Source organism: Ascaphus truei, chromosome 16 (genome assembly GCF_040206685.1).
Source record: "Ascaphus truei isolate aAscTru1 chromosome 16, aAscTru1.hap1, whole genome shotgun sequence".
Taxonomy (NCBI): domain Eukaryota; kingdom Metazoa; phylum Chordata; class Amphibia; order Anura; family Ascaphidae; genus Ascaphus; species Ascaphus truei.
In genome coordinates this window covers 20,965,494-21,037,582 of record NC_134498.1, presented here as the reverse complement: position 1 = coordinate 21,037,582, position 72,089 = coordinate 20,965,494, and the positions used below count along the sequence as shown (strand labels likewise).

Sequence of the window (72,089 nt, the reverse complement as noted above, 5' to 3'; positions counted from 1 at the left end):
GCCTAAGGCCGGGCTTATAGTGACTGCGATGCGACGTTGCGTCAAAACAAATGTATTGCCATGTAAATGGGAACTAAATGATAACGTTCGTTACAATCTCAGGCCTGTCCGTCCCCCTTTCAGAAACGTAGCTAAAAAATACCTGGTGTGCGCATTTCTGGCTACCAGATTTCTAGGTGTATTTGTTGCACCGCTCATCTGTTTTTAATTAAGCCAAATACTATCAAAGCATTCTGCTATTGCTAATTGGTAAATAACATGATGGATCACTTAAAATTACACAATACAGACCTCCAGGCCCCTTAGCACCAAAATAGACCATGTTTTGGAGGTTAAATCTGGGTGATGTCGTTTTTACGCCAAAGTATCATTGTTCACATGTCGTTTTCAAACTTGGTCGTTTTCAAAACCTAGAGCAGTTGACTTCCTTGAGCTCCTCTGACCTGCCCTTCATTCCACAGGCGAAATAGCCCGTTCTTGTATTCGTCCACTTGGAAACCGTGTGGTGAGTTGGTGTGGCCAAGAGGGCTATGTATTAGAGATGTGTGAATCTAAAGCTCATGGTTGCCAAACTGGAGAATTTTGGACTCCCACCGCTTGTACAGTTGCAGCCGCCTTTAGCCTCGTGCGGCCGTTTCAGCGCGACTTTTAAAACCGCGGGCAGATGCAGTGTCTGATGTGGCATGTTCCGGTATTTAAAGCCGCGGCCACGTGCATTTGTATTAGCTCTGGCTCGGCATGAAGGGGGCATGAACGCGGTGAAGTGCGTGGTTTCGAAAAGAATACCCAGACAAAATCGGAGATGTTGGAGAATAAAAGGGTCCGCGACAGTACAAATGTTGCGGTCGTCAACGCCACAAATAAGCCACGCGTCTGGAACTAATTACTGCTATTTCTGTCAACAAAAGTGCCGTCTTCAACACATTTGGTTGACATACTCTCTGTGAATACTATAAACCGAACACACACCCTATTGGATGATAAGTTGTAATATCAGTGATGCTATAGTGCGGATGGGTATATGAGTACAGTACACTAGTGAACAAAAATGCATACTCCGCAGAAAATTAGTGCTCATCATAAAGTGATAATTCTATATACTGTAAATCATTAGATTTTTACATTTCTTTTGGAGAAGAGCACAAATTTGATTTGGGTTGGATTTGAGATTAAAGTTGATGAGCGGCAGTTTCATTTTGAGACAATTTTCATGAAAAACCAAAACGTTTGCACTGGGATAAGAAGTGCGTCACCTTGAAGCAGACCCCACGAGTTATCAGGTTAACCCATTCATGTTTTCTTACTTATTCAGTCGAGAAAAGGAGAGCTCATAAAAGTTGAATTTCAGACATGTACAGCTGTTCCATATAAATACGTGGTATTACACCAAGCTTTACAACTAGGATTTTTATATTGAAGCACGCCAGGCATGACTTTGGATTTTTTTTTTTTTGCTTGGAGTGTTGAATATACTGAGTGTTTTGATTTCCTGTGACTTTGAGAATATATATTTTGGAAGGATTGCAGATTTTGCTTCAGCATAAGACGTTTTAATGGCTTCTCCAAGTCCGTATGGCAGAGGCTATATATCTCTGGAAATTAGAGGCTATATATCTCTGGAAATTTAGGATTTTTACCTATCTGTAGCACGCCTAAACCCTTTGCTATTAGAGGGACCTGCAGTACATTGATTTTCTTGCATTCCGATGTGTTGAAGGCATCTCCAGTGGCATAGGCACGTGTCTTTAATGGCCATTCTTTCCTATTTACTTATGCGCCTCACTGAACTTGTTGAGTTGTGTTTCCCGACATTTTGGCTGGGAGGACCTCTGCCACCTGGTGGGCAGAAACAGGACTCGCAGGCATAATCAGAAATGGTCACGAACAGACCTGTTGAGTCTCACTTAGAAAGTCTTACATCCTTAGTAACTTATCACCAATTTTAAGCAAGGACCCCCAATCCTGATAATGTAATGAAAAAGTATATAAGAACCTGCCCACATCAATATTAACACTGATATAAACAATCAAAAGTAAATATTTATTTATAAAATATTTTACCAGGAAGTAATACATTGAGAGTTACCTCTCGTTTTCAAGTATGTCCTGGGCATGGAGTTAAGACTAATAATACATGGTTACAAATACAGTTACATAAATGAACATAATATATAAGAAATTGCATGCACAGTTAGAGATAATATATATTATAGGCGTATGTAACAGTTACAGACCAGATTAAAATGTGAGAAAGCTTTAGTTTTGAAAGAACTTAAACTGGTGGCGGTTGTGAGTCTCTCCGGTAGATTCTTCCAGTTTTGGGGGGCACGGCAAGAGAAGGAGGAGCGACCGGATACTTTGTTGAAACTTGGGACCATGAACAGTCTTTGTGGGAAATGTTGGAGAGGGTGGGGCTATAGGGGTAATCCCAAAATGAGGTTCAAGTATGTAGTTCGGGTTGCGCTTCGCTAATAAGTTAGTAGCACACCCCACAAAGTATTCATTGAATGCATTTGCAATGTCGGTGGGGTTTGTCAGAGTAATATCCTCCTTAGTGATATTAATTGGTTGATGATGATTAGAAGGCTAGAATATATTGTTGATAACCTTCCAGAAGATAGTTGGATTTGATGTATTCTGGTGAAGGTTGTCAGAGTAATGTTGTGCTTTTGCACATCCTGTTTGCCTTGTGCACATGTTCCACAGGCATCTGTAGTGATTGAGATCCTTGGTAATGCCAGTTACTTTGTAGCTTTTCCACAAGGCATCCCTGACATGGTAGAGTGGTGGGCCCCGTACTTTATTCTGAGTAGTGGAGCATGGGTATCACAGAGTTTTAAGAACTTGGATTGGAAATAGTCGAGTGCGGAATCGGGGTCTGGAATTAAGTTGATTCTGTACCAAGGGCAGTTGGTAAGGTCAGCCAGCAACTGTTGTGAGTTAAAATCTCTAAATGTTCTAGTGAGGAGAACTTTAGGGCTTGATTGGGGTGATCTGCTTTTCCTTACACAGTACACTATTGTATGGTCACTGAAAATGTCAGGTAGGATGCCAGAGGGTTGGATTCTGCTGGGACTAGAGGAGAGAATCCAGTCTAGCAAGGAATGGTTGTGAGATTTCAGGTTTGTCCGTGTGGGTTGGGAAAGTAGTTGCAATAGGTTAAGTGACTTAAGTTGTATCTGGATTTTCTTGTTTTTAGGGTTGAGCCAATTGTAGTTGAAATCCGCAAGAACTAACAGCTCACTCTTCTCATTCGGAGAGGAAATTGAGCCAAAAACTGGGTGATATGTTTGGGATTGTAGAGGGGCTTTAGGGGGCCGATAGATTCCAGCAATAAGAACGGGTTTAGAAAAAAGGAGGCAGATTTTGCCAACTAGGATTTAAAAAGAGGGTGGACTTGGGGGGCAATTTAAGAGCTTGAATTGTAAAGGTGTCTACAATATAAAATAACACCCCTCCTTTGACCTGTCTTTCCTAGAAATGGAGTATCCCTGAATGGCGATAGTTGCATTGAGGCTTTAGGAGTTAGCCATGTTTCTGTGAGAATGATGACTTTGGGTTTATGCATAAGACACCATGACTTTAGTTCATCCAGCAATTGTAGGAGCTCCCTGGGAGAGATATAGATGAGATATACACAAAGAAAACCTTCAACAGAAGGAAGGTAGAAATGTTGCACAAGACAGAATTCAGTTCATTACACAGACGTGTGATGGGGAACCCATACGCAAAGTAACTAGTGTGACAAAGCTATTCCACACGGCGAAATGATGTGAAGGGATAAAGGTGCATCCACGTGATTATGATTGGATTCTTGACTGTTACTGTGTTCCTTGCAGTAACTGGGACTTTATTTTTCTAAGCATTGATCCAGTTCCCTGTCACCTGTATTTACTACGTATTGTATAATGCTCCAGCATATTTTGTTCGCTTTATGCCATATTTATTTAGACATAGGAGTTTCTGGGCAGCATCATGTTTGCTACAGCATTATAGCATTGTTGAGGTTGAGTGCAGTATCCAGGGACTTTATGACAAGTTGGGTAGTTCTGATTTGGATACCCCTAATTATAATCTCCGCATTTTTTTAACCAAGGTTTTGAGTGCCTTTCTTTAGAATAAATAGTTGATATTAATTGAATTCTGCCTTGTGCCACATCTTTGAACATTTCACCTTCCATCTGTTGAAGGTTAGGTTTGTGTATTCTTAGAAACTCGTCATCTCTCTGTATAGAAACTCGTCATCTCTCTGTATAGAAACTCGTCATCTCTCTGTATAGAAACTCACAATTTTAGACTCATTTGAATCTTTGGAAGAAGACATCTATAATGGAGAAGTTAAATTCCATATTGAGCAACGTGAGGCACTAAGTATTAAATGTGCAATTTGTGTATACTTTACTTGAATTGATGTATCAAACTTGCTTCAGGTTTTCTGGGCATGGTGGCAGTACTGCAGGGGGAAAACTCCAGTCCTCAAGGGCCACCAACAGATCAGCTGTTAAGGATAGTCCTGCTTCAGCACAGGTGGTTCAATCACTTACTCAAAGGCTGAGCCACAGATGGAGCCCCCTGTGCTGAAGCAGGGACATCATAAAAACCTGACCGGTTAATGGCCCTTAAAGTTTGCCTCCCCCCGCAGTAATGTATGTATTGCAAAATTCTAAATAAGTGAAATAACATTTAGTGGACTTACCGCACCATGGGCCTGATCGTCAAAAGGGTGCTAAGCTTTAGCACGCCTCCTATTCATATATAAAGGGTGCTAAGTTTTAGCACGCCTCCTATTCATATATTAAGGGTGCTAAAACGTAGCACCCTTTTGTCAATCTGGGCCTATGAATTAAATCAAAGTTCTTATTCCTTTGAATACCGATGCCCTGAAATATGAAGCAGAATAAGAAAGGTGAAACACACTGTACAAAGAACGTGTGTTTAAAGTCTGAAAGCAGAGTTTGTATCTAATGACCTGCTATTTGTTCTATAACGAAACCCCACAAATGTCTAAATTGGTGTTTTTTTTTGTCTCGTCCAAACCTCCAAATACCATACTAGCTTATAAACCTACAACGGCTTCCTCACGATATTGTTATACTTCTCAGAGTGCAGGCAAGAAATATACTGTCCGTATTAAGGACAAATCTGGCGTTTCCGCTACACTTGCTTAAAGAGGCAATCCATGCAACTTTTTTCTTCATTTTTTTTAATACATGATTTAAGCAGGGGGTCTCCAGAGCTGAACCCCGTTCATTTCAGCTTTGGGACCCCCTGCTTCTGGAGGTACGTACCTCCATAGTGGGTGCCATTAGCCACGCCAGGGTTCATGTAATGGCTGATTTCCAAAGTTCCCAGGCCCTGCGGGGAAATAGGAAGCCGTGACATCATCCAGTGCGGCTTCCTATTTGCCCATGTGATGGAGCTTTAAATTGCAGAGGTACCGGCATCCCCTACGGAGGTAAGTATCTCTAGAAGCAGGGCCCCCCAGAGCTGAAATTAATGAGGTTTAGCTCCAGAGACCCCCTGCTTCAAAAACCTGTATTAAAACAATTAAATAAAAAAACGCATGGAATTCTCCTTGAAGTATATTCTTCTTTGGGGCACCAAACCTTATATGACCTGCCATTGTAGCTGATCTACTATATAAATGCAGTAAGGTAAACAGAAGCTGAATAGAATGCCTAACATAAAACGTAGAAATAACATGGCAGAGACTCATTCACCTACAGACGTAGCAAGACGCACTGTCCCGGGCGCCATGGACAAACAAGCGAAGGTCTGCGGCACCCGGGACAGTGTCTTCCGCGATGGAGCTGCGTGAGGTCCATGCTTCTGAATGGGACTTCCTCCCCAAGCAGTGGTAATCGCCATGGTCACATGAGAGCGGCACCAAAAATACTTGGGCTTCCTACATGTGTATCTTCCAGCGTCTGTTCTATGTTCTCGTGCTATATAATGTATTTTGACATTTTGTTGTTTCATGAATTAGCAGACGGTGAGCTCTTTAACATATTCATTTCACAAAGGCCCACCATTCTTTTTTGACTACTGGCTTTATTCCTTATCTACCGAAGAAGCCATTTGTGGGTGAATATCCCCATAGACTTCAATAGGAATGTTCAGTCGACCGGTGTCTTCGGCAGATATACAATTAATCCTTAATGTCAGTCCTTTCTGTCCTCAGACCCTAAAACCCAACGTATCAAGCTCTTCAACAGCAACCCTACCAATTATTTAAAGTTCTAGAGCAGGGGTGGCCAACTCCAGTCTTCAAGGGCCACTGACAGGTCAGGTTTTCCTGCTTCAGCACAGGGGGCTCAATCAGTGGCTCAGTCAATTACTGAGACACCTGTGCTGAAGCAGGGATACCCTGAAAGCCTGACCTGTCTGTAGCCCTCGGAGACTGGAGTCAGCCACTGCTCTTCTAGAGCAATTGTTATGTTTGCGTCAGTTCTGAAACCTATACGCAAATAGTTTGGTCTTTTTTTTTACTCATCTAGAACAAAGTTCAGGATTTATACATTTGTATATTAATGCACACTATTCATATACACCACAGCATTGTCATTCTCCAAGGGAGGAATAGGAATTCAAATTGTTATTCTAATATAAATACTTGACCCTCTATAATGTTGCTGTAAACTTGGAATTCAAATTTTAAAGTAAACAGCAGCTCATCGAAGGGGAAGAAGCGATTTTGGACTTGTGCTGCAAACTTTACTAAAAAGCTTTATGGCCTATGAATATTGATATAAGATGCTTCTACTTCTTATGGTAACAGTGATCAGAGGGCCAGAGGACAGCTTCCAGCTGCTGTTTGAAAGTAAGGCTCTCGCTACATTTCCTCCAGCCAGTATAATATTCAATCAGATTAAACTGTTCAATTGTCTGTATTATTATATAATAGTCTTAATAGTGTCTAAAGAATAATCATTTTGGATAGAAATATGTTTATTTGATCCACTTTGTTGTAGACTCCATTATGAAGATAAAGTGTTGGTATTACTGTATTAGCAATTGTTAAAACATCTGCATTCTAATATTTATAGATCGCATTGTATTGCACACATGTATGGCCTTGGTTAAGGTGCTGTATTTACTTTGACTTCTTGGTTAACATCTATACACCAATCAACCCTTTCACCAATAATCAATCCAATTAATTATATTGGGCATCAATTGGGTTTTAACAAACAAATATGGTCTCAAGAAACAACAGCACAAAAACCAATCGTTATTCATGTGAGTTATCTGTATCTGTCATTCTATTGTTATGCATGTTGTATATATATATATATTTTTTGCAGGGCATTTATCCTTGCAGCAATTATTCATTTATTTATTTAATTATTTAACTATCTTGTGTCTCTATATCTCCTTGCACTAATGATATGATCAAGGCAAATGTTTATGGACTCATTATCTGTTGGACCCGCCTTTCTGGGAGTTCCCACTGATCAATTAGAACATTGGGGGTATATAAGGAAGCCCAACCCATGTAGCATTCATTCCCTGACGAAGAAACACGTGATCGAGTGTTTCGAAACGCGTAGGAAGGTATTCTGGTCATCCAGGGACACAGTAGCTGAGTCAATCCGGCGGTGACGTCAGCGGAGGAGACGCGCGAAATTCACGCGGTGTTGTTGAATGCACGAGTATTCCTGAAATCTCCCCGCACGCTTCAAGCAGACGTCCGGTACCCCACAGCAGACGGCTACCCCTGGCTAAAGACCCCGTACCAATGCACATGTCCTACTCCAGGACGGTGAGTAGGATTTCGGTTTTACCTCTGGTGGAGCAGCAAGGCTTCTCTCTGCCCAAGTGCTGGGAAGCCCCTATTTCTTTTATTAACAGAAGATCATCCACTGTTTATTTTACAGTTCATGTTTTACTTCAATTGTAGTCACAATTGTTTTAACTAATAAATTGCTCCATTTTCCATACACATGTCTTATATTGTCTAAAGGATAATACACTATTGTGTTGTTTGTATTTCTCTTGTCTCCCTCTCTGAGCTTATCTAATAGAAACCTCAGCACAAGACTCTTGTTCCAGCCACTTACCCTCAGCGCCATAAGAGGTTTTTTCTATCTACAGTATAATATTCTGCACATCTGGCTATCAGTAGAGAGCAGGATGCATATTCTATAAAGATATTTCCTATCCCCTTACTAACCCATAGGCCACCTCTACTAGGCCAAGCAGGTGAGGATATTGTTATCAAAAGGATTTTCCTGCAGCCTTGATATCGTTTCCATATTTCAGGAATGCGGACTTAAGTATTTGCTGCAATTCTTTTTGAAATGTCTTCCTGTTTAGATTAGCTGGCAAATTTCTCATCTCCCAAAGGAAAAGCATTAAAAAAAAAGTCTGCAAACCTTGATTAAACGCCGTCTCGGAATTACTCATTAAAGGGGGAATTCCTTTCCTAAAAAGGTTTCCTTCAACATCTGCAATGACAAAGTGCAAACAATGGTTTCTACGAACCACGCTTAGCTAAGAAATAGAACGAATAGATACTGCAATAAGATGATGTGGGTAAGCTTCGGGCTACGCAAGTAAATGAACTCACTTTAAAAGTAGTAACAAAAGAGGGAGTTGGGGTATGATACCTTTCATTGGACCAACAAGTAGATAAGTTACAAGCTTTCCAACCTCTCAGGGTCCTTCAAGGACACGAGAGGTTCAAAAGCGTGTAACATATCAATTGTTGTCCAATAAAAGGTATCATGTCCCTTCTTCCTCTCCCTCCTTTGTTACTACATGGAAGAAAGGACCAACACGGCCCCCCACCATTCTTTGCTCACATTAAATAGTAATACAATAAATTAAGCTTTTTTAATGTGTAACTAAAACACGTGATGGCTCCATCACTGATGACAGAACCGAGTCCTCTTCCTGTAAGGCTACCGTCCCAGTGAGCGCGTCACGCGCGAGATGGAGCGCCTGGTGGCGCTCGTGCCCTTCACCTAAGCGATCTGAAGGACTTCAGATTACTGGCGACAGGGAGGAGGGGTGGGGGCGCGGCCATGACATCACGTGGCTGGTTTGCCCTCATTGGCTGAACTGCCGCCATGACGTGGCCATCGCTCGGCTGCCACGCCAAAAGACAAGTTTCTTTGTATGCGCACACACTGACTGGGGCCAGCTCCATATAGGGACGTACCTTATTCCGCAGCGCGAGCAGTGGGGACGAGGCCATAGAACGCAATCTCTGTAACACAAATGAGCTATTTTTAAGCCTTACATGATCTTGGAAGCACATGGTGAACCCCTACATATAACGTTCAGTCTGCAAAGGTATGGCAATCTTCCATCCAGTACTCTATAGGGAATGAGAGAAGCGGCCATCACTAAGCACTGGGCAAAAATGACATGTTACCACAAAATAAATTACGACTTTGCTTAAACGGTTGTACGCTTTCTTAGTAACGTTTGTTTTCACGTTGCGAAATCAGCTATATACACCCTGATTATTATCTTGGTTACATGTTTGCCAATGTGAAGGCAGAACACATCATTACTACAAGTCTGGTTAACGTAGAGGTGGCCATTTCCAGTCCTCAAGGGCCACCAAATATGGTTTTCAGAATGTCCCTGCTTCAGCACAGGTGGCTCAATCATAATGACTGAGCCACCTATGCTGAAGCAGGGATATCCTGAAAACCTGACCTGTAGGTGGCCTTGGAGGACTGGAATTGGCCACTCCTGGGTTAATGTGCGCTGTTCCATATTTTGTATCCAAGTGCAGTTGTGTCAAAGCTGCAGAGATGACATCGTTGGACACGGAGGAAGTCATTTCTTGTTCCTGAAAGACACCTGAAAAGATATGCAGCGTGAGTGAGATATAAACTGTCTCCAGACACCATGGATGGAATAGATCAGCGGTGCGCAAAGTGGGGGGCGCGACCCCCAGGGGGGGCGGGAGATTGTGCTGGGGGGGCGCGGGCAGTTGCAGAGGCCCCGCGCTCTTCCCCCAGGCATTTAAATTAAATGCCGGGGGATCGCGTGAGGCCCCTGCAACTGTTTACTTACCGGGATTCAGCCGCCTGTGTTGCGTCGTCATGGCAACGCGGCGTCAATAGACGCCGCGGCACCATGTGACCTGACGTCACACGCCCACGCAGCGTCATCTGACGCGGCTGAAGGAAGGCAGGGGGGCGCGAGAGCCGGGGGCAGAGAGACAGTGGGGCGCAGCACAAAAAGTTTGCGCTCCCCTGGAATAGATTACAGCCCTTGGGTTACATAGCAAAGGCACAGCTCCTTAGGGAGGGAACTAAACATTGAGCAGAAGAAACAACCCCCTTGGCAGCAGCTTCTGCGGCACATCTCATGTTACACATAACTAGATTTCTCTTTCAACAACTGTAGTTTACAAGTCAAACTAGCATCTTTTCCCAGAATGGATGAAGTTCATCTGTATGTATGGGAAATTATGGCCAATGCACGTATGCATTGACTGGTGTTCTAACCCAGGGGTGCTCAACTCCAGTCCTCAAGCCCCCCCCGACTCCCCCCAACGGGTCAAGTTTCAGGCTATCAAGATATCCCATCTTCAGCACAGGTGGATCAAGCCACCTGTGCTGAAGCAGGGACTGACTCAACCACCTGTCTGAAGCAGGGACAAACCGTGCCACCTGTGTTGAAGCAGAGACAGACAGCGAGCCACCTGTGCTGAAGCAGGGATGAGTAGAGCCACCTGTGCTGAATCAGGGACTGACAGCTGTGCTGAAGCAGTGACTGAGCCACCTGTGCTGAAGCAGGGATTTCCCAAAAACCTGACCGGTTGGGGGTGAGAGCCGGAGCTGAGCACCCCGGTTCTAACCTGACCAACTCTTTGCTGGAGGTGACCATAAGTATAGGAATAGCAACAGAAGCCGGCCAAATGTCAGCCACTTGGACACGTTTCCCTTATTGGAGAGCAGCCACATCCATTCTCAATATAAATAACCTTATTGTCTGTAAACGAGTGCCACCAATAGTGTAATAAAACTAAATATGTATTTTTGGTGCAGGGGAACATGGTGACCATGAGGATTGTTCTGCATTTCACTCCAATAACAGTAGATACAATCGCAAGAGAGACGAGGTTACTGTAAACTGAAAAACTCCTTTTTACTTTCTACTTACCCCCCATTAAATGAACAGGCGTCACTGACTTTACTGAGGACCTTATTTGACAAGATGTCATAGCCATGGTGAGTGATATACAAGTTAATGCAATGAATCGAGGCAAGAAGCTTGTTATCATGAGAGACTAAAGGACTTCAACACGTAGAGCTTGGAAGAGGGGGGATATGATGAAACATTTTACATTCATTCAGGGTTTCATCAAGGCACAGGAGTGAAGCATGTTTAAGATAAAAACTGGTACTAGAACAAGAGGACAAGCACTGGAACAGAAAGGTAGGAGTGTGAGGAAAGGATGGTGGGAGAGTGAGGAAAGGATGGTGGGAGAGTGAGGAAAGGATGGTTGGAGAGTGAGAAAAGGGTGATGGATCCATTAAATACTCTTCTTACAGCAGAGATGGTGAAAGCTCATTTAGTAAGGGAATTTAGATTGACAAGGCAAATAATGGCCTTAAGTGCTAAATAAATTGGAATATATTACACAGAGATGACAAATCAAGCTAGAACAATGAGGGATCACCCCGATCAGATCAATAGATTCCCTCTCATCGTACATTCAAAATACCAACCACTACATAATAAATATGGATATAAGACCCATACCATCTCCTTTTAAACTATTTCCAAATGACTCGCCAAAATGACAACAATTAGACGGTTTCCACCTAGCCAAATTCATCAATTTAAATATTCAGATATTGTTAGGAACAGCATAAACCCATCCTAATATAATCTCTAGTTAAACTCGAAGGATCTTCTCATAAAGCCTGAGAAGGGGTTTGGTGGTCACCGGGATGTTGTATTTGCTCTCTGCCCATTCTTCACAAATACAAGATGATAAAATTAGACGCTACGAGTTACAGAGTAGCTGCTCAACTTCATGTTCTGCTTAGTTGCTCAGGATCGGGGACCTCCTTGAAAGATCGAGACCTTTATTAAAAGGTTATTTAAACCATATTTCCGACTTGTTTTCGAGCATTGCTTTATTTGAGGTCTCACCATAATTGAAATATAGAAAACTTTTTAGATGGACCACAAAGCAGAGCTCCCCTGGGATAAGGAACAACAAATCTGTATTAATATAAACCTACAGAATGGCATTTCCTTAGAGACAAAGAACCAGACACAGAGAGGGGAGAGGCTGGCAAATAAACATTCACAGTGAGTTAATCTAATGGGATCTGTAATCTAAAATGACTCAAATTAAGCCGTGAACAAACCTCCCTCCTGAGTAAGGGATTATTTGCACCAATATAATATCATGACATTTCATTTATAGATTTACCTTAATGAGTGTCAGAAGAATTATACTTAAAAAATATTTTATCATAGACAGACATGAAATACATGTGTATGTATGTAATTATATAGCGCCATTAATGTACATAGCGCTTCACAGCAGTAATACATGTGACAATGTATAACATTGACAAATAACACATAGCGGGAATAAGTGCTTCAGACATAAAAGTAACACTTAGGAAAAGGAGTCCCTGCTCCGAAGAGTTTACAATCTAATTGGAGGTAGGAAGAGAGCACAGAGACGGTAGAAGAGTGTTCTGGTAAGTGCGTCTGCAGGGGGACAAGGTTTATGTGGCAGGCTGCACTTATAGTGCCGGCGACGGTGACATCGCGGCAAAACAAATGTATTGCCGCCGTCGCCTGAGCTTATAGTAGAAGCGGCGCGACGACTTGGTCACGATCGCTGGAAGCCAAGTCAATTTGATTTCTCCTGCGACCGCACCGTGACATCACCATCGCCACGCTGTCACCGGCGACGACACTATAAGCGCAGCCCTAAGGTGTAAAGTATCAGCCACGGAGCTACTCATATGCTTCATTAAGCAGGTGTCACGCCTGTATGCCCGCAGACCTGGCAAGACCCCAATACTGAGGTGGGAACGGTATTACCACACACCCACAGCAGTGGGGGCAAGCCCGGAATGTGGTATGGCGTTGCTGGGCCTGTTGGAAAATAGTTAGAATACTTGCAACGTCTTAGTGGTATAACGTAAGAATGGCCGTGTCTGTTCACCAAAGTCCAGGGATCCAGAAAGCAGAGTAGCCAAGTTCGTAAGCCAAGTCCAAGGGTTCCAGAGGTCAGCAAGGTAGAATTCATAGCAAGGTTCAAGGGTAACAGAGAGCAGGGTAGTCCAGGACAAGCAGGGGTCAAAACCAGGGAGATCCAGAGATAAGCAGGAGCAGATACAGGCTGGAACACAGAGAGAGCAAAGCATAGGACTGCACACAGGGATAACAGGAACTATGCTGAGCAACGATAGAGAGGACAGACAGGGATTATCAAGGAGGGAACACCAATAGGAGAGAGAGAGGAGGAGCAGAGGGAGAAGTGGGAGACAGCAGTGATAGGACAGGAGGAGAAGAGGAGGAGACAGGGGAGTCAGACAGAGAGATTGCTTGCAGGGCATGGGAGGAGGAGTTCAGAGGCTGAAAGGCTTTAGAAAAGGCATGTGTGCACGCACCCTCTGTAAACTGATAGTGCGCGCGTGCCCTCTGTAAACTGGGAGTGCGCGCGCACAGGCTGCGTCACGAGACACGCGGAGCGCCGCGGACACACCTGTGGAGAGGAACGGAGGAACAGAAGGGATAGCCACCAGAGGTGAGGGAATGGAAGCGGACACTGAGGGGACCTGAGAGTGGGGAGTGTCACTGCAGGGACTCGGGGAACGTGCAGGTGCGCGAGACTTGCGGGGCGCGCGCTGAGGCAAGGGAACGGCGTCAGAGGCTGCCGGAGCGGGACCGGAGTGGGTAAGCGAAGGGAAGTTGGCAGGGGAAGGGACAGAGAGGGTGACATCAGGAGCATAAGAAGGGGAAGGAATCCCCTGAACCGTCACAGCAGGTGGGTTTTAAAGGTGGACAGAGAGGGTGCTAGTCGGGTATTGAGGGGAAGGGCATTTCAGAAGTGTGGGGCAGTCAGTGAGAAAGAGTTAAGGCGGGAGAGGGCTATAGATACAAAGAGGGTAGAGAAGACATCCTTAAGCAGAACACAAAAGTCAGGATGGTGCATAACGAGAAATTCAAATATACAAATAACATTTCAAATATTATCAATAGAAGGGATATCAAATGTACCATTATAGCCTTAATAAAAAAAACTTATACCCCAGCCAAAAAAAAAGGAAATGCATGACTGCTTTATTTCAGGATAAATTGAAAGCAAAAAGAGAAGCTCTCAAAGAACTGGCAGAGAATACTAATTACATTGGGTGACAAAGGGGAAGGGATGGCAATTATGGACAAAGAATATTAAAACAAAGGCAAATATGTTGGGTGATGAAAATACTGAGGACAGGAATTCCTCAGTTAAAACTAATATGTTTTTGTATTGATACTGTTGATCAACCTAAATTCACAATATATGTTTTGCTTAAAAACACACAATTCAGAGTGATTGGGCCAGGGAAAAACAGGGAATTCGTTTAACCAGAATCTGCAGCATTTGAACTATTAGAATTATTTATGGGATATTTTAATTCTTGAGATCAATTTATTTTCTTATTAAAACAATACCGATTTCTACACAATATATACATGCACTACAGTAAATATTACTTTTTATACAAAACTCCTTTTTGCTCTCTTTCCATCTTTCATACCTGTATTTCTAATGCAGTTAGGTACCGGTTTTGTTCGATTATAAGGCGAGGTTTTTTTCAATAAATTTAAGTTGAAAAATACATAATTGGGCCGCGACCACTTTGTGAGCCAATCAGCAGTCAGATGTATGAGGTAGAAGGGTAAAACGGAGGAAGCTCCACCTTGGGCGCCAGAAGCAGCCATGTTGCTTGTGGCAGGAAGCTCAAACCGAGACACAGAGTTTATGTGTGTGGGAACTTGTATCTTTCCAGTTACTACTGAAATTAGGGGGTGGCCTTATATTCAGGGTCGCCCTATACTCGAAAGGAAAGGATCCTATACGATAGGAGGTTTCACAACTTAAAGGAAAGTGGAAAAAAGAAAAAACACAAAAGCGCACCAAGATTGAGATATGATATGTATTGACAACAAATAAAGATAATAATATGCACTTACATATATAAAAACTTTAATGGTCCAGATCACGATCGTCACTTCTATTGGTAGGGCAACAAATGGGATGAAGAGGGGGGTAATCTCAGTCTTCAGGAACAAGCCCCGCGCGCTGGGGCTGTATTCAGAGGTTGCGCTGCGTCTCTGCTTCACACGCTTGTCGGCGTGATGATCTGCGTAGTGCGCATGCGCGGCAAATGAGGCCCCCTATAGTAGTCCCGGAAGTGCCCGCCTGTTTTCCGTTTCGATCGAAAATGGCAATAAAAATAGCAATAAAAACACTTGTGTGAAGACTGGCTGTATGTGATAAACAGACCAGCGACACCCTGGATATCGCCTGAGGAAGAATACTTTTGTATTCGAAACGCGTCGCGAAGGGTGTCGCTGGTCTGTTTATCACATACAGCCAGTCTTCACACAAGTGTTTTTATTGCTATTTTTATTGCCATTTTCGATCGAAACGGAAAACAGGCGGGCACTTCCGGGACTACTATAGGGGGCCTCATTTGCCGCGCATGCGCACTACGCAGATCATCACGCCGACAAGCGTGTGAAGTAGAGACGCAGCGCAACCTCTGAATACAGCCCCAGCGCGCGGGGCTTGTTCCTGAAGACTGAGATTACCCCCCTCTTCATCCCATTTGTTGCCCTACCAATAGAAGTGACGATCGTGATCTGGACCATTAAAGTTTTTATATATGTAAGTGCATATTATTATCTTTATTTGTTGTCAATACATATCATATCTCAATCTTGGTGCGCTTTTGTGTTTTTTCTTTTTTCCTGGGACTTGGTATCGCTGTTGGAGTTTTCCTGCTGGGATCCATATTGGAGGTGGGGGCAGACACCTTCAACACTAAGAGCTGCAAGAGATTAGAGAGGAACCACCATTCCACTATCCTAAAGAGCAAGAGCGCGGACTGGACTCAATTTTTTAAAGGAAAGTGGCCAGGGGGACACCAGGTTGGCCAAATGGTTCTTGTCTGCTGTCAATTTCTCAGCAGCCACTAAATAGACAAAACATTTGTACACTGGCGACACACTTTATTTGAGCTCGGCAAGTCCCACGAATTCGGGTATACCCGGGTGTATTGAGGTTTGTGACTGTTTTCTGCCCGAGTGCATTGAGGTATTTTCTAGGCAGGGATTGAAGCATTTTATTCCCACTGGCTGCAATACTGCACAGTATATATATATATATACTGCATTACAATTCATGAATTTATGCCATCTGGTAGACACGCGAAGCATTGCAGCCTATTAAATCCTAATCATTATCATTTAACAGATCAGCCGCCCGTCAGCCAGGCATGAACCCAGGCTGGGAAGGCAAATGCAACGGGGCTTGTCAGAGGTGAGGAGCGGCGCATTCCAGGTATCTGCCAGGTACATACTGGGTATTTGCTCGAATAAAGTGTGTCGGTGCAGTATAAAGCGGCGCATATTAACTACCTGCAGCTCAGATAACTGGATGAATGGCAGCAGTATAACAAACTATTTTTTTTAATTAAATGGCAATTTGAAGACATTAGGAGTACATTTTTTCTTACAAATGTTTCAACTGGAGATAAATGACAGTGTGATAGGTGCTCTTTAATTGGAAAACTAGACACAATGTGTGGAAGTATTTTGCGGTAATGCCGACTCTCCCCTCTATAAATATATCTAGAGACCTGACCACCTGCATTATAGTCATTAGGCCGTAATGAACCACATATTTCAGTAGTGATGTATTGCAGATTGTGTTATGTCTAGCACTGTTCATCCTCACAGTGCACTCTTGGAGGCCACCTAACCAGCATACAACTCTCCAGACTTCGAGTTGTCTGCAGCTTCTGAATTGTTTTCACATTTAGGGTCCAAGTTTCACATACATATCCATAACCAAGCACGGACAGGATACACTGGTTAAATGATTGCCTTTTCAGATGCAGTGGAAGCTTCCCTTTTAAAGATTGTCTTGCTTCTTCCAAATGTACTCCATCCAATCTCCTTTCACTTTAATGCTAAAGGTTCCCATCCATTGATACTTGCTGGCCAAGGTAGACAGTCTTCGATCTCTCCTAGTTCTATTCCATTTATTTAACCTGTGCATGGTTTACACATATGGAGGCCCACCTTCTTACTTGCTTCAGTGAGTTTGCCGATTTCTTGCTACATCTCTTCTGGGCTTGGGGCAAAAATAATACACACTGCAAATTATAGGCGACTCCAGTATGGTGTTGATTTTGATTCCTTTTTCTTCCCATATTAATGTCTTCAGCACTTGACCTAGTGTTGCTGCGAAAAGCGTTGGTGACATGGTGTGCCGCTGTCGCATACCTGTGCCGATCCTTATCTTGCTTGTATCTTCATGTTATCTTATGATTTATGTGTCATTCCCGTAAATGTCTCTTGTAATATCAATGTATGCTCAGTCAACATTTTGAATTCTTAATGCATTTAAAATGTCTGGGGTAGAGACAAAATCAAATGCTTTTTTGTAAACGATGTATACAAAGCCAGGTCGTAGAGTGTATTAATGACTTTGGAAAATCACTTCTACTGGTATGTAGTTCATTCTGTTGTGTCCACTGCAAAATCTCAAATCCAGGGCCTATTGCAGCCCATTAGTATCTGCATAAAAAAAAAAATCTTGTGTACACACACACACACACACACACACACACACACACACACACACACACACACACACACACACACACACACACACACACACTGGAAAGTTACTTCGAACATTCAACTGCAAATAGTTTTTTGTTAAAAACACAGCTAACAATGTGCGGGTCAAATTTTGACACCTTTGCCAATCTTTAGCACCAAGTGTCACCTTTTATAAGGAATCATTGGCTAGCAGTAATCCAGTCTGGGAAGTGCTACGGAAAAGGTTCTGCTCTGAATATTTATAGGTCAGATCCGCATTGAGCGCACTTACTGTACTTACAAAGAAATAAGTGGAAATAGCTCTTGTGTAACAGGTATTTATGCATTACTAGTGTTTACACAATATAATGGTTTCAGTGTGTTATTGCAATCATCTTTTGCTATTATATGTTACTGACTTGTATAAATCTCATTTACAGTGCTCCGGAGCACTGAAAGTGTCATTATATCCATGTGTAAAAACCTGAAGTGCCCTAAGAGTCCAGGATTACAATCAGTCTGTGCATAAATCTTTTCCAAATCCTGCCATGAAGCCTCAGTCCCCCGGGTGAAGCAGTTGAAGGTGTCTGTGCTGTGCTGATACGTTAGATAATCCACTGTGAGGAGTCAATGAGTGAAACCAATCCACATGTGTTCCATGTTCACCTGCTCGTTCTCCACGGTCAAGAAACATTATGAAAACATGCAGAGCAAAGACGTTGGGCTATAAATAAAGGTAGTCAAAAGCGCAGCTGTAACACAAAGGCAAGAACTGTACAATAACAGCGTAAATACGAGGGTTACACTGGTAAAAATGATGGCTGCACTCTGGTTTAAGCGGCGGAAAAGTGTAGTGGTTCTGCGAGCGATATAAAAAAAAATATTTTTTTAAAATAATTATCGTTTATTTGTAAAGCGCCAACATATTCCATAGCTTGGTACAATGGGGATACGGAGTTATGTATATTACACTCGTTGAAAGTACCTGGCGTTGCTCAGGATTTCTGGGAAACCCAAAAAATACTGAGATTTATAAATAATTCACTTTTTTAGTTCCTTAGTGAAAAATTATTTTTTTTTTTTTTCTAATGCTGTTGGGTAAACTATATAATTGGTTTTAATCGGTGCAAAAACACATTGTTTCACTTCCCATTCTGGAGCATCCAACAAAGTTGACCACTGTGCAAAACATGGATTTTCTACATTCAGTCCGACTACTTACACGTCTGGCCAATTTGGCTAAAACCAGTGCAGTTTTGTAACATTCAGGTTCACTTGTGCCCCCAATGGGATGCGGCGAGACACAGCTTGTGCCCACACCGGGATGAGGGAGGAGGAAGAAACACCACTTGGCCCCCACTGGGATGGGGAGGGGGAGACCCATGTGTTACCCCACTGGGAAGGGGGGGACCCCCACGTGTGCCCCCACCGGGATGGGGGGAGGCCACTTATACCACCACTGGGTTGGGGGGGACGGCGTATAAACCCCTCTAGGTTTGAGGGGAAGAGACTCCATATATAAAAGATCACAGGTATACCCCCGCTAGGATTAGGGAGAGGCGAGAGATCCCACTTATTCAACAGGGTTCTCAAATTGTCAATCTAGCAGAATTGGGGACAAGATTGGCACCCAAATATCAGGGACCCTGCTGTTCCAGCGGATCAAGGTGGTGAGAGAATGTTTTGCTGCCAGGCTGCAGGGAAGCCTTGGCAGAATAGAGCACGAAAGATTGTTCCCAGCAGCCTCGGGTGCTCACAGAGCTGGTGACAGTTGAACCAGTGAATTGGAGTTATTGGCTGAGTACAGTTTCAGAGCGAGGAAATTGTACATTTAGGTAAGATTAAGTCAGGTTACGTGATGTGTCTTAATTAAAGCGGCGGCCTTTGTACCTCCAGACCTTTGTGTCTATTATAGGTATTATTATGGGGATATCATATGTATACATGGAGGGGGGGGGGGGGGGCAGTATATACTGGGAGTTAAACGGCATTAACAACAAATAATTCAAATGTTTATGTTTAAGATCACCAGTAGTTTGTGTAGCCCGTGGACCCCCACCCTAAGTGAGATTAGGTCTGCTACTCCATATGAGTGGTGGTGTGCACCTGTGAGGTAACAAGAGGGCTGAGTGCTCCGCAGTGTTGTGGGGAGAACAGGACAGGGTTTGCAGGGTACCTTATTCGTGGTTGCAGCGCCTCCAGTCAGCATCAGTCCTTTGGATGGAAGGATGGTCCATAATAATACCTTTCTTTGTCCTTAGACAATGAATCGCACTGGTGATGGTACAATGGTGTTTATTTTAGGTTCTGATCTTACAGAATTACATAGCTTTCCCTCTACATGGTTCTCCTCCTGAGGCCTTCTAGTGAGACCCAGGGTAGCTGGTACTCACTCCACAGGGGCAGGAAAGAGACACACATTCTTTTAGGAAAGTGTCAGTATTTATACCCTGAAATGATGCTTGTAACCCTGCCCTATAACAGTGCAGGTCTGGATACTGACAGGCCATCATATCCAGCATGTGACCCAACCAGTATCCATGTCTCAGGCTGACACTTTTTGCCTGTTGCTAGGCGTGCCCTTGGATACATAAAATGTATCTAAGGCTGCAAAAGCACACAAGGCCTTTCTGAAGGAATCCACTGCTTGCACCTAACAGGACGTACCCTGGTAGGGCCCAGGAAAATAGGTAGCGGCTGGGAGGCTATGCTGGATTTGTAAATGGGGGGTGGGGTGGGGGGGTTGTATGGTTTTATAGATATGGGAATTTCTTAAATGTGAAGGCATTATATTATGGAGAGCTCACAATCTGAAGTAAAAAAGTGGAGATCTTGAAGAGAAAACAAAATCTCAAATCCCTCAGGTGTCAAAAGGAGAAACAAAAGGGTGTGTGGCAAGCACGCACGTTTTAAGTGTCACTGAAATTGTAATTATACTCTCAAAAGTCTTTCTTTCTATCAAAAATATCAAAAACAATCAGTGACAAAACACAAAGAAGTTTCATTTAGAACGCACGTGCTCGGCACACACCTTATTTGGTTGTTGGATGGGTCGCCAATGGGTTAATAGTTCAGTCTGACATGACTAATCCTGCTTACACTTTAGTGTGTGTGTGTGTGTGTGTGTGTGTGTGTGTGTGTGTGTATATATATATATATATAATGTAAAGTTTGACAGCGCCTGGATGTGTATCAGCCCCACAGCAGACTCTTGATAACACACAGATCGCCAGAAATAGTTAGCACAGATGACCTGTAAAAATGCAATTGTACAAAAATTTAAATGGGAACTCGGATGGTAGTTGTATAAGAATGGTGATTGTAAAAATGTAAAAAAATAAAAATGAAAAAAAAATGAAAAAAAAAAAATATTGATATAAAAAACATAAAAAATATATGAAAAAACACAAAAAAATATATTGTAAATCTATAAAAAAACAAGAATATATATGTAACGGGTTTTGTGAACCGGCCTGACCCACCCAATCTCACATTGGCCCCTGTGGTCTAACCGGCCCCCCATTACAGTGTGGTAGTTTCTGGTGGTGCACCTGCTGGCAACAGGACTCCTGAGTCTCCCGCATGATGGTGTGTGGGGAGGACCCGTCCAGACAGGCAGCTGAGGTAGTGTGCTGAGTCCTACCTAGTTCCAGTGCAGCGCCTCCACCTCATCAGGGTCCCTGCGTCCGCATGGGGATGGTCCTGTTGAGGAACTCCTTCGTGGTGCTCCTCTCTGTACATTCACTCCACACATGTACACGAGAGGTGACGTCACGGAGCTGATTCGCCCTCATTGGGCGAACCGCTCACGTGACCGGCCCTGCGCTCCCTTGAGCGCTTGAATTTTACATTTTGGTAAGACTTACGCTTCCGCACGCTTGCGGAAGCGTAAGCGAGCCCCTGCTACAGCCGCTCTCATTGCGGCTGCAGGGGCTCACTGCCGAGCAGCAGCGCGCCTCAGCACGGGTCAGCGCTTAAGTGCTGATCATGCCCGAGGCCTTAAGATGACCAGCACACACACCGACATTTCAGTCCACATATATATATATAACATATATATATATACACATATATATATATATATATACATATATATCCCCCTGATGAAATCCGCTGAGACGGATGAAACGCGTAGGGTCACGTGGTACAGGAACTACGGTGGCTGAACAGCCCAGGCTCCAGAGCAGAGACATCAGTCCAGGAGTATCCTGCAATACGATCGGTGCTGTCTGCTGTACATGGGGGAGCCCCAGAACGTCTGCCTCGCTATCCTACGGATACAGAACCTTCCTGCTTGCAGTGAGGAATCGGAGGTTATTCAAACTCTCCCGCTGACGTCACAACCCTTGCGAGACTCCGACTGGAGTGAGGAAGTACTCGGCATATACAGTAGAGGCAACGTGAACGGTGAATCTGCTACATCTGGTGGAGCCTCGGAGACGCTTGCCTTGCTGGTATCCTGCACTGTTGGCGATTGAGTATACTCATAACTGCTTATGTTCTTGCTTTGTTTGTGAGTGCGCAATTTTACCTTTACCAGTCCAATATAAATTTACTAAATTAATACACTATGAGTGCGCCTGTTGTTTTCTGTTTTTTTCTTAGATATCCATGAGGGATTTGGTGGTCCCTCTTTTCAGGCTGCAAAGACTCTGAAGGACAGTGTTTTTTGGATTGGACTTTCACTTGTATTGTATATTTTACATATAATCTTTTTTGTGGTTTTATTGTTTTTTTTTTATTTTTTATTTTATTTTAAATATTGTTATTTCTATATACATGGTTATTGCTTATAACTTTTAATATAGTACCTTCACATCCAGTCCTGTGTCAGTGGGGTTTTGGTTAGGTGCTAATACTTTTTTTTTTTTCTTGTTGTATACAATATACACATACACATACATATATATACACGTATATAAGGTGTGTGTATATATAAAGGGTGTGGTTGTGGGTCTTGTACTGTAGGAGACAGCTTGCCTGCTGCAGCGCACAACAAGAGCCGCCCCTCAATGGTGCCGGGCCCACTTGCTGCCTTGGCTGCCAGATTTTTATGAAGATAATAAAACGGTCCCTGAAGTGGCGACGGAGCGCTGGCGGTTCAGCAAATGAGGGTGAACCTGCCGGGTGACATGGCCGCGCCCCCCATCTTTCCCCCTGCAGCTCTGCACAGACCGGGGAACAGAGCTGCACATGCCGCCAGCCTGTCAGGCGCACATTTAGTGCCGACACCGAGGCCGTAGCCTTAAAGAGACTGAGGTGCCTGTCAGCTATAGCAGGGGTGGCTGGGATTTGTAGTCACTGGGGCCTCCCCTTCTGATTGCCTGTGGATGCTTGGCATCCACACCCGAACTCCAACTCCCAGCAGGCAGCCAACAATCAATGACATCACTTCCGGTTATGCGCAGTCACTCACTTCCGTTTATATTTTCGTGACCATTTTCAGTTTTTTCCGTAAGATTTTTGTGGGTGGCACTGCCACGAAAGAAGTTTCACTTCAAAAAACAAAAGTACTGACAGTTCGTACCAGAACAAAGGAGAATCGGAGTCAGTTACTAGAAGATAAACGTCCAACATCTGTTTTTATTTTCATGGATATGAAATCAACCCAGAGTGATCTAAGCCCATTGATATGACTTTCTCAACCGGCGATGTCTATTAGAGAGGGAGGATTAACATATACTTTCATCTTTACATTTTAACAACCCGATGACAGGTACAGGCTTACAGGTAGGTAAAGATTATTATTCATTAGATGTGCTCTACACAGAACTCGGAGTTCATTTTCTCGCATACACATTCATTTAGGCATGGTTTTTAGCAGCTTATGTAGTTACTTCATGATTTCTGTGCAGAGTTTGCATTTAAGAATTATCATTGATGGGCAGGTAAGGGGATAAACGCAAGATGGTACTGTACATTAAAGGTCTCTGGGAGTGTTAGGGGAAGTACTGTAGATATATCTATTTTGGGAGAATATAAAGTTTCAAACGGATTGGCCATCCAAGTGGAACATTTTCCCCAATTAAGTGTGTGTGGGCCCCCCAGCATGGCAAAAGACACCCGCGGGCCCCAGAGTGTGGCAAAGAGCACCCACAGGCCCCATAGCATGGCAGAGAGCTCCCGCAGGCCCTAGTGTAGCAGAGGGCACCTGCAAGCCTGTAGAGTGGCAGAGGGCACCTCCAGTTCTGTGGAGTGGCAGAGGGCATCTGCAGGCACAGCATCAAGGCAGAGGGCATCCGCAGGCACAGCATCAAGGCAGAGGGCATCCGCAGGCACAGCATCAAGGCAGAGGTCATCCGCAGGCCACTCAGCTAAAGTGCTAAATTCAGTAATAGCCAATCCATTACATTTAATATTCAAGGACTCCATTTCCACAGGCTCAGTACCACGAGATTGGCATAAAGCAGATGTGGTGCCTATATTTATAAAGGGAGCTAGATCCCCACTGGGGAATTACAGACCTGTAAGACTAACACCAATTGTGGGGAAGCTACTTGAAGGTTTAATATGGGATAATATTCAGGAATACCTAATGGAAAACCAAATTATTAGTAATAATCAGCATGGATTTAGGTAGGCCGTGCCAAACGAACCTTATTAGTTTCTTTGAGGAGGTAAGTAGGAATTTAGACCAGGGTAATGCAGTTGATGTGGTCTACTTAGATTTTGGAAAGACTTTTGATACAGTTCCAAACGAGGTTGGTGTACAAAGTAAAGCAAATTAATCTGGGCAAAAATATTTGCACCTGGATTGAAAACTGGTTAAAGGATAGTATGTATATTAAACAAAAAACAAAAAAGTTGGACATCTTATTAGAAAGGAAAGGTATACAGGGATATAACTAATAAGTAAACATCTGGTTGCCAATTCTTGGTGTCAGGAAGGAATTTATGTTCCCCTTATGAGATATCATTGGATGATGTCACTGGGGTTTTTATTTGCCTTCCTCTGGATCAATATACTGTACAGTAAGTACGGATATAGGATAAGTATCTGTCATCTTACAACCCTCTTCAATCTCTCACCCCCTTTATTTTTCTCTCCATTCTCACACTCCCCCCTCTCATCCTCTCACTCCCCTTGTGTATTTCTCTACCCTCTCACTCTCCCCCCTGCCTCTCTTACACCCCTGCCTCTCGCCTCTCCCCACACTCTTGCACATCCACGTCTCCTCCATCCCACCCTATTAATCCCCCACCTCTCCGCACAGTCTTACACCTCTCCCCACGCTCTTACCCCCCCACACCTCTCCCACGCTCTTACCCCCCCACACCCCTCCCCAGACTCTTACACACACCCCCACCTCTTCCCACACTCTTACACACACACACACACCTCTCCCCACACTCTTACACACACACCCACCTCTCCCCACACTCTTACACCCCCCACACCTCTCCCCACACTCTTACACCCCCCCACACCTCTCCCCACACTCTTTCACATACCCCCACCCCTCGCAATTAAAGTTGAATATTTACCTTTCAAAGAACACGCGACACTCTGTAGACACAGCACATTGATGGAAGGTTTGCTCCTGTAAGGCCTTGGCAGTTAGGAAATGTGATTTCTGAGTTGTAGCTCATATTTAATGTAGATATAAAATGTATCCAAATTAGATTGTAAGCTCTTCGGAGCAGGGCCTCCTCTTCCTAAATGTTACTTTTATGTCTGAAGCATTAATTCCCATGATCTGTGGTTTTTATTATTTATATGATTGTCACATGTATTACTACTTTGACTCGCTATGTACATTAATGGCGCTATATAATTAAAGACAGACATACAGACATCCAAATAAACAAAACTATATATTCTTCTGCAGATCAGTATGAAGTATCAGCTGGTGGGTGACCGTTATGTGCAACGCGCCTTTATCTTCCCCTAGCCCACTTCAACTAGTTGTCTTTTCTTTCTCTCCCAGGGCAACGACAGTATATGTACCGGCCGGCGGTCCCACTAGCCGCCCCCTTTTTGTTACCCGCCAGTCAGTGGCAGGCCAAGCTCTAAGTGGGGCCTAAATATCCCACACACGGCGGGGGGGAAGGGGGAGAGAGGGGGAGGGCGGGGAGATGTATTCAATATTACATTCCCCAAGCAGAGCCGGGCACAAAAGCTAGTAACAATATATAAGATTTATATTATCATTATATTGCGTTTCTAAAAATATATTGTATTAAGAGTACAAGAAACAATCTTTATAAATATAAAACAACATATTCCACATTAATGTGTGTGTGTATATCTGTGTGTCTATATGTGGGAGTGTGGGAATATATATCGTTTGTGACCTCATTTTAAACATTCAGACTTATGTATGGTGAAAAATTAACACATTTACATCTACAGGAGAGATATGTTAAAGTTAGAAGTCCTCAAGCCCCCCCCCACCCCCCCAACAGAACAGGTTTTCAGGATATTCCAGCTTCAGCACAGGTGGCTCAATCAGTGGCTCAGTCAAAGACTGAGCCTTCGATTGAGCCACCTGTGCTGAAGCACGGACCGATTGAGCCACCTGTGCTGAAGTTGGGACTGATTGAGCCACCTGCACTGAAGCAGGGATATCCTGAAAACCTGACCTGTCGGGGGGCTTGAGGACTGGAGTTGAGCCCCCCTGTTCTAGTGGCTACTCAGTCCTTAGGCATGGCAGTGAGCAGGGGAGGATTGGGACCAAAAAGGGTGGCAGGGACTTTGTGGTTAACATTAAGTTCTTCATTATACAAATAATCCACCAACAAAAGAGTCTTCAAAAACAGCAATCGCAGCAATCAATCTCAGGAAACCAAAATGAAGCGTCACACATCAAGGGCCAACTCTGTCCCCAGGCGGTGACGTGATGAGGGCACAGAACCCCGTGAGGAACAGAGATACTTCTACGCAGTTGCCCCAAAATGTGGACTAAGTGATTCTATATGTTGAGATAAAGGGCCAATCTGCCACAAAGGTTTGCTATATGTCTTTAATGTAACACTCATACGAGTAGAATTAGAGAAATATGTTATGCAATTAAGTCCCTGACTCGAATGCACAGTGTAAAGGAGAATGTATTAAATGTGCCAAAAACTGTGAAGGAATTGAGAGAAACAGCAGTAAGGTTGCCGGGCGGCTTCTCCAAAAATACTGGACGCAATGGTGAAAGGTACAACGTCCTCAAGACACACACGTTCAAGAGATACACACTTCTCTCTTCACTCAATGCTGTTTCCTCCTCTCCTTGGCCCCACCCTCAGGCTTCTGACACCTCCTTCTGATTGGCTGCATTACCGAGCAGCAGCCAATCAGGATGAAGGAAGCTGCCTTGCCCCCTAGCAATAGTCCTGCTGTCTTCCTGCTCAGGGAAATCCAGTGGCCTCCCAAGCCGGTCAGGTCACTAAGTCCAGAGAGGTAATACCGGTATACACATACATGTCCATGGTAATATCGGTATATACATATGTAGCCCTGGCTGTTTTTGGGCTATCAGTCTGCCCTCCTCCTGGCAGTAATCCCTGGTAAGGACAGGTGCCAGGAGTATTCATGGGTTTTCCCCACACCTCTGCAGCTCAGTGAGTCATAGATGAGGTAGTGTAATCAGGCCTGGTGTCCAATCAGGGGCAAGGGGCTGGTTCCTGCTGGATCTGTACTTAAGGGGTTGTACTTCCTCAATTTAATCAGTTGCCTCTACCTTGAGAGAGGCTAGTCTACCCTTGATCAGTTGTGCAGGGCTCTGCCTACTGTGTGCCCTCCCTTAGGGGAGAGGTGAGAGACTGTTCCCCTTACTCTATCAGGGAGTAAGGGAAGAGCTGGGACTGCTCCTGGTGGCCTGTGGGTGGGAGTAAAGTTCCAGGGACATCCTGAGGGTGAAGGCCCTAATCTCAGGTATCCTGTGGTTGCTGTATATGCTGTGCAGTGTACAGGGAGAATAAAATGTTCCAGTTCATTATACCTCCTTGCCTAAGACTGAAATCTATCAGGGAGGAGAGTGAAGAGTTCTCTTGCAGGGATTTGGGGTCTGCACGAGATGGAGGCGCTATCACCATGAGTACGATTCAGTTATGCCCTAGAAGCCTGTTCTGATATCCCCTACCATCATGCGGGAGACTCAGGACAACTATAATCCAGCAGGTATGCACCACCCTACTCCATGTAACAGTATAGTTTTCCCAGTACTAGACCCTATCTGCGATTGGGGGGTGGGGGGGGAAGAACAGGGTTACACCATACATGCCCAGAGAGGTAATACCGAACACATACATGTCTAGAGAGGTAATACCGGTATATACATACATGTCTAGAGAGGTAATACGGTATACACATACATGTCCAGAGAGGTAATACCGGTATACACATACATGCCCAGAGAGGTAATACCGGTACATACATACAGAGAGGTATTACCTCTCATTTTTTACCAGTATGTCCAAATACAGGACAGTCCGGTTCAATACTGGACACCTGGCAACCCTAGATCATACAGCCCATATCAATACCAGGGGAAAGAAAATCCCCTATATGAACACAATTACAGTACATTCATTAATATCACTTCAGCGGCTGTTTTATTTAGAAACGGATCACTTTTACAATCTACAGAGAGCTTGATGGATGATCCCATCCCCCGTTCAAAGCGGCTGCAGAAACAGCAATTTCCGCAAGCCGTAGAATTGATCAAATAAATGCTGGGCTTTGGCTGCACAGATCCCATGAGATGGGCAGGACATGACACTGCTTGTTACAACTAGTGGGGGGAATATATACAGACTGACACCTCACATGCATTAGATAATCCTTAAGGAATAACACCAGGTTTGGAGAGAAATGTATTCGGTCTGTACACTGGATAGTATCACGCCTCTCTAAAATGAAGTGGCATTTTTTTTTTTACTTATTTATAAAATCATCAAATGAGTATAAGCCATCAGCAGAATATCGCCAGACAGTGAAATGGGGTGTGCGTCCTATTTATAATCCCAGTATTCATTGAATCTAGCAATTTTAGAAGACAGTGTAAATTCGCATTATTATTTTTCTTAATTGATTAAGTGGCCAGAAATTGATTTCAGAACAATGTCTCAGCAAAGCCACAGAAAGAAAGTTATGATGGTAAAGATAATGAAATCGTGATTGCATACTGATAACATACTGAAAAATAGGCTAGTATTTGATTGGATGCATAAGTGATTTGTCCAACACTGTGTTGAGCATTTGTTAATTTCTCCAAAACGGACTTTTTTTGGCTTAAAAACCTAAAATGCCTAAACAGAGTCCTGGTAATTACAAACATCACTGCGACTCTTGGATCTGACAGCGTAATTACATCTTAAAGTAGATAATAATTTGGGGAGAAGCCTATGTACGATACATGATTATATATTTTATATTATTACCCCAGCTTACAGCAGGGATGTTAAAGTGACAATTTGGTAAATGGCCAGCTTGACTACACAATTAGTGGCCAGCCTTGTGAAACCTATAAAATATCTATTCTTTCCCAACCTTTAATCTGCGCCTGGGATTGTTACAGATCAGACAGAATCACTGTAAATCAGTAGAGCCAGCAGACCTGCTCCAGTGGTTGCAGCCTTTTAAGAACCGCAGAACACTTTCAAAATGGCGTCTGCCTCCCCAGATACCCAGCCTGCTTATCGTGTATCTAAAAATACTATTGCTGCAGCAGACGGCATACACTTTTTTTTTTTTGCAATATTCATTCTCTCGTTTCTATTATTCATGTGGGGTTATAGTATGTCAGAGACGCAATACAAACATAAAAAGACGGGCACGGTAATTCAGTTTAAGAAGTGTGACACAACGAGAACAAAATTGATGTGATGATTTTAATCATTCATGTATAAATGTACTTTGCTTCAGCTATTGCCAGCGTGTGTAAAAGAAACTCTGGCAGGTTTAAGGCTGCATAAACCTCCCGGCTTCACATGTATTAGGCTGCGTCCCCCGTGTGGCGCTCATGCTTGAGTGGTGACGTCACCAACTCTACAAGCATAAGCGTTCGGGTGTCCAGCAACTTTTTCTGTCAGCGCGAGCAGGGGGGGGGGGACGTTGCCAAAACACTGACTGGCACTGATTGGCTGAGGAGGTCATGTGACCCCTCAGCGTGCCTGAAAGTCAATTTAATTTGTCTCGGCAAGCACCTGTTCAGCCTCCAAATATAACTCATTTTTATTGGTCCAAAACCAAAAACTGAAATACATAAAGCACTTTCTAATGTGTATTTTACTGAGATGTCCCTATCCTACCTCAATAGCTGCAGAGAAGGGCGTGTGTGTGTGTGTGTGTGTGTGTGTATGTGTATGTATGTATGTATGTATGTATGTATGTATGTATGTATGTATATATATATATATATATATATATATATATATATGTGTGTGTGTGTGTGTATATAGTCCTCAGCGTTTTACAAGAGAGACAATACAAGGAATTACAAGTGCAACTAACGGAATCAGGAATGGAAATCCCTGTCCCACAGAGCTTGCAATCTAAGTGGCATATTGTACAAAAGCAAGTGTGAGTTACCCATCTACAATGAATAAATATAGCATCATTAAAAAAAATTCTATTTAGCAATTCCTGCACTGTGAGGTCTGTGTACGATGTTTATATAAGCTTGGAACAAAATATAACAATGTAAAGCAACTGTAATCCTGTCTCTCCCATGAACAGTCATATCATAGCAAACAGATTCCACCAAGTTATCCCTGGAGTTCTTTGATAATTTCCTCTCATCAGGCAGAGGAATGCAGAAGCAAGCAGCAGAAAACAATGGCGGACCACCTGAAGATTGCCCTGACGTTCAGTAGAGGAATGCAGCTTGGGAGAATCGTTTCTGGAAGTGACAAAAAGGGCTGTTCAAGGATGAAGCAGGAAACACATGGATAGGGCAATGCCAGATATTTCCTGCGATAGCCATCTAGAAGACCCTCTACCAGGATATGATCTGGTTTCTCCCACTACAGATGCTTCAAGACATGCTGGCCTCCTCCTTTATTGCATCCTTAGAAGATATGTATATGCGATTGACTCAGTGAAAAATGGTCGTTTCATAGATGACGTGTACAGGAACTCAAATACTTACACACTGCAGCTTAAAATAGTTTCATTTGCTAAAACTCTAGAAGGATGCTGTATTTATTACTACAACCAGGGAAGTGGACCTAAGAATTGCCATCCCGGGAGACAAAATCCATAAAATATTGTGACACGCCAAAGTAAGGACCCCACAAGGTGTTGAGGTCTTCAGGGTATTGTAAGTGATGCCATTAATTATTGAGAAGATACCGGTTTATTCTTGGAAACTCAGGGCTATATTAATGAAGTAGTCTTTTGCTATTCGACACCTTCCGTGGCTGGAGAACACAGAGCTCACTGAACGCGATATGGACAGTAAGGTGTCTCCAGAGTCCAAAGGTGCCTTAGGGAAGAAGACTGCGTTGTAATGATGGTCCTCCGTGTATAAACACTGAAAAATAGAACTGGTCCAATAAAGGGCAACTAAAAAGTGCAGAGTATTCGCTAAGGCCAGGTCCATACAGCCTCTGCCCGCTCAGAGGCATGTTTGTCCGTGACGTCACCCGCGTGAAGCGAGTGCATTTTTCAGACATGGTAGACGCACCATCGGGGGGCGTGTCTAAGGGCGTGTCTGTGACGTCACGGAGCTGGTTCGCCCTCATTGGGCGAATCGCTCATGTGACCTGCCTGTCGCGCCGAGAAATCAGTTTCAATTGATTCCTCGCGCAATGCACACCTCCTCCTGCTGTCGTGGGTGCCCGCGTGGTCTATGGGCGCGATCAATGCCTTAAAGCAATGTGATCCCGCCACGCACGACAATGAAATGCCTCAACTTGAAGAAAAGCTGATAACACATACACACAAGGGAAAAAGGAAAAGTGCATCTTATGCCCATAGACCAAAAAACCTCAATAAAGGTGGGAAATAGATATAATTAATGTAACGCAGTAAGAAATCCTGAACGTTAGCAAATGGACAGGGAGAACAACTCAAGTCCTATGCCTTAGTATAAAATAAGGAAAATTAACGAACTGGAGACTAAGTTGTTCTTACCCACAATATAAATATAAATATATATATATATATATATATATATATCACATTGAGGGATTTGTAGATAGGCGTTCAGCTTCTAACTAAGCAAGGGTACTATAGCCATACAAATATGGATCAATATATTATTAATCTATATTAAAGTATCAAGTGCCCCTACGATTTCAAGCATGCTTGGATATTAGAACGTTGTCGGGCACCACCACCCGTCCTCTGGCTTCGGGCCTGATAAGTGGCAAGAAGCCACTTCTGTGTTTTCAGCAGCTAGGAATCATACCATTTTCAGGGGTGCTCAACTCCAGTGCTCAAGTCCCCCCAACAAGTCACGTTTTCCGGATATCCCAATTTCAGCACAGGTGGCCTCTGATTGAGCCGCCTATGCTGAAGCTGGGCCAGTGAACGGTTCCACTTAACAGGAGGAAGTTACTTTAATATGTAGTCATTTGAACTGCAACTTTTTAATTACAATTGTACACCAGGTTGTCAGGTAAATGGGAATGTATTCCATGGATTTGTGCACCTACTACTAGGCAAGATTATATGCTGAAGATGTGTGTAGAGATAAAAAAAAAAACCCCACAGTTCCCCTGCTACATCTACAAGCCTCTGAAAAGTTACCTTTCGGGGTTATAAAAGTAAAAGCAGATCATGATTGCGAGTCTGTAGGCTGCCATTAACAAACAAGGAGCTTCCACTGTGGTGTGAGTGGGTTAATTTGGGATTGAAATCATAAGCGAGCGTGTGCGTGTCTGGGGAGACTCCTTTGAGATACATTTGCCAAGAAAACAGACACATAGCATGATTCATTAAGTGGGGAAAGCACTGTTGCATGTACAAGTGCCATTCTAGTGAATCTAGTCAAATGAGCTTTCATGTTGCGGAAAGAGACATCCATCTACTTCATGAGTGGACATCTCCTGTGACCAAGAAAAAGCGCTCTGCACTTCCAGTGAACTTCGGTCACTGAGAATGTGTATACACTGGGACACAGCACATTGCCATTGGAAGTTCTCTGCAGATGAGGACACTCTTTAATTCTCCGTGTGTTTTATATTGTCTGTGAGTTGGCTTCTTTGGTGCAGTACTTGGTGCTACATAAAATGTATATGCACGATAATAAAATTAGTATGAAATATTGAAACTTACTGTAATGATACATCAATGAAGTGTAAAAACATATACAGCTCAACCCCCTGTGCTTGGGGTTCAAAGAATCACATTGCGTTATAAGCGGATCGCGTTAGAAATAATGTACCATTGTATGCATTGTACAATAAAGTATTTAAGATACCAATAATCGTGTTGTAAAGTATTAATAAATACGAAAATTGTGAGCCACGCTTGCATCGTGTTATAAGCGGATTCGCATTGTAACAGATCTCGTTATAACGGGGTTGAGCTGTATATTCAAATATTTGAGCTAGCAGCAGCCATCACCCAGTAACCCCACGCCAAGCCGCACCCCAGAACACATAGTTACATAGTACATAGGAAAAAAGACATGCGTCCATCAAATTCAACCTATGCTAAATGTCGACAACAGATACTTGATCCCAGGGGATTGCAAACTTTTTGAGCTGCGCCCCCCTGCCAGCTCCCCCTCGCTCTCGCACTCCCCCTTCGCTTGTGTGTGGTGTCAAATGACGCCGCGGGGTCATAGCAACACGTCACTGCGTCTGAATAAAGGTAAGTTTTATTGTTGCAGAGGCCTCACACGATCCCCCTGGCATTTAATTTAAATGCCTCGGGGAAGAGCGCGGGGCCTCTGCAACCCCCCCCAAAAAAAAACAGTGCCTCACACTTTGTGCACCACTGCTTTATCCTATGTCTATACTTACAGTATATTGACCCAGAGGAAGGCAAACAAAAAAAACCCCAGTGACATATCATCCAATAATATCTCATAAGAGGAAAAATAAATTCCTCCCTGACTCCAAGAATTGGCAATCAGATTTCTCCCTGGATCAACATCCTTCCCATGTTTACTTATTTGGTATATCCCTGTATACCTTTCCTTTCTAAAAAGATGCCCAATCTTTTTTTTTTAACAAGTCTCTTGTATCTACCATCACAGTCTCCATGGGTAATGAATTCCACATTTTAACTGCCCTTACTGTAAAGAACCCTTTCCTTTGTTGCTGGTGAAATTTCCTTTCCTCCAACCTTAAGAGATGGCCCCGAGTCCTTTGTACTGCCTGTGGGATGAATAGTTTTTTTTTTATAGCTCCTTGTACTGTCCTTGAATAAATTTGTATATAGTTATCATATCCCCTCTTAGACGCCTCTTTTCTAATGTAAATAAATCTAATTTAGCTAGCCTCGCCTCATAAATTAGATTGTCTATCCCCTTTATTAATTTGGTGGCTCTTCTCTGCACTCTCTCTAGTTCCATAATGTCTTTTTTTAGGTTTGGTACCTAAAATTGAACTCCATATTCAAGGTGTGGTCTTACTAATTCTTTGTAAAGGGGCATAATTATGTCTACTTCCCTTCCATCCATTGCCCGTTTGATGCAAGATAAGATCTTATTTGCCTTTGCAGCTACTGCATGACTTTGGGCATTATTGCTAAGCCTGCTGTCTACCAGCACTCCTAAATCCTTCCCAGTCAAGGATTCCCCTAATTTATCCCCATTTAATTTGCAAATCACCTGCTAATTCTTGCTTCCCAAATGCATAATCATATATTTATCTGTATTGAACCTCATCTGCCATTTACCTGCCCACGTTTCCAGTCTCTCCAAGTCCTTCTGAAGAGAAATTTCATCCTGCTCTGATTCTATTACCTTACACAATTTAGTGTCATCACCAAAGCTGGAGACTTTTCTCTCAATGCCAGCCTCAATGTCATTAATAAACAAGTTAAAAAGCAGGGGTCCCAGTATCGATCCTTGAGGTACTCCACTCACGACTTTAGCCCAACCTGAAAAAGTTGCATTTATGACAACTGTCTAGTGTCTATACTCCAACCAGTTTTCAATCCAGGTGCATATATTTTTACTGAGTCTGATTTGCTTTATTTTGTACACCAACCTCGTGTGGAACCGTATCAATAGCCTTTGCAAAATATAAGTAGACCACATCAACTGCATTACCCTGGTCTAAATTCCTACTTACTTAATTCCTCAAAGAAACTAATAAGGTTAGTTTGGCACGACATATCCTTCATAAATTCATGCTACTATTATTTTCCCCATTAGGTATTCCTGAATATTATCCCGTAATAAACCTTCAACTAGCTTCCCCACTATTGAAGTCAGGCTTAAAGGTCTGTAATTTCCCGGTTGTGATCTAGCTCCCTTTTAAATATAGGCACCACATCTGCTTTACGCCAATCTTGTGGTACTGAGCCTGTGGAAATTGAGTGCTTGAATATTAAATATAATGGTTTTGCTATTACTGAGCTTAACTCCTTGAGAACTCTTGGATGTATGCCATCGGGGCCAGGTGCCTTATTTACTTTAATTTTATCAAGTCGCTTATGAACTTCTTCCTCAGTTAACCAATTGCTCATTAATATGGAGGTTGTGGCTTCCTCCTGCGGCACTACTATTGAAATTGATTTTTCCCTGGTAAACACAGAGGCAAAGAATTTGTTTAATATCTCTGCTTTTTCCTTATCTCCAATAATCTGCCTACCCATCTCACACTGAAAGGGTCCTATATTTTATTTTCTGATTTTTTGGTTATTAAGGTACTTAAATAACTTCTTAGAGTTGACCTTACTTTCTATTGCAATCCTTTTTTCATTATCTATTTTCGCGAATTTAATTGCCCTTTTGCAATTTGTGATACATTCCTTATAATTCTGATACGATGCCTCTGTCCCTTCTGACTTAAAGAATCTAAACGCCTTCCTCTTCTTGTCCATTTCCTCCCCTACCTGTTTATTTAGCCACACTGGTTTTGACTTATTTCTTTATACTTATTACCCAAGGGAATACACTGAGAAGTGTGCTTTTCTAACAATGTTTTAAAGACTGACCATTTATCTTCTACATTTTTCCCTGAAAAAACATCATCTCAATGTATAAGTTGTAGATTAGCCCTCAGTTTATTTAAAAAAAAAAATGAAATGTAAAACACCATGGCTTTAGTCCCGAGGCTGCACCCCGGTTTATTCTCTGTCCTTATGGCAAAACAAATATTTGTTTAGTTTCAAAGGTACAGAACATTGCGGGAGGCGAACGCGACCATTGGAAACTGTGCCGCGAATATCCGCGCCTGAGGAGAAACATCACATTCTCAGCAAAGTCAAATGACCATGAAAAATGTGCCCATCTCTGCTTATACTGCACCGACACACTTTATTCGAGCAAATACCCGGTATGTACCTGGCAGATACCTGGAATGCGCCGCTCCTCACCTCTGACAAGCCCCGTTGCGTTTGCCTTCCCAGCCTGGGTTCATGCCTGGCTGATGGGCGGCTGATCTTTTAAATGATAATGATTAGGATTTAATAGGCTGCAATGCTTCGTGTGTCTACCAGATGGCATAAATTCATGAATTGTAATGCAGTATATATATATGTACTGTGCAGTATTGCAGCCAACGGGAATAAAATGCTTCAATCCCTGCCGGAAAATAACTCAATGCACTCGGGCAGAAAACAGTCACAAACCTCAATACACCCGGGTATACCCGAATTCGTGGGACTAGCCGAGCTCGAATAAAGTGTGTCGCCAGTGTAATGCATGGCCTTGGGACGTAAATCACTGCGAGTGAAACTGCGCCAACCTACAGATGCAGCCAGAGTTACTGCCCTTGTGCACGCGAGAAGCCAAGTCTAAATCCCCGGCAATTATTTGCGTTTTGCGGATCGGAAGCAGTGACCGCGACTGGAAAAAGATGGAGTTTTAGCGTTAGCCGTAGTACTCTGCAGTAATGATAGGTGGCGCTAGTGTGCAAGTGTGTGTCTAATGTAAATGCAATGTAACCCATCCCTTATTCCCATTCATTTCATATGATATATCTCATTTATTTCAATGTAACCCACCACTTCTTCCCCCCCAAACTGCTATTGTTTGCCTTAATGCTTTTTATTTTTGTCTAATTTATTACTACATCTCCATTTTGCATCATATTATGCAATATTGTGCCTTGTAATTGCATTAACTTAGCGGAAACTCCAGATTACACAAATACATAGATAAAAAGTCATAATAATAGACTGGCTACTCCCAGTCATACGGAAAAGCATTTGGCAAGCTGGTCACCTCAAATTTTAGTTCCCTCTTAGATTTTAGTTCTCTCTTATGAGGACAAAACAGCTGGTGACTTGAACCTACCAAAATAGATCTGAGAAAATAAAACGCAGAAACACAGATACAAAAAAAAATACTGCAGAATTCAAATATAAACATGTGATGCATGATAACATATCACAGAAGTGCTCACCTCATACAAGTAAATAACTTCATTTAAATGTGGGACCTTCCATTTTGTTTCTGTGACCAAATCTAGATTGCTCCATCCAACTATCCTCCCACAGGAAGATAGGGATTGGTATGAGACTGCAGCGTCCAGGAAAAAAGCACCCTCAGCTCACCAGGTATGAAATGAATAAAAACGTTTATTTAACTACATAAAAATGAAAAAAAGACAAACAAAATACTATCCTCCCAACCTGAAAATGATGGAAAACAGAAAACAATCAGCAAAGATTAAAACATCAATTTCTGGATACACAATGCATAGGGTTAGTGTTAGTTTGTGCTGATACTGATAGATTAGTGGTAGTTTGGGGTCTACTCATTAAACTCTCAAAATGTGTAGGTTACATTGGTCCTCTCCTCAATTGCTCTCTTGCTATCTCTCGCAAAAGGCCTTTCTCGCCTGCCCCAGGGAGGGGAGATTTCTGTATGTCAGTTTCCAGCACAACCAGGCAAAAAGTGCAAGAAAATGAGACGTCAAACCATTAGTTTTTTAATGCATAAATAATTTTCATGAATGACCTTCTGTGTGTTAAAAATTAGTGTAAGTTTTTCCTTTTAAAATGATTGTAGCAAACGGCCACATGACAAACATTTATAAAGAGACAAAATTGTGCATTCTACAGATTCTACAGTATGCTCATCCCTGACTGATTGAGCCATCTGTACTGTGCAGGGATACCCCTAATACCTGGCCTTTTGGTGGCCCTTGAGGGCTGGATTTGGTCAACCCTGCAGTAGTGCATCAAAGATGGAGAAAGACACAGTGCATCTAATCTGCTCATAACATCACAAAGTAACACTATGTACTAATGTTTATGATATGTAACACCCCTCGAAAGGGTTACTAGCATGGTTAACGTGTACCATGCCACACCCTGCATTGCCATGTAATCATGGAGTGTATATAAGGGTTTGAGAAGGTTAGGTTCCAGGAGGACAAGAGGAGAGGAGCCTCTTAAGATTAAGGCAGTCCAACATAAGATTCAAAGTATGAAAACGATATGCCACAGAGGGCCTTAGTAACGAGGACTACTGGGTGTCGGCGGATCGGCTCTAACCGCGGATCTGTACAAACAGTCCTCTCCAGTCCCTCTGCACGGAAGTGGCAGTTTCCACACAGACCAAAAGTATTGGGGTCACTTGGCTTCCCAATAGGCTTCCCAATAGGCTTCCATTACCGGGATAATACAGAGGGTAATCCCGAGTGGAAAAGGAGGGAGGCCCGGGCCTCAGAACATTTAAGCAACTAAGATATATACTTCCGAGTGATAAGTGGGGTCACTCATGGAAGCACAGAATGCATCGATAACGAGAGAAACAGTACGACGTTGTATAAACTGTGGTGTGTGGTCCCCGTGCCTGGGGACCTGAATGACTGTTGTATGACAAAAGTTCCAGACGCCCATTATTCCACAACCCTGCTACCTTATCGCCCAACCGTCTGACTCCAGCTCGAGTAAAGGTAACCCATGCGGAGTAACACACCAAGGTAATCTCCCTAGAAGCCGGGCAGGGTTTAATGTATCAAAGGGTTAATCACTTCATTTCAGAGTTACCTATACCTTGTCACTCTGCTGTATAGTCTTTGCCTCATCAGTGAAAGATGTATATAGTGTTGCTAAAAGTTCAAAATTGTATCAATTTATTTGGATGAAATATGAATAGTTTTCTGTTGTCTGCAGTTTTCTTCTTGGCTTGAGAGCAAGATGACAAAAGAACAAAAAATCTGGCAGAATCAACTTCCCAACGAATGTATGGGAGATGGAGTACAGAAAGAGAACAATCACTCAGAAGGTCATACAAGGAAAAATAATGTAAATGATGAAGTATATACATTCTGGCACAGGGTGTGAAAAAAGACAGTGACAACCTCAATAGGATATACACAATACAGGCATACCCCACATTAACGTACGCAATGGGACCAGAGCATGTACGTAAAGTGAAAATGTACTTAAAGTGAAGCACTACCTTTTCCACTTATCGATACATGTACTGTACTGCAATCGTCATTTATGTGCATAACTGATGTAAATAACGCATTTGTAACAGGCTCTATAGTCTCCCCGCTTGCGCACAGCTTCGGTACAGGTAGGGAGCCGGTATTGCTGTTCAGGACGTGCTGACAGGCGCATGCGTGAGCTGCTGTTTGCCTATTGGATGATATGTCCTTACTCGCGAGTGTACTTAAAGTGAGTGTCCTTAAACCGGGGTGTGCCTGTAATAGGCAAAATGAGAACACACAAACAGGCAGAAATACAAGTGTGTGTCCCCTTCAATGAATGCGAACCACCAACATACTAAATGGGTGAAGTCCACCTCCAGTTAGATATCCAACTCGTATCCCAGAGCTGTAAATGACTTGGGCCCTCGGCCTTCCTGAGAAAGCTTTTGCACCTAGAAAAAATTCAAGTACCATAGATCAAATAATCATACATGTAATCCTCACCTCGTTGATACTAAGGATTTTGGGCTTATGTCTTCACCATTTTTGGTCTGTAGAGCCAGCGAACAGGATAAACTTTTTTAATCCTGTAACCGGGATATTGGCCTCCAAAATGTGCATACTGTAAGTGGCTCTAAATCCTCATATCTTAGAGATTTCAATAGTAAATAAGGAACATGATGTTACCTTAATAAATAGTCTACTATAAAGTAACACACAGAGTGAGCATATTATTAATACATTGGGAAGTGCCTGGAAACTCTTAATGTAAGGCAGGTATGTTCCAACAATTTAGAAGGTCCCAAATAATTATTTCATTTGCCAAACTAGAATTGTTGACAGATTAGTCATGATCCCTTAATTCCTACCTTACACTTTATTTCCAATGATAGAATCATTGATGATTTCAGAACTGAACACATTGAACATACATCGCATGTCATAATTGGTTAGTTAGATACAATAATGTATCCTCTTATCAGATTAAACGAAACCGTTATGCTTACATAACTATACTGGGTGCATGCTGGAGTGTAAAAAGCTGAGAATGAGATTTATCGTGTGAGTTTGCCCACCTGATAACTTATCGCTTGACAATGACTGAAACACAAAAGAATGACAGCAGTAAAGTAATCAAAATGTGTAATAATAATAATACAAAAAAAACATACATTTTATTTCTGTCTTATATTACATAGATCTTCTGCTGGGGATATAAAATAAACCTTGAAATTAGAAACATTAGTTTAAGAGCACATACACCAGTAAATATTCTAGACCAGGGGTGGCCAACTCCAGTCCTGAAGGGCCTCATCAGGTCAGGTTTTAAGGATATCCCTGCTTCATCACAGGTAGCTCAGTCATGATGGCTGAGCCACTGGTTGATCCACCTGTGCTGAAGCAGGGCTATCCCCAATACATGGCCTGTTGGTGGCCCTTGAGGACTGGAGTTGGCCACTTGTGTTCTAGAACAAGACCGTACATGCAGTTGTTCTAATATATGAGGACAATGTAATGTGCACAAGTCTGCATGAACTTCTCCAGAACTACAAAAACACAATACCGGATAGACTTTTTTTTTTTTAAAGGTCCCCTTTAACTTAAGTTTTTCAAGCGCTGTACACAGACTGGCCCCTTTTTATACTGTAATATAAGGGGACGTTTATAGATTGTAAAGATTGCAATGCTTGATGAAGAAACAGTGAAGATATATATATATATATATATATATATATATATATATATATATATATATATATATATATATATATATAACGTGAGTGCAAATCTCCATACCAATGACTATATTTTTCTAAGAGTTTTTTTGCACCGCTTTACATGTCAATTGCCCTGACTTTAGCTGAAAGTTTTGGGATTTAATTTCTATACAGCTTATTTTTATGTCTGTATTTGAGTTCATTTCCAATGGAAGAATTTGCAGACTTTGCAGGGATTTTTTCTACTTTATTAGACACTGCCAGTTTTAGCGACGCTGAGATAGCTAACATCCGTTATACGGAGTCATTTGAATCTGTCTTAGGACCTGACAAAACAGTGGATATTTATAACGACTTTATTGAAGTGAAACTTCTTTAGTGGCACCTATTCTGATGGGGTAAAACGGGAGAGATGGGGGACAAATGTGAAACGGAAGTGACGTCACGGCTCCCCCCCTTCCCCCCCCCCCCCTGCGTCTACTGTGACATGCGGCGGCGGCGGCGGCGATAGCCGCCGGCACTGCTCCTAGCAGCCGCTGCTCCCCCACACACACCCGCTGTGACATGCTGCCCACACACCTGCTGTGACATGCGGCGGCGATAGCCGCCGCGGCCGCTCCTAACGGCCACTGCCATGGGTAAAGCAAGATGACTGCCGCAGAGCTTCCGGTGCTGCGGGTGTAATAAGATGGCGGAAGCCCCGCAAGTACTCCGGCTGAGAGAGGAGGAGGAGCCGCTGCTCAGCCTCTCTCCTCCCTCTTCCCTACCTCCGCTTCCCTGTGTCCCGCTGACTAAAGGGTGCCGCTCTCCTCACACGGCCAGTCGCTGCGCCGCTCCTAACGGCCGCCGGTCCCAGCTGCCATGCCGCGCATGCGCAGTTGTGATGGCGCCGCTGACGGACGCCACACATGCGCAGAAGCGGCAGGCAGCGGTGCCATTCCCCCCAAACGTGCACTGCCATGCCGCGCATGCGCTGTTCCCCGCGCCCGCTGACATGCCGCGCATGCGGTAGTCATGGTGACGCTCACGGACGCCACATGCCTGCCTCCTGCTGCTAGCTCATCTCCGGGCCGGTCACCGACCCCCTGCCCGGCGGGATGTCTGTCGGACATGGAGACCCGCGCCCTGCTGGATATCTGGGGGGAGGCGGACGTGCAGGGATCCTGCCAGACCTGAGTCCCGGGATCCTGCTTCTCCCCCTGGACCCCCGTGCAGGGGAGGTGAGCAGGCGGAGGAGACCTAGGAGCTGAGGGGGGCATGCGCAGATGTGACCGCCGGGTACCTCAGGCCAGGAGAGGGCGGCGGCGGCAGCAGCAGCTGCGAGGAGGAGCCATGCGCGCCCCCGTTAGGTGAGGGAGACCCCCAATAATGTCCTGCTTTGGTAACGGGAGGGGGGGGTAACGGGACCACGTGTCGCCGGGGGGGGGGGGGGCTGGGAGTCCGCAGCTCCGTGTCCGCAGCTAAGCCGGGGGTAGTGGGAATCGGGAGGAGGGGGGTAACGGGACCACCATGTCGCCGGGGGGGGGGGGGGGCTGGGAGTCCGCAGCTCCGTGTCCGCAGCTCCGCCTGGGGGAGGGGTGGGGGGCACAACACAGAGAGACATTCACACAACACACAGAGAGAGAGACACACACTGACTGACACACACACACAAACACACTGACTGACACACACACACACACTGACTGACACACTCACACACTGACTCACACTCACACACTGACTCACACTCACACACTGACTCACACACGCGCACACACACACTGACTGGCATACGCACACACGCACACACACACTGACTGACACATGCACACACACACACTGACTGACACACGCACACACACACTGACACATGCGCACACACGCTGACTGACACACGCACACACACGCTGACTGACACACGCGCACACACGCTGACAGACACACGCGCACACACGCTGACTGAAACACGCGCACACACTGACTGAAACACGCGCACACACGCTGACTGACACACACGCACACACGCTGACTGACACACACACTGACACAAACACGAACACACACTGACTGGCACACACGCTGACTGACACACACGCACGCTGACCGACACAGAGAGACATTCACACAACACAGAGAGAGACATACACTGACTCACACACACACACACACACACACACACACACACACACACACTGACTGACACACACACACGCACACACTGACTGACACACACACACGCACACACTGACTGACACACGCACACACTGACTGACACACACACACGCACACACTGACTGACACATGCACACACTGACTGACACACATGCACACACTGACTGACACACATGCACACACTGACTGACACACACGCACATACATACTCACTGATTGACATACACTGACTGACACATGTGTGCCGAGCACGCGCGTTATAAGTCAATTTCTGCGACAAAAGTCAAAGAAGTTTCACTTACTATGCGCGTGCACAGCACACACAGCTTTTTTTAAACTCAAGAAACGAGAAGTAGATTTCTTTCTTCATGGTGTGACATTATCACACTATATTGTGAATAAGTGAATATAAGGCGCTAACAATTTAAATATATACAATAGTGATACGTGCAAGTGCAATAAAAAATAATATTAGTGCTCAAATAATAAACCCTGCTCAAACCCTCTGGTAGAACCTGTTTCCAGGGTTCCAAGTAGAAAGATGTATTTCAAACAATCCAGGAGGAGCAAAATATAGGGAAATAAAAACAGAAAACAGTGCAAATTTAAGTGCAGACGTTGAGACTCTGATGAAATAATAATGACAATATCTTGGCTCTGCCGGTCTATCTACTTACAAGATGTAAGTGGTAAGTATGCAGTTGGCAGATTGGGCTGCCACCCCAGGTAGTAGCTGTATATTGTGGATATCCCTCCAGGCTTATCTCGTCAGGGTTACCATGGTGTACATATGGGAGGAAACAAAGCTACATAGCGCGATCTGTCTTTCCAAAAACTTTATAAAATGAATATGAGCATATAAAATGTGCACTTACAATGTGCCAGAATTAAAAATGCATTTATCACAATCACAGTGATTCTAGGGGGTTTTATCCGATCTCACCGCCTCCTCTCTGGCTCTGGATTTCAGCCGTCTGCAACCTGGAACGCTCAGCTCCGTTTCTCCTCCGGCGCGTGTGACGTCACTGCTCAGTGGAAGGTACAGCTACGGATCCCTCACTAGACCAAAACACCACTCTACGCGTTTCGCCCAGCTCAGCAAGCTGTCAATGGCTTCGTCAGGAGTCAAAAGTCAAAGAAGTTTCACTTACTATGCGCGTGCACAGCACACACAGCTTTTTTTAAACTCAAGAAACGAGAAGTAGATTTCTTTCTTCATGGTGTGACATTATCACACTATCACAAAGAAAAGCTAGTTCCACGTGGTTTTAGAATCAGGAACCAGCCTACCATTGGACGTAATGATCCAGACTTCTGTAAAAAATGGATTGCCATTCTTAACAAATGCTCTAGTGACCTTATGATCTTGGTCATAGAGTAATCCAGTAAGGAAATTGCAAAAATCAGAAAGGAGATAGATTTGATCCAAGGGAAGCAAGGGGATATGCTTACAGCTGATTCCAGCACTGATTGGACAGATAAAATCCAGACCACAATTGATAGCTATAGGGAGAATCTTATTAAATATAAGAAAGTAAAACTGCGTCTTGTTACAGCTGATTATAAAGAACGGAAGGTCTACCGCTGGCTGCTAGGACTTGGAGAACTTAACGCTGGCCGTGGGGGACAGAGACGTAACGCCACACGTGCAAGAAAATCTCAATCTGTATACAGGTCAGGTTTGCCCACGAGTGACACTGACCTCAGATAATACGGAGGGCTCTGGAAGTGATTTTTTATGACCAGCAAACAGCGGTCGCGCCAAACCACTGTTCCCCGACTCAGACACAAGGGACCCATCAGGAGGGGTGGGTGAAAATCGACGATATCCAGAGCGCGAAAACAGGAGGGGGCAGAGGACCTCGCGGACGCAAGCCTGCACGGTAATATACAATCTCGTGGATCTCACCCTTACCACGGCTCAGCTGAGCGTTCTTCAAAAAGGTCTTAGTTTTGTACCGACCAATATTCAACGCAGCTTTAACTGGGAAGTGGACATGAATAAGTTTCACCGACAGCTGAGACTTAAAGATTTTTTCAGTAAGCAGCCCCAACACAGTGCCTCATTGAATACTGGAAATTTTAAGTGCAGTAGCAATTTTGATCCACGGATCAATGACCACAGCATTTCTGCCTTTATGGATGTTTTGGACAAAGAAATAAGTAAGGACATTAAGACTAACAAAGTTAGCTTTTATAAAATCACACGGAAGAAAAAGCGGCTAAGAAAGAATAAGGATATCATCATCCGCGCAGCGGACAAAGGGGGTGGCATTGTGTTACTCAAATATGTGGATTACAAAAAGGAAATTGAGGATCAACTATCAAATACATCTACTTATAGACACCTACCAGGGGATCCTACAGTGGAATATAAAAAGGAAGTGGATTCTATCATACAGATGGGAATTTCGAATAACTGAATTTATGAAGAAACGGGCAAATTTCTTTTGCAGCCCTTCCCTAGAATGCCAATTCTGTACACTTTACCTAAAATACATAAATCTGCCACCAAGCCCCCTGGAAGGCCTATTATTTCCGCAAGAGGGTCTCTGTGCAATCCGCTTTCTCAGTTTATTGATTTTTTTCTTCAGCCTATGGTCATTGGTATGAGCACTTACGTTAAAGATACCACGATTTTTTTCTACAGATTGGAGATATCAAATTGAAAAAGATGGACTATATTCTAGTAACTCTTGACGTTGGTAGTTTGTACACCAATATACCCCATAAGGAGGGTTTGGATGATGTCAGGTCTAAATTTAGGGCCTATATGTCTCATATGGGTCCACCAGTGGAATTTTTATTGTTGCTTATGGAAATCATCCTAAATAAAAATTACTTTAGATTCGAGAGAAATACGTTTTTGCAGCTCAGTGGCACCGCAATGGGGTCTAATATGGCGCCCGCCTATGCTAATTTGTACATGGATATATATGAACACACTCATCTTACATGATGCTCCCCATTCATGTTGTATCAAGAAATATCTACGATACATAGATGATATCTTTTTAGTATGGGACGGACCTGAGTCTGCGCTCTTGGAATTTATTGAATATCTGAATCAAATTCTCTCTACGATTCGATTTACAGCACAATTTAGTAACACTGAGATCTCATTTCTGGACACCATTGTATATAGGGCCAATGGAGGCCTGGCTACTAGACTCTATTATAAAGATACGGATAGAAATACACTTTTGTACGCTACCAGCCATCATCCGACACCACTCAAGAAGGGACTCCCTTTTTCTCAATTGCTTAGAGTGAAGAGAATCATCTCGAACCCGGATGAGGTAGAACCTGCACTTTTGGACATGGCACAGCGTTTTAGTGACAGAGGCTGTGGCCTAAAAGATATAGAAGATGCCCTTAAAAAGTAAGATGCATTGACAGAGAGGTATTGTTACAATCACATGATAACAAATCCACGCAGGAACAATGTCATTTTGTCAGCACTTTTTCTACTGTGTCTAGTCGCATCAAACGCAGCATACATAAAAACTGGCATATTTTATCTAATGACAATCGCATTGGAACAATCTGTAAGGATCCTCCTTTACTCTGTTATAGACGTGGCCGGAATCTGGGGGATATGCTGATGCAAACAGATCCGGTCGACAAATATGCACTTACCAAGTCTTGGCTCAACAGAAAACCTGGATCATATCGTTGCCATGGATGCACCAATTGTGGTTTTATGCAAACGGGTTCCAGTTACTCTCACTCTCATAGTGGGGCTCAAATCAGGATCAAACATTTTCTCAACTGTGAATCACGCTTTGTTATTTACATGATAAAATGCCCATGCGGTCTCCACTACGTGGGCAAAACCTCACGTATGCTAAAAGAAAGGATGGCGATCCATCGTTCTACTATCGGAAAGGCATTGAACAGCACTGATGACAACACTGAGCTTAAATATCTGCCTGTTGCTAGACACTTTAAAGAAATGTGGCATTCCCTGGCTACTATGCGCTGTATGCCCAGCCTTCAAGTGCAGCCACCACCACGAGGTGGGACAGAAATAAGATTCTCTTGCAACAGGAAGCGAGATTGCTTTATGAGCTCAGGACTATTTCACCACATGGACTCAATGAGGGCTTAAAGCTGGGCTTGCTTTCTGTAATATTTTATTTTTGTAATACTTTATTGCATGTGATTTCCATAGTACTGTCAATTTTCTTCCATGTTCCCTTTCCCCTGTATGTTTTATTTTGTTCACATCTTTGCACTATGGTGTCTTTATCACTCGGTGACCCAGGTCTGACTCCTATCAGCATTACACCATATGGGTTGGCATGGACTTAGCACTGAGAGTTAGGATGTCCATAGCTGTGAGGTATTTTTAACTTTATTGGTACATACCAGTTTCACATCTTTTATCTAGTGTTTCTTAGCCTTAGATGTCTTTATGAAATTTGCATTAACACAGCTAGCAATCTTGTGATTGCATAGACATTCTTTCAGCAGTCAGCTTGCGCTGTTATCATTTGCGCCACTAGGGGAGTTGTTGCTATTTGATTGTGTATACGTGTTTATTCAGTGGGACATGTTGCGCGTGCACAAAAACCCCTGTCGGCAAGAATGCCACCGGGTAGTTAGGCGCAGGGCCTGCTTTGCGATCGGGTCTGTACATATGCGTAACTCTTCCCTCATTGATGCGGTCGAGCGGCCATTAGTTACATACAGTGTGACATGTTGCGCGCGCACTCCTCTTCTTGTCAGCAAGGATGCCATCGGGTTGTTAGGCGCAGGGCCCGCTCTGCGATCATGTTTGTGCGCATGCACTGCTTTTCCATCACTGACGCGGTCAAGCTGCCAACAGTTACACACAGGTAAAGAGGCGTCATATGTGACGGGAAGCCTAAGCAGACTCATGGTTCCTACAGGTTGCTAAGCACGCGATCGTGTGTCAGGTGAGGTATGGGCATAGATGTTGTTATGCACGTCACCTATGACTTACCTTAGATGCAGTTATCCCATTGGTGCTGGTTAGTAACATTTTCCTCTATTGGTGCTTGTTGGAGGTGGGCTGTACCTGGGATTGTTAATTCGTTTTTTTAATTGGTTTCAGGTGTTCTGTTGCATGATGTTGGGGGTATATATGGGTGCTTAGAACAGTCACTTGTTGCACTGCCCTGAGGAAGGTCCCTCTACGAGGACTGAAACGTTGGTGGCCCTGTGTTCACAATACACATGGATTATTTTTGGATTATTACTGCGGTGTGCTGTCTTTTGTCATCAGGATCCCCCTGGTTACTACATGTCTATATGCTTCATATGGGACAAGCATCTGCCTTCTAATAAACGTGAGTGCAAATCTCCATACCAATGACTAATATATATATATATATATATATATATATATATATATATATATATATATATATATATATATATATATATATATATATCTACTATATATTTATGAAAGTGTCCTATGTGTCCGGGTCTGTATGTGTCTCCCCGTGTCCCTAGCGGCAATCTCATTGGACCTTGGGCCAGGCCAATGAGATTGCTCCCTTGGGCCGCCCGGCCGCCCCCGCACACCTCTCATTGGCCTGAGGCGAAGTGAAGGACACACACACACACACACACACATCACTATACACACACACACATCACTATACACACACACACACACACACATCACTATACACACACACACACACACACACATCACTATACACACACACATCACTATACACACACACACACACACACACATCACTATACACACACATCACTATACACACACACACACACACACACATCACTATACACACACACACACACACACACACACACACACACACACACACACACATCACCACACACACACACACACACACACACACACATCACTATACACACACACACATCACTATACACACACACACATCACTAAACACACCCCCCCCCACACACACACACACGGTGTTACATACATTAGCGGGGCTCACAGTGTTAGCAGCACATCTCCCGCTCTCTTCCCCACCGGTCCCGGAGGCTCCGCCTCTTCCTCCGCCTCTCCCTGTTTCCCGCGCTTTCACCCCCCCCCCCTCCTCCACGGGGAGCTGCCGGACGGGTGAGGGAGCGGCCGGACGGGTGAGGGAGCTGCCGGACGGGTGAGTGAGCGGCCTTCACCTCCCCTCCCCTCAACCCCCTTCACCTTCCCTCACTCACTTCCCCTCCACCCCCCCCCCCCCGGCGCCGCTACAGTCAGCGGGGGAGCAGAGTGAGCGAGCGAGCGCCAGGGGCACAGCGGGGGAACGGCCACAACACGCTGCCTCCCGCCTCAGATCCACGTGGGAGCTGCCGGACGGGTGAGGGAACGGCCGGACGGGTGAGTGAGCGGCCTTCACCTCCCCTCACCCACCCCTCACTCCACCTCCCTTCCACCCCTCACTCCACCTCCCTTCCACATCCCCTCCACCTCCCCTCCCCCCCTCTACCCCCCTTCACCCCCTCCACCTCCCCTCCACTTCACCTCCCCTCACCCCCCTTCACCTTCCCTCACTCACTTCCCCTCCACCCCCCCCCCCCCGGCGCCGCTACAGTCAGCGGGGGAGCGGAGTGAGCGAGCGAGCGCCAGGGGCACAGCGGGGGAGCGGCCACAACACGCTGCCTCCCGCCTCAGATCCACGTGGGAGCTGCCGGACGGGTGAGGGAACGGCCGGACGGGTGAGTGAGCGGCCTTCACCTCCCCTCACCCACCCCTCACTCCACCTCCCTTCCACCCCTCACTCCACCTCCCTTCCACATCCCCTCCACCTCCCCTCCCCCCCCTCTACCCCCCTTCACCCCCTCCACCCCCCTTCACCTCCCCTCCACTTCACCTCCCCTCCACCCCCCCTTAACCTCCCCTCCACCCCCCCCTTCACCTCCCCTCCACCCCCCCCCTTCACCTCCCCTCCACCCCCCCCCCTTCACCTCCCCTCCACCCCCCCCTTCACCTCCCCTCCACCCCCCCCTTCACCTCCCCTCCACCCCCCCCCCTTCACCTCCCTCCACCCCCCCCTTCACCTCCCCTCCACCCCCCCCCTTCACCTCCCTTCCACCCCCCCCCTTCACCCCCCCTTCACCTCCCTTCCACCCCCCCTTCACCTCCCCTCCACCCCCCCCTTTCACCTCCCCTCCACCCCCCCTTCACCTCCCCTCCACCCCCCCTTCACCTCCCCCCCACCTTCCCTCCACCCCCCCCTTCACCTCCCCTCCACCCCCCCCCCTTCACCTCCCCTCCACCCCCCCCTTCACCTCCCCTCCACCCCCCCCTTCACCTCCCCTCCACCCCCCCTTCACCTCCCTTCCACCCCCCCTTCACCTCCCCTCCACCCCCCCCTTTCACCTCCCCTCCACCCCCCCTTTCACCTACCCCCCCTTCACCTCCCCTCCACCCCCCCTTCACCTCCCCCCACCTTCCCTCCACCCCCCCCCTTCACCTCCCCTCCACCCCCCCCCCCTTCACCTCCCCTCCACCCCCCCTTCACCCCCCCCTTCACCTCCCCTCCACCTCCCCTCCACTCCTCCCCTTCACCTCCCCTCCACTCCTCCCCTTCACCTCCCCTCCACACCTCCACACCTCCACACCTCCCCCCTTCACCTTCCCTCCACCCCCCCCTTCACCTCCCCTCCACACCTCCACACCTCCCCCCTTCACCTTCCCTCCACCCCCCCCTTCACCTCCCCTCCTCCACCCCCGCTTCACCTCCCCTCCACCCCCGCTTCACCTCCCCTCCACCCCTACCTTCACCTCCCCTCCACCCCCACCTTCACCCCCCCCACCTTCACCCCCCCTCCACCCCCACATTCACCCCCCCTCCACCCCCACATTCTCCGCCCCCTCCACCCCCACCTTCACCCCCCCTTACAACCTCCCACCTTCCCACCTCCCCACCACCTCGCCCCCTTCCCACCTTCCCACCACCTCCCCCCCTTCCCACCACCTCCCCCCCTTCCCACCACCCCCCCCCCTTCCCACCACCCCCCCTTCCCACCACCCCCCCCCTTCCCACCACCCCCCCTTCCCACCACCTCCCCCCCTTCCCACCACCCCCCCCCCTTCCCACCACCCCCCCTTCCCACCACCCCCCCCCCTTCCCACCACCCCCCCTTCCCACCACCTCCCCTCCACCCCCCCTTCCCACCACCTCCCCCCCTTCCCACCACCCCCCCTTCCCACCACCTCCCCCCCTTCCCACCACCCCCCCCCCTTCCCACCACCCCCCCTTCCCACCACCCCCCCCCCTTCCCACCACCCCCCCTTCCCACCACCTCCCCTCCACCCCCCCTTCCCACCACCTCCCCCCCTTCCCACCACCCCCCCCCCTTCCCACCACCCCCCCTTCCCACCACCCCCCCCCCTTCCCACCACCCCCCCTTCCCACCACCTCCCCTCCACCCCCCCTTCATCTACCCTCACCCCCCCTTCACCTCCCCCTCAGCCCCCCACCTCCACCTTTCCCACCTACCCCCTCCGCGCCCCCCTTCACCTCCCCTCCGCCCCCCCCCCCTTCACCTCCCCTCTGCCCCCCCCTTCACCTCCCCTCCGCCCCGCCTTCACCTCCCCTCCGCCCCCCCTTCACCTCCCCTCCGCCCCCCCTTCACCTCCCCTCCGCCCCCCCTTCACCTCCCCTCCGCCCCCCCTTCACCTCCCCTCTGCCCCCCCTTCACCTCCCCTCCGCCCCCCCTTCACCTCCCCTCCGCCCCCCTTTCACCTCCCCTCCGCCCCCCCCTTCACCTCCCTTCACCATCCCCCACCACCCCCCCCCTCACCACCCATCCTCCTCACCTCCCCTCCGCCCCCCTTCACCTCCCCTCACCACCCCCCACCACCCCTCCGACCTCACCTCCCCTCCTTCAATGCCTTTCGTCCGCCCTCCTGCCTCTGCCTTTCGCCCACCCGCACTTCTGCCTTTCACCCGCCCACCGCTCACACCCCTGCGCCACACAGCCGCCGCACGCACTCAACAGACACCCGCCACACTCGACACACACCCGCCGCCTCTCACCCACCCCACACACTCGACACACACCTGCCGCATCCTGCCCCTACGCAACAATATCACTGACCAGCTGTCGCCCGCACTCGCCACACACCCGCCGCCTCGCACCCTAGCAGGACCCCGACCCACAGCCAGCACTCACTACCCATGCGCCACCCGTACTGAACACCCACCCGCCGCCTCACACATGCTCACACCCTAGCAGGACACACGCCTCACATTTTCACATCACTTATTGCACCAAAATATACATTGTACTGTGGTGTGTTTACAATAAACCATTTATACAACATCGTATTACATTTTCTTCCATCTTTCTTTTCAACATTATTATCCAACCTTTCCAACAAATACTCACCTATTGTTCCACCATTTATAAATAATACTACCTATTACGCATTTACATCCCTGGCAACGCCGGGTCTCTCAGCTAGTATATATATATAGTTAGGTCCGGAAATAATTGGACACTGACACAATTTTCATAATTTTGGCTCTGTACGCTACCACAATGGATTTGAAATTAAACAACCGAGATGCAATAGAAGTGCAGACTTTCAGATTTAATTCAAGGGGTTGAACAAAAATATCATATGAAACGTTTAGGAATTGCAACCATTTTCATACACAGTCCCCTTATTTCAGGGGCTCAAATGTAATTGGACAAATTAACACAAGCATAAATAAAATGTTAATTTTTAATACTTTGTCGAGAATCCTTTACAGGCAAAGACTGCTTGAAGTCTGGAAAACCAAACGCTGGGTTTCCTCCTTTGTTATGCTTTGCCAGGCCTTTCCTGCAGCTGTCTTCAGTTGTTGTTTGTTCGTGGGTCTTTCTGCCTTAAGTTTTGTCTTCAGCAAGTGAAATGCATGCTCGATCAGGTTGAGATCAGGTGATTGACTCGGTCATTGCTGAATATTCCACTTCTTTGCCTTAAAAAACTCCTGGGTTGCTTTCACAGTATGTTTTGGGTCATTGTCCATCTGTAAAGTGAAGCGCCGTCCAATCAACTTTGCTGAATTTGGCTGAATCTGAGCAGACAATATATCCCTATACACTTCAGAATTCATCCGACTGCTTCTGTCACATCATCAATAAACACTAGTTACCCAGTGCCATTGTAATCCATGCATGCCCATGCCATCACACTGCCTCCACCATGTTTTACAGATGATGTGGTATGCTTCGGATCATGAGCCATTCCAAGCCTTCTTCATACTTTTTTCTTCCCATCATTCTGTACAGGTTGATCTTAGTTTCATCTGTCCAAAGTATGCTGTTCCAGAACTGGACTGGCTTTTTTAGTTATTGTTTGGCAAAGTCTAATCTGGCCTTTCTATTCTTGAGGCTTATGAATGATTTGCACCTTGTGGTGAACCCTCTGTATTTGCTCTTGTGAAGTCTTCTCTTTATGGTAGACTTGGATAATGATATGCCTACCTTCTGGAGAGTGTTCTTCACTTGGCTAGATGTTGTGAAGGGGGTTTCCTTGACCAGGAAAGGATCCTTTGATCATCCACCACTGTTGTCTTCCGTGGACGTCCAGGCCTCTGTGTATTGCAGAGCTCACCAGTGCGTTCTTTTTTTCTCAGAATGTACCAAACTGTTGGTTTGGGCACTCCTAATGTTCCTGCTATCTCTCTGATGGATTTTTTTTTTTTTTTGCAACTTAAAGATGCCCTGTTTTACCTGCATTGAGAGCTCCTTTGACCGCATGTTGTGGGTTCACAGCAACAGCTTCCAAATGTGAATGCCACACCTGGAATCAACTACAGACCTTTTACCTGTGTAATTGATGATGAAATAACAAAGGAATAGCCCACACCTGTACATGAAACAGCTTTTGAGTCAATTGTCCAATTACTTCTGGTACCTTGAAAAAGAGGGGGCTACATATTAAAGAGATGTAATTCCAAAACCCTTTCTCCAATTTGGATATGAATATCCTCAAATTAAAGCTGGTAGACTGCACTTTAAAGCCATATTCATTATTTAACTGTAATTTGAATTTATTTTGGTACACAGCCGAAATAACAAAACTTATATCAGTGTTCAATTCATTCCGGACCTAACTGTATAAAATAACAAATAAAAGTAACGTGAAACCAGTGACAAGCTTTCTAAAAGTGCTTTGCATTTATGATTTCTACTCAAACGGTTGCAATCCTAAGCGTCTAAGGCTGAATTGTAATTAAGTAAACATCACTAATATAACTGCATTTGTCTGCCGATTTCTAAACTAAATATATAAAATGATACTTCTGTAAATAAAGGGATAAATCAGAAATAAAATCAAGTTTTACTTTCTTTTACTGCCAGTGCTGGAGTATTTTAAAACTCCATGCTATGGGTCACATGAATGCATACATAATGATTTTAAATAGGCTCCCACATGTTAATATTGGCTTGAAAATAATTTTTTATAAATAACTGTGTTAAACCTCATTGAATCATCCTCAGATAATCCTGGGAATACTTGAAATAAAATGCTTGATTAGATTTTGGATGACCTCTTATAAAATGATTAAACAATAGTTACATTGTCTTAAAAGGATAATGTCTTAACCCAAGCCCATGTCACAATGCATTCTCTTGTGGCTGACACTTAATACCATAACATGATGTATGATATCAATCATTCTGATGAGCAAATATGGTACACGTTAAATGTAAGATTAGTCTATGATAACGAACCCAACTTGGAGGAACCAGTGATGCAATGTTCAATAGAAGAACACACACACACACACACACACACACACACACACACACACACACACACACACACACACACACACACACACACACACACTATAAGAGAGGGAGGGGGAGAGAGGGAGGGGCGGTGAGCGAGAAAGAGGGGGGGAGTGAGCGAGTGATGGGCGAGCGCCGAGGGGAGTGAGAGAGAGGGGGCTGACAGAGGGGTAAGGGGAGTTAGAGAGAGGGACGGTAGTGAGACAGGGTGGGGGGGGGGGGGTAGTGAGACAGGGTGGGGGGGTAGTGAGACACGGTGGGGGGTTTAGCGAGACAGGGTGGGGGGTTTAGCGAGACAGGGTGGGTGGTTTAGCGAGACAGGGTGGGGGTTTAGTGAGACAGGGTGGGGGGTTTAGTGAGACAGGGTGGGGGGGTTAGTGAGACAGGGTGGTGGGGTTAGTGAGACAGGGTGGGGGGGTTAGTGAGACAGGGTGGGGGGTTTAGTGAGACAGGGTGGGGGGTTAGTGAGACAGGGTGGGGGTTTAGTGAGACAGGGTGGGGGGTTTAGTGAGAAATGGGTGGGGGTTTAGTGAGACAGGGTGGGGGGGTTAGTGAGACAGGGTGGGGGGTTTAGTGAAACAGGGTGGGGGGTTTAGTGAGACAGGGTGGGGGGTTTAGTGAGACAGGGTGGGGGGGTTAGTGAGACATGGTGGGGGGGTTTAGTGAGACAGGGTGGGGGGTTTAGTGAGACAGGGTGGGGGGTTTAGTGAGACAGGGTGGGGGTTTAGTGATACAGGGTGGGGGGGTTAGTGAGAAAGGGTGGTGGGGTTAGTGAGACAGGGTGGGGGGTTTAGTGAGACAGGGTGGGGGGTTAGTGAGACAGGGTGGGGGGGTTAGTGAGACAGGGTGGGGGGGTTAGTGAGACAGGGTGGGGGAGGGGGGGTTAGTGAGACAGGGTGGGGGGGTTAGTGAGACAGGGTGGGGGGGTTAGTGAGACAGGGTGGGGGGGTAGTGAGACAGGGTGGGGGGGGGGGTAGTGAGACAGGGTGGGGGGATAGTGAGACAGGAAGGGGGGTAGTGAAACAGGGTGGCGTGGTAGTGAGAGGGTGGGGGGGGTAGTGAGAGGGTGGGGGGGTAGTGAGACAGGAAGGGGGGTAGTGAAACAGGGTGGCGGGGTAGTGAGAGGGTGGGGAGTTTTGAGACAGGGGGGGTTAGTGAGACAGAGTGGGGGTGAGGTAGTGATACAGGGTGAGGGGAGAGGTAGTGAGACAGGGTGGGGGGTAGTGTGAGAGTGGGGGGTAGTGAGAAAGACGGGGGGTAGTGAGAGAGGGGGAGTAGTGAGAGGGTGGGGGGTGTAGTGAGAGAGATGGGGTGGTAGTGAGAGACGGGGGGTAGTGAGAGACGGAGGGATGGCAATTCGAGGGGCCCTACTGCACAACCCGGTGAAGACTTGTCCTGAGCCCCAGGAAAGCGGTTAGCGGCCTGAATGTTTGTGACAGAACTGCCCTAGATGCCTTTCTGTCCCTACACCGAGCATGCGATGCATTCAGTGCATAGAAATGTCTGCATTTAATATATTGAAGCATGCTGAAACTAAACAGATCTTTATGGGGGAAATGAAAATCTAAGTAGCCGTACTTACTACCATCGGTATAATATAAAACAGACCACTGTACGCGATATGATTGCGATTACACTAAAAAGTAAAAATTTTTCAATTTTCCTGAACAATTCTGCTTTCTGTCAATCCGTCTGCAACTTCCCTACAGATCCCCTACTACTTACCCTACAGTATGGAGCCAATGCTTTCCCGCCCTCTTCCTCAGTTATATATTATGTACAATGTAAACCATACAACATTTGGCACCTGGAAATAACTACAGGCATACCCCGCATTAACATACGCAATGGGACCGGAGCATGTATGTAAAGTGAAAATGTACTTAAAGTGAAGCACTACCTTTTCCCACTTATCGATGCATATACTGTACTGCAATCATCATATACGTGCATAACTGATGTAAATAACACATGTGTAATAGGCTCTATAGTCTCCCCGCTTGCGCACACCTTCGGTACAGGTAGGGAGCCGGTATTGCTGTTCAGGACGTGCTGACAGGCGCATGCGTGAGCTGCCGTTTGCCTATTGAGAGATATGTACTTACTCGCGAGTGTACTTAAAGTGAGTGTCCTTAAACCGGGGTATGCCTGTACCCTTTAGTTCCTATATCAACGGTTGGATACAGGCGCTTCCTACCTAGTCAGCATCGCAGACATGCAAAGGACTATATGCAGAGCTTGGATTCCCACGTAAACATGTGTCATTATTAGTATATATTTATATACACACTTACACTACTAGTGGTACATACCCACTCTAATTCACTAATTAGATCAGCCATCAAATTCCCTGGCTGCTATAATTCGCCAATGATTTACCCAGTAGGGGCAGGAAAAATAGTGTAATGTCCTCTCCTCAGCCACACTAGCAGAAATAAGGACACCTGATATGTAATAGGACAAGGTATAAAAAGCAGGTACAGGTACTGTACCACCTGTGAAAGTTACACAGGAGTATGAAAATGATTATATGAATCTCATAGGTAACAATGCACTGTTTGCCTTTATTTTTTTAATCCATGTGCTGCCATTAGGGCAATAAATAACTGCTAATTGTTTTAATGTAAAATCAAATGCAAACTATTGAACATTATTTATTTATAAAGAAAAATGTTTTACCAGGAAGTAATACATAATACAGGGTAAAGTTAAAAAATATTTAGCCCTCTACAATATGCTACTTTTGTTACCAGGTAGCACATCTGCATAATAAACTTGTGCCAAGGAGGGCCTAGTATGTGAATTAGGGTGGCCAAGTGTCCAGTATTGAACCGGACTGTCCAGTAAAAAAATGAGAGGTAATACTGGATGTGGAAAATAGCTGAAGCGCTCAAATGCAGGTATATCTCAAAATGATAATAAGCCAGACCACTGTACCAGGGTACTAACAATTGATATAGTACCTATTGTGTCATATAATGGGTACTATCCTCCTGAAGACAGGTGGTGTGTGGTGCAACCCACTCACCATCAGTCTCATTGGCAGGTTCCCCTGAAAAATACAAGTACTCACATCCTGGTAGGGCAGGCAGGCAGGCTGTGCAGCTACTCAATGCAATACAGGGAAAAGGGAGACCAAAAAGCGCACCAGCACAAACGGAGCAGGAAGAACCCAGGACAAAAAAATGTTTAAAAGGGCACTTTAATGTGACAAAAGACCCATCCAATGCATTTCGAACGTCGCAGCGTTCTTTTTCAAGGAAGAAAAATAACGCTGCGACGTTCGAAATGCATTGGATGGGTCTTTTGTCACATTAAAGTGCCCTTTTAAACATTTTTTTGTCCTGGGTTCTTCCTGCTCCGTTTGTGCTGGTGCGCTTTTTGGTCTCCCTTTTCCCTGTAATACTGGATGTGTCTGGTATTACCTCTCTGGACATAGTGACCTGACTGGCTTGAGGGGCCGCGGGATTTCCGAGCAGGGAGAGAGCAGGGCTGCTGCTAGGGGGCTGGGCAGCTTCCTCAATGCTGATTGGCTGCTGCTCGGTAATGCAGCCAATGAGGAGGAGGTGTCAGGAGCCTGCGGGTTGTACCAAGGAGAGGAGGAGACAGCGAGGAACGGAGTGAGGCGAGAGGGGTGCGAGTGTCTCTCGGGCGTATCGCACATTTCACTATTGTGTCCAGTATTTTTGGAGAAGCCACCTGGCAAACCTATATGTGATGTTAATGTTTGTTTAAAGAGGTTTTCTGGGGAGAAGTAGCCTGCCCTGAAACTCCAATGAATCTGTATTTGTTCAGGATTTACTCCTGTTCTAGGCCCTCATAGAAACTCTAGTAATTTACATTAAGACGGATTTAAAGATCTTTATAATATATTTAGAAAGAGACCAAAGAGATAAGCATGCAGCTACTCTGAGCGTTATTGCTTATAACCAAACAACTCACGCAGAGACAGTAATTGAAAGTCATTTGGCTTCTTTGGGTTTTTATCTTTGTAGCCATAATCCCCAAACTACTGATGCATGTTGGTTTTCTTCTAAATCATCTACTGTACCATTGTCCAAATTAGAGAAGCAGTAACTTTGTAAAGAGCGATAAAGATTTATGTGCGGGATTATCCTTTCCAAACATGGGTTCATTAATCGTCACAACAGCATTTTAGAAGAAGGGCTTACGTTTGTTACGGAATTATCGGACGTTAAGATCAATAAAGTCGATCCGTGCCGAGGCTGAAAATGGAACATTGCATTTTATCAATGTGACAAGGCAACCTGGAATGGGGGTGTACTGGGCCAACACTTGCCATTTAGTAGTACGATTTTATACTAAGGAAAGTATCCCCTCCACCACTTCAATGTGGTCTAGAAAATATGGAAAAAGTTGCAGTCCTGTCAAAATATATTTTTGATTAAAAATAAAAAACACTGAAAATGAGTACTTTTTTCATCTTTTCTGTTCTTACAATATAAGAAATCACAACAAGTGAAATGTGAGGCGATGTAAGCTATTCCTAGTGTCAAACACAAGTGTACCAAAGAACAAAGATGTATAGTGAATATGAAAGCTTTATGCTCAAAGGCCACTTAAAGATGTGTACTGTATGTTCAAGTGAAATCCTTCACAGCTGCGTTGGGCGCCATTTTTATTAGGCTGTGGTAAGCCAGAAGACACGGCTTGGTAAATAAGACCATGAATGTGGGATGTTATAGTAGTATGGAGTAGTCAGAAGCCCCAAACTAACCTTCACATTGCTCTCTCATTCATACTGTTCCTGAAAGTAGTGGAGAGATACCCGGGTGGCATATAGACAGGACAAGCTTTTATTTATCTTCTGATAATGCAGAATATTGTGTTATAATGCAGAATATCACAGCGTTTCAATAGGATTCAAAGGCAGTGCCCAGTGCAGTCCAAAGGTTACCATACTAACCTCAGACCGAGATGAAGACTTGAACACTAAAAAAAAACAAAAATATTTGTTTAATTAAGAAAAAGGACATGCTCTGGAGACGAGATACCTACATTATATAAGTTAAAATATATACACTTCTGGGGGGGAATGTTGCTTTAATGTAGCACTGATGTAAAGCAACAGAGCTGTGCAATAAATCATAGTAATTCTCTATTCCTTTCTCCTCCGCTTGTGTGTCTCTCTAAGGATGGAAATGGAATTTAAATGTCATCCAAATAAATTATTAACAATTATTCAGCGTAAGCGAGTCTTCTATTTGAAGGTCTCATACATCATGTCCTTCGTACAATTTCACAGCGCTCATTCAGTACGGGGTGTGCTTTGAAGATTGGACTCCCCATCTTTCCCGCCTGCCTCACAAATAGAAACAGGGTCCTTCTGCGCACAATGTCGCTAATACACTAGGAAACGGATGTCATAATATAGTATGTGATAAGGTTTGTGTGTGCATTAAACAGAACCCTTGTGAGCAAGACGTTTTGTTGTTGACAATACTATGGATGAAACTTTGGCAATGCAAACGTGTGCATTCAACAATTCAATTCACGCAGAAAAGTTCCAAAAAGGTGTTTTCTGCAATCTGTTATAAGTATGCATATCAATCATTTATGGAATATAACCAGAAAAGGCAATCTGATCATTATCATAATACAAAAGAGATCAAACGTACACACTTTGTCCCGATTCTAGTTACATGATCTGGTGACACTCTCTGGCTTCACTTTCATGGTAAGTGGTACATTTGAACATGATTGGTTAATGGCAGTACTCCATGCCGCTTAACAAGAGGAGAATGTTGCAACCATAATTTGGACATCTGGTATTCTAAACATTACTCTCATCACATGTTGCTATTTGGGCCTCCAAAATCCACTTAGAAATGTGAAGCCCTCCCCTCCGAATGTTTAGGGCCAACAAGTCTAAAAGGCTTTAGGGTTGTCCAACTTGTATCAAAGACGAATTAGGGCACGGTCCTTGTCAGGGTACGAAATAGAAAAAAAGGGGGGAAAACATTAGTGTAATATGTAACAGCACTAGCAGTGTTCAAAGACCGATAGCCAATGCACTCACAAGCGTAGATGCGATTTGTGTTGTTTTTTTTTTTTTTAAACAGTTTTTGAATAATATGAAACAATATAAATACAATAATTAAACATACATAGTAGAATGATGTACCTACAGTATAGCTATAGATATATCTATAGATATAGATGATAGAACAAAAATTTTAAAAATCCACAGCACTCATCAGTAATTGCCATATAAAAAGGTTTAATTCATCTTCCAAGCATCAGGGGTAATCACAAGAATAACGGAGCAACGTTTCTTGTAATTACCCCTGATGCTTGGAAGATGAATTAAACCTTTTTATATGGCAATTACTGATGAGTGCTGTGGACTTTTTTTTTTTTGGTTCCATTTATTTTGGTCGCTGGATGGTGATACTGGCTGCACTGCAAGCACCCGATTAACAAGATAAGTTATTTGTCGAACCTTTACCCATTTAGAGTGCCCTGAACATTTTTGTGTTATATATGTGTAACACATTCTTTCCCTGCCCCCCCCCCGCCACCACCCCGGGAGATTACACTGCTGCTACATGGAGTGTGGTGGTGCATACCTGCTGGCTCACAGTAGATCTGAGTCTCCCCCCGCATGGTGGTAAGGGGTGTCAGAACAGGCTTCTCGGGTAATAACTGAACTTTATTGCACACTGCAGATTGCACAGCATACACAACAGGAACATCTTAGGGCCTTCACCCTCAGGATGTATCCCTGGACATTCACTCCAGGCCCAGGGCACCTGAAGTAGTCCTAGTTCTTCACTTACTCCCTGGTGAAATAAGAGGAACAGGCTCCCACTCCACTCCCCTAAGGTAGGGAGTACAAACTAGCAGAGCCCTGCACAGTTATTCGGGTAGACCAGCCTCTCTCAAGGGTAGAGGCACAACTGAATAACTTTGGTAATGCAGCCCCTTAAGTACAGGAAATGCAGGAAGAAGGTCTGAGTCATTGATTGGACACCAGGCCTAGTTGCACCACCTCCCCTGTGACTCACTGAAGCTGCTAGGGGTGGGGAAAACCCAGGATTAGTCCTGGCAGGCCTGCGTTTACCAGTGCTTACTTCCAGGAGAAGGGCAGACTGGTAGCCATAAACCAGCCATGGCTACATGCTCTCTATTCAACATATAAATCCAATTTATTGGACAGGGCTATTGAAAAAAATGCAATGTTACAGTACCGACACACTTTATTCGAGTGTGGTCGGTACCGCAAGCCGGGAAATCTCCCGGCTTGCTAGTGGCCGCCCCTCGGCGTGCCGCGCGTCATAGACGCGCGGTCACGCGTCTTCGGGAGCGTGCGCCCCCTGCACGCGCGTCCAGGGGCTCCCCGAGGGAGCCCTGGTGTCCCGCGATCGCGGGACAGCGGCAGGGGGTTCCGGGGGACCCGGCGGACCCGGCAGCGGTAGGGAGAGCGCCCCGATCGGAGGGCGCTCTTCCGCTGCTTCGGCGCGCGCCCGTCACTCTCGGGCGCGCGCCAGGCTACTGCTGCGGCAGAGAACGGGCAAATGCTCGAATAAACTCTGCCGCAGCAGTATGCCTACAATGGTTGATTTTTCCAAATGTCCTGATCTTCAACGGATTATTAGTTGTTGAATAATAGGCACTATGGCCCAAATATAAAACCACATAGTGGGCCATAGTGCCTATTATTCAACAACTAATTCAACAACTAACATAGTGCCTATTATTCAACAAGATCAGGACATTTGGAAAACCAACCATTGTATGCATAACATTGCATTTTGTTCCATAGCCCTGTCCAACAAATTGGATTTATATGTTGCATATTTTATGATTAACACAGTAGAGGCATGCAATGTTTGAAACCAGTTGGAAACCCATGAGGTCCTGTACTACACAATCTCGAAGCGCACTCATTTCCAACGTGTTAAATTAATGGAAAACCAAGAGCTCGTATACACAACTCTTCTTCAAAAATAAATATGATAGAATACACCTCTCCTGATAGATTTACAGGATAAAGTTAAACAGAATCAACATTTTGGAAACGTATGTAGATCAGGAGTTGGCGACGAGTTATTGAATTAGGAACTTCGGCTTTACTACCCAACCTAGAAAGTGTAGGGCAGAGGGGGAGACTCCCATACTAACAAAAGGAGAAGAGAATAGGAAGGAGGGGGAGATTGATGGTAGAAACCGGATTTCACAGCTTGCAAAGGAGACTGGGAAATACTTCATAGCTAAATGCAATAAGCTAAAATCAATTATAAAGCCTGCGGCATGGAGAGCCCGGACTGGAATTGCTGCTCTCCCACACGACAATTGTCATGTGTGTACACGGGTAACAAATCGGTAAACATGACAGCGGTTTGGTAACAATTCTTTTAATAAGGAACTTTTTTACTACATTAATTAAGTAGAAATAGCCATGTTAGTCCAGTTACAATAGTGCAGAGTAAATGAGTACTTCAGTATTAGGTGGTACTTTATTTTATTTGGACTAACAATAGATATTATAAGTGGAGCTTTCGAGTGTTCGCTGTTCCTCTGGTCAGCAATACTTATTTACAGATATTCCAGGAGTTTAGCAAGGATGTAAAAAAAAGATAACCATCTTTTTAATGATGATGATGGGTGATGGGGAGAATTCATGGCAAAGGGGATGTTAAATAAACCAGGCAATACATGGATGAAAGGGATAGTGGGAAATGTGGAGGGCATGCACTGTAGGACCATATAACCACCAGCAGTGGGAGGGGGAGGGGGAGGGGGAGGTGTGCAGCAGGGTTTTACTATACCAACATAGAACGGGTTAGAGCAGAGGATTGAAGGTCAAAAAGGTTGTCACATGCTACAACTCAGGACAGTAAAAAAAAAAAACCCTGTGGAGGAAACCTCCACTGGACATACATGGATGAAGCACTATATAAAGTGGGAACAGGAAGTGAAATACCCTTGAATAAAAAGCACGGTGCCTGGACACCAATGCATGCTTGCAGGGATGACCGAGCACGAGAGAAGCTGGGGCAAAACTCAGCTGTTACCGATGAAAGTCTACTGCAGGGGTGGCCAAGTCCAGTCCTCAATGACCACCACCAAGTTAGGTTTATAGGATATCTCTACTTCAGCACAGATGGCTCGATCAGTGGCTCACTGAAAGACTTGAGCCCTTGAGGCAGACTGGGCTTGTTACGCTCTCATGTGACCATTACAAACTATAGTCTTCCAATTATCATAAATTAGTATAGGATTTATTTATACAGCTCAACCCTGTTATAACGCTGTGCTTGAGATCCAAAGAATCACATATCGATATAAGCGGAACGCGTTAGAAATAATGTACAATTGTATGCATTGTACAATAAAGTATTTAAGATACCAATAATCGTGTTGTAAAGTATTCATAAATACGAAAATTGGGAGCCACGCTTGCATCGCGTTATAAGCGAATTCACGTTTTAACGGATCGCGTTATAACTGTACTTCTTTCTTCCTTAAAAAAAGTTTGAAAGAGAAGCCATTGAGATGGGTGCTATGTTTTGAGTGTATTGTAAGTGCCTACAGATTATTAGAGAAGTTTGGTTGCAAGGGAGGGTGAGTCTGTCATACACTGTACTTATCCCTAGTGTTAAGTAAAAGTAATTAAAATTATTTGTATCTTACTATATTGGCACAGGAAATACTTTTACGTTCCAGGAAAAGCTCTTTGATCAGCTTATGCTCCAAGCGCTCAAGTTAAAAAAATACCAAAATTGGTTGGATGCTCTAGAAAATGTGAGTTCTGAGAATGGAGACCATCTTTCCTCTTTAGGCGTTGCTGTCATGCTTCTGTTTTACTTCCATAATTAATTACGACATTCCCAAAAACAGAGCCGTAAACAAGACATTAACAGCAAAGCTTCGTAATAAATGCAAGGCATAAATACTATTCTGGGCCGATCATAGACCTGTATAGTATAGACACAATGGCCCCTATTCTATAAAGTTCAATATATTGCATGAAAGGTCGCACTGAAGTGACTCATAGGATAATGGACAAAATCTCCTTTACACAAAGATAAGCTGTAAATAAGCACTATAAAAAAGTCACAAATACGTTATCAAGAAAAGACCAATGTAATTATTATAGCCCCTGGGAGTAAAGAAAATAGTGTCTTGCATTGCTGTATTTACAGTATGAACACATCTTCTATAGATTTTTTAGCCAAGGATTTTGATGACCACTTAATAATAATAACTATTTCATAGCGCTTTCCTCCCAGTGGGACTCAAAGCGCATCACAATTACAGTATAGCGCGCGGTACGCAGCACATGAATGTTACAGACACCGTCCCTGCCCAGATGAGCTTACTATCTATGTTTTTGGTGCCTGAGGCACAGGGAGATAGTGACTTGCCCAAGGTCACAAGGTGCAGAGACTGGGAATTGAGCCAGGTTCCCTTGCTTCACACTCTTCAACAACAAACAAGACTAAGGTAAGCTCTTCCGGGCTGGTTCTCCAGTGCATATCAACTCCTTTAGTGCCCTAAGGACGTATAGATTTCTAGGAGTAGATTGCTCTATTGGAGAGCTGACTGAGACCTGCATGAACATCGATGTCACCAGAAGGACGCTGAGATCATGTGATCACTCCATCAGAAAGTGCCGGAGAGGGCAGTGGCCGTGGATGTGGCAGAGGCCGCAGGCACTGAAGGGGTGTATTTTACCAAGCGGTGTTACCAAGTAAGACATATTTTCCATACCGGAAGACACCATGCCACCAAGAGTATCAACTGGAATGTACACTAAATGGTAATATTTCCTAAGCTGTGCTGGAAGGTGTGAAGTAGCGCTGCTTACCAAACATGGTCCTCTTTCTTAAATGGGGCCTTGAGGTGTCCTAGCATGGAAGTTGTATTATGGAGTAGCAATTCTTAAAATATAATAAATATGGTACACGAGGGGAAAATGTGGCAACCAGTTGACTAAATAAATGGAAGGATCCAGCGCTCAACGGATTTTTAAAGTTCAAATTTTAGTGCTCCATACACAACGACCGTTTCGACCTTAGTAGGTCTCTCTCAAGTGAACAAGGCCTTTTTCACTTGAGAAAGACCTACTAAGGTTGAAACGGCCGTTGTGTATGGAGCACTAAAATTTGAACTTTAAAAATCCGTTGAGCGCTGGATCCTTCCATTTATTCAAGACTGGATGATTGTTACAGGTGTCCCTTGAACCAGCAGCACCGGTAACACTGTTATGTATATGACTTATGGTGTGCAGCATATAATTGTTTTTTTAACCAGTTGACTAAAGCCATATTGCAAGCGGTAAAGCTTTTTCACAGGACTGCTATTTCACCTAGTTTCAGCACAAATTAGCATGCAAATGAGAATGACATCTAATTAATTAAGTATTAACATGCTATTCACTAAATAGAGGAACAAAGTTCATCAATAGTGCTCAGAATGACTATAGAGGAATGATTATGATAATGTCCATGTAGACTTTCTTGATTGAAGATATAGTGATGCAGGCGTCTGATATAAATGTGAGTGATGAGTGTATAGGTGAGCGTTGTGTATAGGACATATATATTGAAGTCCTAGGGGTGCTGTGAGTGGAGAATAATTAGCTCCACCACATTACTCCTAATGAGGACAATGTCACACACGCTTGCAACCACCTTGATAATACACCTTCCAACATAGAAAAGGATAAGAAACTCACATGAGAAAAGCCTGTCTTCTTCTTGTTGGTGGCGTGCATCCGTGATAATGATGAGTAGATGAGTATGCTGCAGGACGCAGTGTGTCAGGGCACAGCCAAGGATGATCAGGATAACTGCTTGTGTTTAAAAGGTAATCTTTATTCGAACATCATGGTGCAGACAAAAAAATGGAGGGTAGCTCTTACGCGTTTCACGCCTAACTGGCACTTCGTCAGAGAGTAAAAATGTTATGCTGGGACCCCCTTGATATAGTGCTTCTAATTATGGTTCAAATTATTCACAGCCGCGGCTCCGTTGGCCGGAAGTGACGAAACCGGAAATTGAAAACCGGAAGTGACGCGACGGACTCCATGCAGGGGATGATTGTTTACAAGCTAGATTTGTAGTCATGGAGACCGCAGCGTCATCCCTCGGTGTCAATGAGGGGAAAATGTTACTCACAGGCTGGACCCAGCATTATCACCCCACCATACAGAAAAAAAGAAAAATACATCAACGGTGGTGGTTTTAAAAACAATAGCTAAAATATATCAACTATGCATGAACTGAAGGACTCAGTAGTTGACAAATGAAATGTTACCTATAATGTATGATTGCATTGATGTAATTAGAGCTTTTTTTTAGAGCTTTATAGAGCTTTTTGGAATTATTGCAGATCCATAAAGGATTAATGTATTAGTGACAAATCTATAATCTCTGGTTGGTTTTTTTGTATGCAATCTAGCAATCATAAATAATGGGTTCATATGTTGGTGAAATAAATACCAAGTTTTACATGAAAAAGTACATTTGCAACAGTTATACATATCTAATTAATATTTTTACAGATATTAAAAAAACAACTTAATGGCAATATTGAATCAATGGATTGTTCATGTTTTTAGATAATATTATAGTTGTTTTCAATAATGATTAAAGAGCATAAACACAATATATATATGAGAAGCACACATAGGAGTCAATGTACAGTTGATTAAAGTCTGATGGTATATTACATATACACATATTAGTTTCTATGTTTACACATTGGATTTATATAAATTGAATTGTTGACAGAAAAAATATTGACAGAGAAATATATTTCACAAAAAATGTTTTAGCTCCCAGTCCGTGTTTATACCCCCGGGTGCCAGGGACCCGAGGGTATAAATCCAGAACATTTCTCTCTGGTTCAGTATGTTCTCTCTGTTACCTCCTCTTCTATGTTTTGGGATATGCTCTAGAGCACTGAATGTGAAAGTGTCAATGGAGCCTCTTGGACAATTTGTGAAGTGTTTTGACACTGGTAAGTTAGGATCTTTCTTTTTTATAGATCGTAAGTGCTCTGAAATTCTTACTTTTAAAGGTCTAATTGTCCTCCCAATGTAGGTACTGCCACAAGCACAATTGAGTTTATATACAACATAATTAGTAGAACATGTCATAAAATGTTTTAACTTATATTTTTGATTAGTATGTTTACTAGTAACTGAGGATAATGGTGTTGCATATTTACAATATGTGCATTTGCCACATTTGTGAAAACCTTTTGGGAGACTATCTTGAGATGTATTTTGTCCTGCAGAAAATAAACTTGGAGATAAATGATATCCTATGGTTTTTGCCTTTTTGTATACAAATTTCGGTAGGTTGTTTGTGACTGATTTTAGTCCTCTGTCTAACTGCAGAACCCTCCAATGTTTTTCTATAATGTTTTTAATTTTTATGGCTTGATTGCTAAAGGTAGTGATGAAGAGCGGGGTTTCAGATTCAGATTCTGCTGTGGTGTTATTTGTAGTGTTTTTCTTCCGTTTTGGATTCTTTAGAAGATCCAAGCGATTTGATTGTAATGCATGTATGAAGGCAGAGTGGATATCTTTTTCCAGATACCCTCTGTTTCTGAACCTCTCACTCAATATCTCCGACTGTTGTATGAAGGCTTCTTCAGTAGAACAGAGTCTTCTCAGTCGGAGATATTGGCCTTTGGGTATGCCTCTTAGCAGGGGTCTTGGATGACTACTATTTGCTCTTAGAAGAGAGTTGCGGGCATTGGTTTTACGGAATAAATTCGTTTGAATTGTACAATTCACATCAATAAATAATTTTATATCCAAAAAGTCTATGTGATTGATGTTTACTGAAGATGTGAATTTTAGATTAAAAGTATTATCGTTCAAATAGTTGATGAAGGCCGCTAGTGTGTCGTGGTCTCCCTCCCATATCAGAAGAAGGTCGTCTATGTAACGGCGGTAAAATATAATGTTCTTGCGATAAGGGTTGGTGTCACCGAAAATGTGTTTGTTTTCCCAGAAGCCCATGAAAAGATTTGCGTAAGAAGGAGCAAAAGAAGTACCCATAGCAGTGCCCTGTTTTTGGAGATAAAAGTGTTGATCAAAAAGGAAATAATTGTGCTGTAATAAAAATATTATACAATCCAACAAAAAGGTGATTTGTGCAGTGTGAAGATTTGATAAATTAAGGAAATGAGTGACAGCTAAGATGCCAAGATGGTGACTGATAATTGTGTATAAAGATGATACATCTAGTGTAACCCAAGTGTAATTATGACACCAAGTGATCTTCTGTAACATATTTAGTAGTTGTGTAGAATCTCTGATATAGGAAGGAAGAACCACCACTAGTGGTTGTAAATATACATCCACGTACCTAGATACACCATCTCCCAAAGATCCAATGCTAGAAATTATTGGTCTGCCTGGCTCCTTCTTACGCAAATCTTTTCATGGGCTTCTGGGAAAACAAACACATTTTCGGTGACACCAACCCTTATCGCAAGAACATTATATTTTACCGCCGTTACATAGACGACCTTCTTCTGATATGGGAGGGAGACCACGACACACTAGCGGCCTTCATCAACTATTTGAACGATAATACTTTTAATCTAAAATTCACATCTTCAGTAAACATCAATCACATAGACTTTTTGGATATAAAATTATTTATTGATGTGAATTGTACAATTCAAACGAATTTATTCCGTAAAACCAATGCCCGCAACTCTCTTCTAAGAGCAAATAGTAGTCATCCAAGACCCCTGCTAAGAGGCATACCCAAAGGCCAATATCTCCGACTGAGAAGACTCTGTTCTACTGAAGAAGCCTTCATACAACAGTCGGAGATATTGAGTGAGAGGTTCAGAAACAGAGGGTATCTGGAAAAAGATATCCACTCTGCCTTCATACATGCATTACAATCAAATCGCTTGGATCTTCTAAAGAATCCAAAACGGAAGAAAAACACCACAAATAACACTACCGCAGAATCTGAATCTGAAACCCCGCTCTTCATCACTACCTTTAGCAATCAAGCCATAAAAATTAAAAACATTATAGAAAAACATTGGAGGGTTCTGCAGTTAGACAGAGGACTAAAATCAGTCACAAACAACCTACCGAAATTTGTATACAAAAAGGCAAAAACCATAGGATATCATTTATCTCCAAGTTTATTTTCTGCAGGACAAAATACATCTCAAGATAGTCTCCCAAAAGGTTTTCACAAATGTGGCAAATGCACATATTGTAAATATGCAACACCATTATCCTCAGTTACTAGTAAACATACTAATCAAAAATATAAGTTAAAACATTTTATGACATGTTCTACTAATTATGTTGTATATAAACTCAATTGTGCTTGTGGCAGTACCTACATTGGGAGGACAATTAGACCTTTAAAAGTAAGAATTTCAGAGCACTTACGATCTATAAAAAAGAAAGATCCTAACTTACCAGTGTCAAAACACTTCACAAATTGTCCAAGAGGCTCCATTGACACTTTCACATTCAGTGCTCTAGAGCATATCCCAAAACATAGAAGAGGAGGTAACAGAGAGAACATACTGAACCAGAGAGAAATGTTCTGGATTTATACCCTCGGGTCCCTGGCACCCGGGGGTATAAACACGGACTGGGAGCTAAAACATTTTTTGTGAAATATATTTCTCTGTCAATATTTTTTCTGTCAACAATTCAATTTATATAAATCCAATGTGTAAACATAGAAACTAATATGTGTATATGTAATATACCATCAGACTTTAATCAACTGTACATTGACTCCTATGTGTGCTTCTCATATATATATTGTGTTTATGCTCTTTAATCATTATTGAAAACAACTATAATATTATCTAAAAACATGAACAATCCATTGATTCAATATTGCCATTAAGTTGTTTTTTTAATATCTGTAAAAATATTAATTAGATATGTATAACTGTTGCAAATGTACTTTTTCATGTAAAACTTGGTATTTATTTCACCAACATATGAACCCATTATTTATGATTGCTAGATTGCATACAAAAAAACCAACCAGAGATTATAGATTTGTCACTAATACATTAATCCTTTATGGATCTGCAATAATTCCAAAAAGCTCTATAAAGCTCTAAAAAAAAGCTCTAATTACATCAATGCAATCATACATTATAGGTAACATTTCATTTGTCAACTACTGAGTCCTTCAGTTCATGCATAGTTGATATATTTTAGCTATTGTTTTTAAAACCACCACCGTTGATGTATTTTTCTTTTTTTCTGTATGGTGGGGTGATAATGCTGGGTCCAGCCTGTGAGTAACATTTTCCCCTCATTGACACCGAGGGATGACGCTGCGGTCTCCATGACTACAAATCTAGCTTGTAAACAATCATCCCCTGCATGGAGTCCGTCGCGTCACTTCCGGTTTTCAATTTCCGGTTTCGTCACTTCCGGCCAACGGAGCCGCGGCTGTGAATAATTTGAACCATAATTAGAAGCACTATATCAAGGGGGTCCCAGCATAACATTTTTACTCTCTGACGAAGCGCCAGTTAGGCGTGAAACGCGTAAGAGCTACCCTCCATTTTTTTGTCTGCACCATGATGTTCGAATAAAGATTACCTTTTAAACACAAGCTGTTATCCTGATCATCCTTGGCTGTGCCCTGACACACTGCGTCCTGCAGCATACTCATGCTATTCACTAAACTGTTACACAGAGATATTGGTCGACCTCCAAAAGTTAACGGTATCAACACCAGTGCTGGCGTTAGTCCTATCTTGACGGTGTATATAATGACCACTATAAATCTTGGCAAGATAAGACCGGACAACCTAGAATAGGTGATACAAACACGTAGGGTAATATTAACAACGTGGAGAAGAATGGTAAGCGTAAATAAAGGTATATTTTTAGTCACACACACACTATTTACATTTTGTTTCTAAGTTTGTAGTTAGCCACACTACCCCATAGTGCAGCCACTAAAAGTCCTGTAAAGTTGCGTTGTTGTTTCTAGCTATAATAATTGATTAACCCCTTAGTAGTCCAAATGGCCAGTTAGTCATAATTAACCCATGAATAGCTGGCAACTTTGGCTACTATATGGTTACTATTTGCCCATGTTTATGTTATGCTTTTTGTATCTGTAGGGTGTTTATGTTCAATGTAGACCCCGTTGGTGCCTGAAGGAGTATCCTTTGCAATGCATTGAT

The 72,089-nt window shown here is 44.2% G+C and overlaps 1 long non-coding RNA gene across 1 annotated transcript; it reads left to right on the top strand.

The window, feature by feature from the left end:
• The first annotated feature begins 23,253 nt into the window (after positions 1–23,253).
• LOC142467677 (uncharacterized) lies at positions 23,254–40,126 on the top strand. The gene is made up of 3 exons (XR_012788472.1): positions 23,254–23,550; positions 37,348–37,435; positions 39,002–40,126. It is a non-coding gene; the product is annotated as an uncharacterized LOC142467677 (long non-coding RNA).
• Positions 40,127–72,089: the final 31,963 nt, after the last annotated feature.